The sequence below is a fragment of the Bos grunniens genome, chromosome 13 (assembly GCF_055505025.1).
Source record: "Bos grunniens cultivar Pamir isolate PY7600 chromosome 13, Bosgru_T2T1.0, whole genome shotgun sequence".
In the NCBI taxonomy this organism is placed as follows: domain Eukaryota; kingdom Metazoa; phylum Chordata; class Mammalia; order Artiodactyla; family Bovidae; genus Bos; species Bos grunniens.
The window spans coordinates 30,175,605-30,247,104 of record NC_141177.1 but is presented as its reverse complement, the minus strand read 5'-3'; the positions used below and the strand labels follow the sequence as shown (position 1 = coordinate 30,247,104).

The 71,500-nt window shown below is 45.6% G+C and overlaps 1 protein-coding gene and 1 long non-coding RNA gene across 2 annotated transcripts; both read left to right on the top strand.

Annotated features, from left to right (window-relative positions):
* The first annotated feature begins 27,128 nt into the window (after nt 1-27,128).
* Nucleotides 27,129-29,658, top strand: LOC147360643 (uncharacterized). The gene is made up of 2 exons (XR_015139307.1): nt 27,129-27,268; nt 29,459-29,658. It is a non-coding gene; the product is annotated as an uncharacterized LOC147360643 (long non-coding RNA).
* Nucleotides 29,659-53,027: 23,369 nt separating this feature from the next.
* Nucleotides 53,028-68,195, top strand: LOC147360642 (signal-regulatory protein beta-1-like). Its single transcript, XM_086333074.1, has 6 exons — nt 53,028-53,335; nt 54,426-54,746; nt 58,903-59,211; nt 66,053-66,379; nt 66,491-66,600; nt 67,194-68,195. The coding sequence occupies exons 1-5, from the start codon at nt 53,140-53,142 to the stop codon at nt 66,595-66,597; spliced, it is 1,260 nt and encodes a 419-aa protein (XP_086189200.1). The 5' UTR covers nt 53,028-53,139; the 3' UTR covers nt 66,598-66,600; nt 67,194-68,195.
* The last annotated feature ends 3,305 nt before the right edge of the window (nt 68,196-71,500 follow it).

The following is a 71,500-nucleotide window of genomic DNA, read 5'->3' as shown; positions in this document are numbered from 1 at the left end:
CTATGTCCCTGAGCATGTGTATCCACCCCTCTAGCTCTGTTAGCTTTCCACGACCCTACTCAATGCCCCTTCTCATTTCCCAGCCAGCTCCAGACCCCTCCAGGGCTCCAACAGCCCCACAATCTCCCAGGTGTGGAGTCCCTGAGCTTTGTGGTACATAGGAACTGGTGCAGAGCAGAGGGGCAGGCAGGCACCATGCATCCTTGGGGTCCCATAGCCCCCAACCCTTGGAAGCCCCCCTCACCCCTTCTCAGGATTGGTTTCTGACTTAAAATTGCCAATCTCAGATTGCGCTGCCAGGAGCCTGCACCAAGCTGGTTCCCATGGCAACGTGGAAGCCGCCAGGCCGGGCTCATAAAACAGGTCATAAAGCCGAGGGATGGGAGGAGGGGGGTGAGTCGCAGGGCTGAAGGAGGGGCTCACTGCCCAAGTGGGTGCTGGGGCCTCTTTCCTTGGAGACCGTGGAGCACTGCACCCATTGCACCCTGCCCCCACAGAGCTAGTGAAGGTGGGAGAGGGCAGCACGTGCTGAGCCGGCTCAGCCCAGGGGCTTCCATGGTGTGGGCCACACAGAGGGCTCCATCAGCCCAGACTTCAGGTGTGTTTCTTCAGAAGGACTTGGGGAGGAAGCTGCAAGGACTATGGAGACCAGCTCCTGCAACACCCCCTACTCCCATCCCTCAGATGGAGTCGTGGAAGCCCAGAGAGGACTAGTGACTTGTTCAAAGTCATGTAGCAAGATGGCAGCTGCTAGGATTCAAATCCAGGCCCCTCTTCCTGAAGTCAGCTATACTCCTGGTAAACCTTCCCACTGCCCAGATACCTCAAGCCATTGGGTATTGGTAGAAGAAAGCAGAAGAATAGCGATTGTATTGAGTGCTTAGTTGGTACCAGGTGTAATGCTGCACCCTTCACATGGCCCTTTTGTAGTTCTTGCAGCAGCCCTATAACTTAGACATCATTAACATAATTTTAGAGGTGAGAAAATTGAGCATCAGAGAGGTGATGTGATTTGCCCCAGGTTACAGGGCTAGACAGTGGGAGAACTGAGATGTGAACCCAGGCCTGTTGATTCCAGAGTAGTACTCAAGAGCCCTAGTCCTTAGTTCTGGGGTCTTTCTGAAGTGTAACTCTTGGGAGTGCTCATGGGGCAGCCTCACACTGGGTCCAGTCAGGGCCCTGGATCAAGTCATTGACAGTAGGAGCAGGAGGGGAAATAGCAGTTACTTGTTTGTTGTTGCTGTTTAAAAAATTCATTTACTTTTTCATTCATTCACTTGACAAATATTTATTAAGGGCCTATTCTGTGCGGGCAGTATTCCAGGCACTGAAGATACAGCAGTGAACAAAATAGGCAGTCCCTGGCCTCATGGACCTCCCTCTGAGTGGGGAGAGTCAGACAGTAAATAGAGAAACAGTAAAGATGTGTGTCAGGTGCTGATAAGTGCTATGGAGAGAAACAGAGCAGGGGATGGGGACAGTGCATGATGGCAGGGTCAGAGAAGGCTTCTCTAAGGTGGTGACATTTGAATGGTGATCCAAAGGAGGTGAGGGCGTGAGCCATATGGGGATATCCAGAAAAGGGTCTGTGGCAGAGGAAATAGCTGGAGCCGAGGTCCTGAGGTGGGAGCGTGTCTGGCATGTTGGAGGAGCAGAGGGCAGGTCCTTGTGGCTGGAGCAGAGCAAGAGAGGGGAGCGTGTTGGTGGGGAGGTCAGTGGGTGTCAGACCTAGCAGGGTCCTAAAGGATTTTCTTCGGAGTGAGTTGGAATCATTGGAGGTTCTGAGCGGAGGAGTGGAATAATCTGATTTCGTATTTAAGAGGATGCTTCTGGCGGCTGGGGTGAGGAGGTGCTGCAGGGAGCGAGGGCAGGAAGGTGGACTGAAAAGTTATTGCGGTAGGTGAGTGTCAGATGATGGAGGCTGGGGCGGCTAGAGGGGAGGAGGCGGTGACCAGCGGGCACCTTTGGTTACATTTTAAAGGTTCAGCCGCAGGCTTGGGGTAGGAGAACCCTGATCCAGGATGACTGCGGGCTTTTTGGCTTAAGCCAGAATGGAGTTGTCACGTACGGAGGTGGGAAAGCTGCAGGGAGAGCAGCTTCGTGCCTGGGCTTTGCACATCTCAATTCATTTAAGCCTCACTTTCTACCAGCGGCTCACACTTGAGCGAGCACCGGAGTCACCTGAGAGGCTTGTTAAAACCCAGAATGCTGGGCCCCACAGCTAGAGTTTCCCTTCAGTGAAGGTGGGGCGGGGCCTGGACTTTGATTTCTAATCAGTTCCCTGGTGATGCTGAGCCTACTGGTCCCAGGAGCTCACCTTGAGAACCACATGGTGACGTGATTGTTACAGCTGAGAGAATGGAGGCTCAGAGAGGAGTAGTGACCCACACAGTCCACACAGCTGAAAGGCGTCGAGTCATGAAGCCGGCAATCAAGACAAGATCTCTTGGGTTTTTGGCCAGCTTCTGCTCCCTGATAGGGAGAGAAGAGAGCCCCTAGGGGTCTAAGCCCAAGACTGCCCCTATCCCTCCATGCATACACATATATTCAAGGCTGGGTTCTAAGGAAAGGACCCAGGGCCCATCTGGTCTCAAGGGTGTTTCTGTAGATAATATAATAAAGCCAGGGAGCAAGGCTGGGGTGCCTTGTATGTTTCTCTAGTTTCTCCACCCCCAGCCTTGACCCTGCCTGACTTGCTGAGCCTTGTGCCCAGCAGGAAGTCTGGTGAGTTTTGCTGTAACACATGGCATCTCATTTCTTTATTTTACACCCATTCACTGTGTTCAGAGGCTGCAGTTGTCAGGGGTGTTGTCTGCGATCTATTTCTGGTTCTCCTCGTATAGGAACCTGATGGGATTGTGCTCTCTGCCTCCCTTGAAGTTAAACATGGCCGTGGGACTTGATTTAGTGAAAGATCTGTGCACAGAAGTGAGGCACGCTTCCTCCTGGTGGAGCCTCGGAGTTGGGAAGTGTTTGCTTCCTCTACACGCTGCCAGGGAGACTGGTGGGCTTTGGATGGGAGGGCGGCCAGCTTGGGTGTCTGACTAGGATGATAGATATGGAGCAGAGGCCCCACCAACTGCAGATGGACATGTAACATGAATAAGAAACAAACCTTTTTTTTTTTTTTTTAAGCCAGAGGTTGGCAAACTTTCTTGGCCAGAAAGTGAATATTTTAGGCTTGTTGCAGCAGTTCAACTCTGCTGTTGTAGCAAGGAAGCAGCTGTGCACAAGACGTCGACGAGTGCTCATGGCTATGTTCCGAAGAGACTCAATTTACCGAAGAAAGTGGCCAGCTCTCAGGCCATAAACTTTGCACGCCTGAAGCCTTGAGAATTGCAGGTTGTTTGTTTCTGTGTCGTGAGCCAGCCATACTGACTATGCATTAGTGGCCGTGCTTGTACAGGCAACAGAGCCTGCTGTGCCCATGCAAGGGCAGGGCAGTAAGTACAGAAGGCACACTTGATTTTGGCCAGAGATCTTGTGGTTTCCCTCCTAGGTCCTCTTCCCACCCTGCTCCCTGCTCTTTGTCCTGGGAGGTTGCTCTTCAGGGATCATGTCAATGACTTCCCTTGTCCTCTGGCCTTCAGCTGGACCTGGCCCATGGGGAGCAATGGCAGGCCGTGGGAGGGAGGAGGCGAGGTTAGGGTATCTATTCCCCAGCTCTCTCCCTGCAGGGTCATCTCAGATGGGCCATGTCCCCCAACTGAAAGCACAGCTACTCTCAGGGAGCTTTCTGTCTCTGGATGACAGTAGCTTCTCTCTCCTCTCACCCTTTAGGCTGATAATCCATTTGCATCAGTTCTGGGGTACTGCTTTATCCTTTGGGGCTTCCTATACCCTGCCCATTCCCTTGTAAATCATCTCTTTATGAAACTGGGATCAAACGACTTAACTGACCGGTGCCGTCTGCTCTTGCCAGGACCTGCCATGACCCTGACTGGGACCCCTTTGAGGTACACATGTCTGGGTTCCAATTCTGATCTGGTTGCTACCTTGGGTGAATCACTTCATCTTTTTGACCCCCTGGGTTTTATCTTCTGCACAATTGAGTAAAAATAACCTCCAGAAGTGGAGGAGGGGTTTCATAAACCTGTGATGTCTGTACAGTGTCAGGAGGCATCATAATTAGCTTTAGGAAAGAAAGGAGGGAGGGAGGAAGGAATCTCACAACATCTTGAAGAGAAAAGAACCATTAGTATATTTGCCAGCTGGGAACCGAGGCTAAGGTTAGGTGGGATGGTGTGTTCAGGGGCTCTGAAAGGGTCTGAACCCTGAACAGACATCAGTGTAGCCATGTCTGGTTTAGTCTCTTCTGGACATACTGCTGGAAAAGAGTCCCTAAAAGCAGAGGATGAGGCCTCAGCCAGAGCTGGCTCAAATGCGGGCTTTGCCACTCCTTGCTGTGTGACCGTGGGCAAGTGATACCCCTTCTCTGTGTCTCATCTAAAAACGGGGATAAGTGTACCTTCAACATGTGAAGATTGGAACAGAAGCTCTAGGAGAGCAGGCATCCTGATTCTTTTTGACAACTGTATGCTGGTGTCTGACATATGCTGATGCCCAGTGTTTATTGGGTGAATGAATGTATTTATGTAGAGCACTTAGTACAGCATCTCCCTTTATAAGTGCCAGTGAATGGTGGCTTCAAGTAAACAATCGTTATTAGTACCTGAGTTTTGTCTTCACCTGTTCAACAAGAGGCAGGCATCTTGCGGTTAACTGCCCGGACCCTGGAGCCTCCCTGCCTGGGCTCAAGTACTGGTTCTACCAGTTTTCAGCCTGTGGCCTTTGGCACCTCATCTAAACTTCCTCATATAGAAGATGGGATTCAGAGTAATGCCTGCCTCATACAATTGCCAAGGGCTGCAGGAAGTTTAACATGTACCTGGCACAGAGTCAGTGCTAATGAGCAGTAAGCATCACTTTTCCTGCTCATGCTGGGGTGGGGTGGGCAGGCTCTTTGAGCACCTCGGGTTTGCTGGCATTACTCCAGGGCTGGGGATAACCCCGGGCAACTCGTCAGGTGACAGTGGCCTATCACTATCCTCCAGGAGCCTCAGCTCTCCTATCTGCAAAGTCAAAGGTAGAAGTTGAAGCCAGGGACCTCTGAGGTCCCCAGACGCTCTCACCTGTACACGGGCCACTCCTCTGGCCAGGGCCATGCTAACTATGTCCCTTCATGCCCAGGAGATGGGCTTTCCGGATGTGAACAGCCCCTGGGCCGGGCGGGGGTCAGAGCTCTCCCCAACTCCCCCGGGGCCAGTGGCAAGAGTGATGACTTCACAACCTCTACTGCCAGTGGTTTTGTGTCCTTTTTATCATTTTAAAGCTGTGAGGTGGGAGGAGGAAGGCCTCCTGGGAGTGGGGGGTCCTTGCTTTTTCCAGGACCCTCCTCCTCTGAGCCCATTGCCCTGGCCCCAGTGGTAGAATCCAACTGCTGGTGCAAGAGGGAGGCAGCAGCCCCTTGGCACCTGAAGCTGAGATGTGTTCCTCACAAGTGCCATGAGGCTTCTTTTTTTAGCCACCACGAGCTGACTAATGTCTGAGAGTATCAGTCCCTCCCCGTCCGGTGGCGGCGTAGGTGCCCCAGAGAGCAGGGTGTAAGCAGCTTATAACTCTTAGGGGGCTTTGTGAAGCTCTTGTCCCCATTCAGGGCTCACTTTCCCCATGAAGATTGGACTCTATGAGTGAAGAAGTCCCTTTCTGCACTGAGCAGTGAAGTTTCTCTAGAAACGCCAAGCCCCTTCTGATTGAGTGGGACCCAAGCACCCTAGCAGCCTTTCCTCCGTGGTGGAGTGAGCCCTCCCAGAGTTCATTTCCCCTGAGTAGCAAGGGCTCGCAGCAGCTGTCTCCTTGGTATATTTTTGGATTCTCCTTACTGTTGCAAGAGTAGTTCCAACTTCCCCTTCCTGAAGTCAGCAGTGTCTGGTCCAAATGGGCCCTGCTTCGGTCTGCTTCTCATCATATTTTCCACTTTGCATAATCGAAAACTTGTCCAGGGTGTGTTCTTGACATTGGCCAAGTACCCTCCCCGAAGTTCCACTAGCCAGTGAACTTAGCACGCTGAGGGTGCAGCACGCTGTGCTAAGTTGTTCTGATGGGTTGGCATGGGATTTGGAGACTCTGGTGCTAGGCCAAGTCTGGTTTCTGTGGGAGCCATGAAAACACACCACTCAGGTCTGCTGCTGCAGGGAGCGGGTTTGACCGACAGCTGCAGCTGCTGCCCCTTGGGACATGCCACCTTGTTTCTGTTGAGCCCCCACTTCCTGTGGGCTGCTCTCAGCCACTGACGGAGCAAGGCAGGAGTACTGAAGCAGGGCACCCTGCAGAGATGCAGAGCCTCTCTGATTATGCCTTTGCTCAAGATGCCCCACCAACATAGTGGAACCTTTCTTGGAGTTGTGCTGTCGTCTAAGATTCTTGACTATGCAACCGGCCTTCTCTCCCTTCCCCCTCCCCAAGTGTCAGACCTGCATTATTCCAGTCTGAAGACTCTCCCCGTCTTGTCTATCTCAAAGTCTCTAGCCTATCTCATCCAAGCTTGACATCTCACATGCGGACCCCGCTCACGCAGTCATCCGCTGGTTGAAGGTACTCACAGCAAGTGATAAGAACAATTTATCTAATCCCTACTGCCGCCGCATGGAGGAAGAAGCTCAGAGAAGGAAGTAACTTACTATAACCCGCAATAAGAAAATGACTGTAGAGTCTCCAAAATTGTTTGTTCATATCTGCCTCACCCTCTATACTATGGGAGCCAGCGAGTACAGGCACTAAGTCACTTTTTGTTTATGGTTATGACCTTCTCATCAGAGCCTCACAGAATCCTTGGCAATCAAATATTTGCTGAAAGTACAAACGAATAAAAGAGCAGCCAAAGAGCTGTGAACAGTGGTCAAGTGGCTTATCAACATTGCGAAAACGATGTACTTTCAGCTGTAAGATGAAGGAGTTTTTGTTTGAAAGTCCGCAGCCCCAGCTAAATATGAGGTGTGACTTTGAGTTTCTATATTTATTAAAACATATTTAGCTTCCCTTTCTTTCTTTTTCACTCCTGTTCTCTCCATACTTATGAAGCAACAACAAAGAAATTAGTCAAATTTAGTTTCAAATTCCTTGTTCTGCCACCTACCACCTTCTGGGCCTCTGTTCCCTCATCAATAAAATGGGGGTAGAAATGTCTACTTCACCAAAAGAGGGGATGGGGTGGTCACACAGCAGGTTGTGTTCTCCTGCCAGCCCACAGAGGTTGGGCTCAGTCCCAGTACCAAGCCTGGGCCGGGTGGAAAGGTACGGTGGCCGCCGTGGTTGGAGCGTCAGTCCCCAGAGGAAGCCTGGTGCTGGCAGCCTGCTCCTTCCCCCAGCTGTGTGGTGGCATCCTGCCAGCCTTTCCAAGCCTGCAGGCAAGTCTCAGGCCCCTGGCTGTCCCAGTTTCTGCTGACAGCAGAGGGACCAAGCGTGAGTCACTGCATCAACACCAGGTTTCCGCAGCTGCCCTTGGGCCAACGAGGCCTGACTGGATTAGTAACTGGATCACAGTCCCCGCCTCTGAGAGCGTCAGGGGCTCAGGAACCCCCAGGCCGGCTGTCCCTGCTGCAAGAGACCTTGGCCTCTGTTATTCCAGCCTCCTTGGACCTTACTTCCTAGATGGGGAAACTGAGGCCTGGGGGAAGGCTTGGCCCGGGTCACACTGGAATTCAGTGGCAGATAGGAAGTAGAACCTACATTTCCCAGCCCCCACTCTAAAAGTATGCCTCAGTTTTCTCCACTCTCCCCTCACCGCTGTCACCCTCGTGAGCCCAGCCACGATAGTTGTCAGCTGATGGCTGCAGCAGGCTCTATCCAATCAGTTCTTACACAGCACAGGGGTGGTGGGGGAGGACATAAAAATAAGAATTAGCTCATGTTACCCCTCTGGCAAACCCATCTCACCCAGAATAAAAATCCAAGGGTGTAACTAGGAGCCTCCCAGTCCCGTGGTCTGTCCTGCCCCTGGATTCTTCCCTTACCACTCTCCTCCAAGGCATGTGATTCCAATCATGCTGGCCTTCTCTGTGCATCTGGAAGATAACAGGTCAGTCCACCTCAGAGCCTCCATGTGTGTTGTTCCCTCTGACTTGTCCCCCAGCCTCCCCATGGCTGGTTCTTTCCATCGTCCAACCACAGGCAAACGTACCCTCCTCAGGGAGCCTGGGCCAAAGCGGCTCTTCCCCCGTGCTAGCCACTCTCTAGCCACCCTGTCTTATTCCTCACAGCTCATAGCTCCAGCTCAATGATTGTGTTATCACATTAATGCATTTGCTTACTTGTCGGCCCACTGTAGCTCCCCCAGAGTGGGTGCCTCCTGAAGACAGGGGTCTCATTCTCCACTGTGGTTCCAGGGCCTGAAAAGAGTCTCTGGCACAGAGTAGAGGCTCAACAAGTTTCTTGAATGGAAGAATGACTGAGTGAATGAAAAGACTGAACAATAGAATTGGTAGATGTGGAGGGAGAGGACTGATTTCAAGGGAAAACTACCAAAGAAAAAGTTTACTTATATTTCTTTACTCACTTAATCCCCTTCTATCTGAATAGTACCCTCCTCCTTCCTTCTGGGTTCCTAGTTGTCCCCTTTCTACTGCTTCCTCTCTCTTACTACTGACTCACCTTTATTCTCAGGAAAAATAATTCACATTCAGATGTGATAACAGAGCAGTCTCATTGAAATGAAGTTTTTATTTTCTTTTTTTAGCTACTTTCAAAGGTTGAAGCCAAATAAATGAATTGCTAATAGTGGAATCAGGGCACTAGTGAGATTGGGGGACTGTCCTGAGAGCACATTCAGTGTGCAGCTATCCCCCTGTCTCACATACCCTCTGGGTGTCCACCCTCAATTCAGGTTGGACTATATGGCCTTCTGGATTGCACTGGTCTCTATCACCTCGCTCCCCTCCCTCATCCACCACTTTCCCAAGATAAATCAACCAGGTCAGTCAACACGTTTTGATGAAAAAGAAACAAGTTAGTCTTTTGACTCGACAAAGTGGGCCTTTCTCGAGGCAGAGGGGCTGGGGCATTTGGGAGCATGTGGAATAAGCACTGCCGGGCCAAGACAAGGCCTCTTTTGTACCCCAAGACAAAGATAGAGTGTCCCGGCAAGATGGGGCCAGCGCCTTTCCAACACCAGCTCCGGTAGTTCGGATTGGCTGGCGGTCAGACAAGCCCACCCCGTGACTGGGCAGCCCCGGCTCCTAGCCACCAGCCACCCCCCACCCCCCACTCCTTCGTTTGGCAAACAATTGGATGGGAGTGAAACAAATCATGAAACCAGACTGTCTGCTCTGTCCTGACCACCTGGTACTCATGGAGTTGGACATTCTCAAATCTTAGAGACCTGGTACCTGTGAGGTCAAAAGACTCTGAGGCTTCCATGGCCTTTGGAGATGAACAGATATTTTGGGTTTTGGTTCCAGGTTGGATGGCCTTGGATAAGTCTCACACTTTTCAGAGTTTTGGTTTCCCCATCTGCGAAACGGCACAACGGTTCACCTACAGCTGTTGAATAGATTCAGTGAGGTGGCATTTCTAAAAAACATGGCCCATGCCTGGCACAGAGAGGGTTCTCAGTCATTATGATGCACAGTCCTTTACATTGAGATAACATCTGTTATCTCAATACATGCTCAGAATACCACCACCACTCTCCCGGACTAGGAGGCTATGGGGATAATCATCCCCATTGACTGAAGAAGAAACTAAGGCTTGGAGAAGCAGAACTCCTAGGGAAGCTTTCTGGAAGGGTACCCACAAGGTCATGAGTTGCACAGGCCAACAGATCCTGAGAGGGTAAAAGAATCTCCAAGGCAGACATGTTGAGACACTCAGAGACTAATGCTCAGGGCCTTTGCACGTGCTATGCCTTCTGTGGGGAATGCACTTTCCTTTCCTTTTTGGGTGGAACAGGGACAGGTTAATGCTGCCATACCTTTTGAGACTCAACTTAGTCTAGGGAAGGAGAATATTCACCTTTCCCTGGGAAACTTTTTGGTACTATTTACATTTTTTCCCTCTGTGGAAAAGATTTAAAACAGAAGTATTTTAATGAATGTGTTTATTTACTTAACAGATACTTACTGAGCACCTACTGTTCATCAGATACTGTTAATAAGGATGAGGTCCTCGCCACCAGGAGCTGACATTCTAACTCAGGCTCTCAGGCTTGGCTGCCCATTGAAATCATCTGGGGAGCTTTAAAAAAAATCCTTGATGCCTGGGCCTCATGCCAGTGATCTGGTTTCAACTGGTCTGCAGTGGGTGATCAGGGTTTTAAAGAGCTCCCAGGCGACTCCAGTATACACTGATGTTTAAAGAACCATAGGTTTGGGTGAGGAGATGAATGAAGTAATCACCAGAAATACATCAGGCAGGGATAGGTACTGAAGGAGAACTCTTCAAGGAAGAGGGCCCAGCAAGAGGGGCTCTCTGTTTAGACTCTTGGTCATAGAGGGCTGTTCAGGGAGGTGACACTGGAGGAGGAGGGACCCAAAGAAAGTGAGGGAATGAAACATGGGAAATCTGAGGTTGGGGAGCAGCCAGGGTAGAATTCTAGGTGAACAGTTGGATCCTTGGCCAGAATAAGTTCTGAAACTCTTGCTCTCACCTATCCTTAAGCTCCAACATTCTGGTTTCCTCAGACTCAAAGAAGATAATGCTGTTCTGAGGTCTTGATTCTCCTATTCCTTCCTGGCTATGCCTTCCAGACACATCCTCCTATTGTAGCCCTAGTAACCCAAGTAGAAAAATAAGGAAAACCTGATCCAAATAGTGGGATTGTCTTCACCTCTCCCAGGGTGCTCCAATTGAGATCTCCAAATGAGTCTCTTTCTCCTTCTCCCTCACCAAGTCCTCACTCTACCCCAGCCCATAGAAACATGGGGCTCGGAGGAGAGAGGGGAGAGGTGGCCGCCAGAGGTCAAGGAGTCCCACACTGTGCCTTGGGGAAAGTGGGCCCTCTATGAGGGGGCCATCTGGGTCCATTTGACCTGGATTCTGGGGTCCCCAGAGCTAAGGGGTGCTCTGGCTTCACAGATCAGAAGCAGATTGGGCATGGCCAGATGTGCAATAAGTAGCCTGGTCTGTTTCAAAGTCATGAGCGTGTCAGCTTAACTGAGCTTTTTGTGTCACCTTGTCCAGTGAAATTCAGAGGCTTAGGCTCTCAGAGTCCTCAGTATTAATTACTTAAAAAGTTACTTTAGAGTGTTGCCTTAGAATTGTATTCAAATAATACAGAAATGTCATATCCTTAGGTTAGAATATTGTCTTATAATATTATAGCAGAACATTTGGAGAAGGCAATGGCACCCCATTCCAGCACTCTCGCCTGGAAAATCCCATGGATGGAGGAGCCTGGTAGACTGCGGTCCATGGGGTTTCTAAAAGTCAGACACGACTGACCGACTTCACTCTCACTTCTCACTTTCATGCATTGGAGAAGGACATGGCAACCCACTGCAGTGTTCTTGCCTGGAGAATCCCAGGGACGGGGGAGCCTGGTGGGCTGACATCTATGGGGTCGCACAGATTCGGACATGACTGAAGTAACTTAGCAGCAGCAGCAGCAGCAGGACGTTATGTAATGTTGGGTGTTATAATAGTATGTGCTTCAGAGTGTTAGATTAGAATGTGGGTTAGAACTGTGCTAAAATGTTGAAGTAGAATATTAAGCTGTGTCAGAATGTAGTATTTGAATGTTATGTTATTGTAGCATATTAGAGCATTACACAAAATATTGTTGAAATGTTCTGTTAGCATGTTTTCTAAGGATGGCAAGTGGCATCTTTAGCCAAAAGCCAGCACAGGGAATTTCAGGGTTCTTTGATAGAGTGCAGAGCAAGGGGGGGCCTGGCCATTTCAGGAGGGCTGGACTTGGGTTCAGCTCTGCCGCTGACTCTTTCCCCAACTCTCCCTTTCTCTGGACCTCGGTTTCCCCACTTTGGAGACAGGGGCTGTTGAACAGTGTTTTCTACAGCGTCTCTCACACTGACTGTCTATGGGGCTCCAAGTGCTGGAATTTTGCCTTTTGCCTCCTCCCGGACAGGAAGTGAAAATTCTGTCTAACAATGAGGTTGATCGTATCAGGGAATAAATGACTTTATGGGAGTAAACAGCTTCCTCACTGACAGGAAAAGTAAGAGGATCGAGCAACCGCAGCCAGAACATGGGACCTCCAGCCAATTGCCTCCCTAAAGGTAAAACAATCCCGCCCCCAAACTGAGGAAGAACCAGGATCCCCTGCCTTCCCCTAGGAACACTCTCTATCCCACCTTCGACACCGCTTGGTCCTCTCCTGACTGTAGTCCTGGAATTCCCACCACTGATGAAAGGAAGGAATTGCTGAGTTCTGAGATACCCCCATCCCCACCCCTAGGCCTCGGCCAGACACCCAGCATCTCATGTCTGTCCCTTTCTTCATGTGGATCAGGCCCCTTCAGAAGTAGGTTTTGAACAGAGTTTGAGCAAAAATACCCTGGGATTCCTCAGCCCCAACCCTCACTGCTCCTTACTCCTGAGAAGAAAAAAACAAGTGATGCCAAGGTGACCTGGGAGAAGCCACAGCTCACACACGCCGTTCTGTACATTTTCAGGGTTTTTATCCACTGCCACCACCCACAGACCTCAGGGGTCTATGATCTAAGACATTAAAAGCATGTCTGGCCAGCCAGCTAATGACCATGAGTGTGCTTGTGCAAGCGACTTCTCTTCTGTGTCCTCAGCAGCAAAATGGGGTGGAGGTTTTGATCTTGTTGGGCATGGTGGGCATGAACTTGATATAATACCTGCAAAGCATTTAGCTCAGCACCTATCAAGTGGCAGGTGCACTGAGCTAGTTGAGGTTGAGGATGTCCAGATCTGGGAGACCCCACATCCACACCTATGCCTCCAATCTGGAGTCTGGGCCCCAACTTCTCTGCATGCTTCTTTTTGGAGAGTACTTGGTCATCCAAGGTCATCCTGAGATGAAAGGGGATATCCATAGGAGAACGGGAGCCAGGAATCTTTGTGGTTGGAAGAAGCTTTTCCTAGCAAGTTGACAATGAGCGTGATGGGTTTTGCTGAAACAAATTCTTGATATGTGCAAGGATCTGATAAAGCAGACCAGACCTTGAAACCTAGAGTCGAAAACTGGGCAAGTTTCTAGCCCCCCATTTCTTCACTGGCTGACCTCTTCCTATTTTCGCTATTCAGTTATATTATCTGTAAAATGGGACTTACAAAGGCTCTTTCACAAGGCCATTGTGAGAGTCAAATAAGAATCTTGTGTGGTATGAGGATGGAGAGCAAATAGTGGCATGCAGAAATGGAGCAGGCAGGGAGGAGTGAAAGTGAAGGACTTAAGGAAGTGCAAGCTATGGCCAGTGCCTTGGGCAGTCCCCTGGGCAACTTTATAGAAGTAGCATGGGGTGGGCAGTCAGCTGAATTGAATCTGAGTGCCAGCTCTGCCATTAGCTTCCTGTGTGAACTTTAGCTGGTCCCCTGACATCTCTAAGCCTCAGTGTCCTCATAGGTAACAGCCAATCAGACTGGATGCCCTCCAATGATTCACCCTCCCTTGGTTCCTCACATTTCCTATTACGCAGCTTGGCTGAGGATCCTCAAATTGCCCACAATTCTTAAACACCTTCATTCTCATCTTCATGATTTGCCCAAGGATGGCAAAGAAAAGATCTCAAACTTTTGGAGAGGGTAGTTGGGAGAGTTGAGGACAACCAGTGGCCAGTGCTCCCTGACTGAAGCTTGGTGGCAATCCCCAGATTCTGTCTGCCTGCTTCCCTGTAGTCACTTGCTGGACTAGTGAGCTAGACACAGTACCTGACACTGGAGCAAAGCCGTGAGTAATACAGATCCAGTCTTGCTCTCATGGAACTAACATTCAGGAAGTAGGATGGATAATACATTAGAGCACTGATATTTGGTACATATATGTTTGTTATTGCTATTATTTTTTTGTTCAATTGACACTGACTAATATATAAAGTCCTTCTTTGTCTCTTATATGTTTGGCTTAAAGTTTATTTTGTCTGATATTAGTATAGATACAAGAGAATGCACTGGGGATAGAAAACACCCTTTTCCAACAACACAAGAGATAACTCTACACATGGACATCACCAGATGGTCAATACCGAAATTAAATTGATTATATTCTTTGCAGCTGAAGATGGAGATGCTTTCTACGGTCAGCAAAAACAAGACTGGGAGCTGACTGTGGCTCAGATCATGAACTCCTTATTGTCAAATTCAGACTTAAATTGAAGAAAGTAAGGAAAACCACTAGACCATTTAGGTATGACCTAAATCAAATCCCTCATGATTAAACAGTGGCAGTGACAAATAGATTCAAGGGATTAGATCTGATAGACAGAGTGACTAAGAACTATGGACAGAGGCTTGTGCCATTACACAGGAGGTGGTGATCAAAATTATCTCCAAGAAAAAGAAATGCAAAAAGGCAAAATGGTTGCCTGCGCAGTCCTTAAAAAATAGCTGGGAAATGAAGAGAAGAGAAAGGCAAAGGAGAAAAGGAAAGATATATCCACCTAAATGCAGAGTTCCAAAGAATAGCAAGGAGAGATAAGAAAGCCTTTCTAAGGGATCAATGCAAAGAAATAGAGGAAAACAATAGAATGGAAAAGACTGGAGATCTCTTCAAGAAAATTGGAGATACCAATGGGAACATTTCATGCAAAGATGAGCACAATAAAGGACAGAAACTGTATGGACCTAACAGAAGCAGAAGATATTAAGAAGAGGTGGCAAGAATACACAGAAGAACTGTACAAAAAAGATATTAGTGACCCAGATAAGCCATGATGGTGTGATCACTCACCTAGAGCCAGACATCCTGGAATGCAAACTCAAGTAGGTCTTAGGAAGCATCACTCCAAACAAAGCTAGTGGAGGTGATGGAATTCTAGCTGGGCTATTTCAAATCCTAAAAGATGATGCTATAAAGTGCTGCACTCAATATGCCAGCAAATTTGGAAAACTTAGCAGTGACCATAGGACTGGAAAAGGTCAGTTTTCATTCCAATCCCAGAGAAAGGCAATGCCAAAGAATGTTAGAACTACTACACAATTGCACTCATCTCACATGCTAGTAAAGTGATGCTCCAAATTCTCCAACCTAGGCTTCAACAGTACATGAACCATGAAATTCCAGATGTTCAAGCTGGATTTAGAAAAGGCAGAGGAACCAGAGATCAAATTGCCAACATCTGTTGGATCATAGAACAAGCAAGAGAATTCCAGAAAAAGCATCTGCTTTATTGACTACGCCGAAGCCTTTGACTGTGTGGATCACAACAAACTGTGGAAAATTCTTCAAGAGATGGGAATACCAGATCACCTGATCTGCCTCCTGTAAAACCTGTATGCAGGTCAAGAAGCAACAATTAGAACCAGACATGGAACAACAGACTGGTTTCAAATAGGAAAAAGAGTATGACAAGGCTGTATCCTGTCAGCCTGCTTATTTAACTTACATGCAGAGTATATCACTCGAAATGCCAGGCTGGATGCAGCACTAGCTGGAATCAAGATTGCCGGGAGAAATATCAATAACCTCGGATATGCAGATGACACCACCCTTATGGCAGAAAGCAAAGAGGAACTACAGAGCCTCTTGATGAAACTGAAAGAGGAGAGTGAAAAAGCTGACTTAAAACTCAACATGCAAAAAACAAAGGTATGGCATCTGGTCTCATCACTTCATGGCAAGTAGATGGGGAAACAATGGAAACAGTGGCAGATTTTATTTTCTTAGGCTTCAAAATCACTGTGGATGGTGATTTCAGCCATGATATGAAAAGACACTTACTCCTTGGAAGAAAAGCCATGGCAAACCTAGACAGCATATTAAAAAGCAGAGACATTACTTTTCCAAAAAAGGTCCATATGTTCAAAGCTATGGTTTTTCCTTTAGTCATGTATGGATGTTAGAGTTGGACCATGAAGAAAGCTGAGCACGGAAGAATTCATGCTTTTGAATTGTGGTGCCAAAGAAGACTTTTGAGAGTCCCTTGGACTGCAAGGAGACCCAACCAGTCCATCCTAAAGGAATTCAGTCCTGGGTATTGATTGGAAGGACTGATGTTGAAGCTGAAACTCCAGTACTCTGGCCACCTGATGTAAAGAGCTGACTCATTTGAAAAGACCCTGATGTTGGGAAAGATTGAGGGCAGGAGGAGAAGGGGACGACAGAGGATGAGATGGTTGGATGGCATCACCGACTCAATGGACATGAGTTTGAACTAGCTCCAGGAGATAGTGAAAGACAGGGAAGACTGGGGTGCTGCAGTCCATGGGGTTGCAAAGAGCTGGACAAGACTGAGCGACTGAACAGCAACAACATGAGGATTACATATAACATCCTAAAGTTATAAAAATTTAATTTGAAGGGATACCAACTTAATTTCAATTGCACACAAAAATTCCAATCTTTTATTGTTCTGTTCATTCTCCTATTTTAGTTACTGATGTCACAAATTATATCTTTAAACACTGCGTACCTATTAACATAGAATTATAATTAATTTTTATTCTTTTGCCTTTTAAATCTTATAAAAAATAAAAGGTAGAGTTGCAAACCAAAATTACAATAATATTTGCTTTTACATTTGCCCAAGTACTTACTTTTATCAGATATTCTTATTTGTTCATACAGCTTTGAGTTACTATCTGCTGCTGCTGCTGCTAAGTTGCTTCAGTCGTGTCTGACTCTGTGAGACGACAGATTGCAGCCCACCAGGCTCCACTGTCACTGGGACTCTCCAGGCAAGAACACTGGAGTGGGCTGCCATTTCCTTCTCCAATGCATGAAAGTGAAAAGTGAAAGTGAAGTCGCTCAGTCGTGTCCGACTCTTAGCGATCCCATGGGCTGCAGCCTACCAGGCTCCTCCATCCATGGGATTTTCCAGGCAAGAGTACTGGAGTGGGGTGCCATTGCCTTCTCTGGAGTTATTATCTAATATCTTTTTATTTTAACCTGAAGGATTCCCTTATAATTTCTCATAGGTTAGGTATAGTGGTAATGAATTACCTCAGTTTTTGTTTATCTTGATGTGTCTTTAATTCTTCCCTCATTTTTTGGAAGGATATAGTTTTTCTATATACTTTTTTCTTTGGCTGAAATCTTTTTTTTTTTTTTTTGACACAAATATATTCTCCCACTTCCTTCTAGTCTCCAAGGTTTCCGCTGCGAAGTAGGCTAATAATCACATTAAAACTCCATTGTCCATAATGAGTCACCTCTCTCTTGCTGTTTTTCAAGTTTTTTCTTTGGCTTGGGCATTTTACAATTTGATTATAATACAGCACAGAGTGGGTTGGTTAGAGTGCAACAAATTTCCTACTTGGAAATTATTCAGCTTCTTGGATTTGTAGATACATGTACTTCATCAAGTTTGGTAAGTTTTAGCCATTTTCTTCTTCAAATAGTTTCTCTGCCTCTTTTTATCCTCTTCTTTGGGGACTCCCTTAATACATATATTGGTCCTTTGTTGCTGTCCTACAAGTCCCCTAGATTTTATTCACTTTTCTTCATTCTTTTTTTTCCCCCTGCTCTCCAGGCTCAAACATTTCAGTTGTTCTTTCTTCAGGTTTACCGCATCTTTCTTTGGCCTGTTCAGTATTGCCCATCATAGGCAGCAGACTAGAATACTAGGAAGCTCCAAACTCTCATCCCTCCCACGGAAGCATCAAGAACAAAATCGAAAACTAGAAACTGCACTGACCTAATATAGGAGCTCTGGAAAACAGTACAAGATTTATAGCAACCAAGTGAATATCCAATCAAGATGTCTGAGGCACGTGATTATGGGTGGACACTTACAACAAACCATCTATGGACCCAGGCGTCTTGGTTCTATCTTCTCCCTGACGCTTTCATGCGTGGTGCCTGCTGCTTCTCCCTACCTGAGATCCAAATTAGATGAAACAAGGACCAGTTCTTCAGGGAGTTCTCATCAGGTCAGAAGGCTGCAAACAAGATCTGCCTTGCAACCTCTGGTTTGAGCGAGGGAACTAGGAACTGGGCTGCTGTCTCCCCCAGACCAAGATCACTGTTATGCCAGGGAGAGGATGGAAGAAGAGCTAATAAAATCACCACAAAACATTTCCTACTGTTTTGAAGGTGGATTTTTCTTGATTGTGTGTTCATTTAGTTGCTATAAATTTCTGATTGTTTTTCAGAGCTCCTATATTAGTTCGGCCCAGTTTCTGGGTCTTTATTTTTGTTTTTGGTGCTTCCGTGGGAGGAATGAGAGTTTGGAGTATCCTCATCTGCCATTTTGCTGCCTCTGATGGACAATATGTTAGAAACACTGAAATATTTAACTACATGATAAGAGAAAGGAGCAGCATCACTGGTGTGAACATATATACAGCAGAAGCTACTATAAATGATTGGGATCAGGCTTTGGGGAAAAGATGATTTTTGAACTGAGGGAGAAGAAAGAAGAGACTAGGAAAAGAACTGAGGAAAGAGAAAAAGAACAAAGTTCCCAAGGTTGGAAAGAAGCTGGTTTATCCTGAGCCCTGTTGAAAGGTTGATTCTGAAGCTCAGGGAGTCTGGGGGCCAAAGCACACAGGACTTGAGAGCCAGGAGGAACAGTCTGGGCTTTATTCTATCTAACATGGAGGGTTTCAAGAACTAAAGAGGCCTCATGATTTTTGTTTAAGGTCACTGCGTAGGTAAGGCCTAGGATGGAAGCAGGGAGACCAGTGAGGAGGGTGATATAGATGCCCTGGCCAGAGGTGGAGCCAGAGTCTGATAATTAGGGGCCAGCCTTTGGCAGGAGTCACAGTGAGGCTGAGTTTGGTGGAAATGGGCTGGCAGCATCCCTGAGGGCTTTCAGAGGTAGACCAGGGAGTAATCTCAGCCAAGTCTGGTACTGGGGTAAGTGGGGGAATGGACCACTTTTGCTCCTGTGGATGTCTTTTGAAGTTCGATGCTCTGCCTCTCCCGTCCGTGCCTTTCTCATTGGGGAGGTGGGGGGAAAGAAGACAAGCTGTGCTCCTGGGGTTTGCAGAATCAGTATCTAAAAGGTCCATGCTTTTAACAGGAACTGGCTCATTGAAGAGATGGGGAAGCTGGGCCCAAGGGAGGGGCTGTGGCTGTGGGCTCACAGCCTGTGGGCCCCCTTCAGTGGGAATGAGTCAGGGACCTCATCACTCAGTTCCTGCTAATACTGAGGTGTCAGCGTTTTCAGTGTGTCTGAGGTTAAACGCAAGGATTCCAAAGTTGATCTGGTCTGGCCAGAATCCTGAACCTCTGACTCACAGTGTGATATTGTGCCAGCTGCCGAGCCTCAGTTTCGTCCCCTGTACCACTGAGGTGATAACAGTCCCCACGATATTGATTTATGGTGAACTACATGAGATAATGTGGACAAAGCCCATAGCAGGGGCCTGGCTTATAGTAGGTGCTCAATATTTGATCTTTGCAATGATATTGCTAATTACTTTGATAACTGTAATTATTAGCCGAGTATCCTGCCAACAATTTCAGGCACTCATCAGAACCATAGGATCCAGCTTGGTCTGGTTTGGGAGCATGTCAGAAGGACAGATTCCTTCTTCTTGTTCCCTCTGTCTTAGCCACAGAGCTTGCCTGCTCACAGGCCCTGCCACCTATTTCATGTTCAAAGTGAAATGTCAAAGATAGGGAAAGAGAACCTGCAGAAAGAAGAACAATGAGCCATTACATCCGTTCCTCATAGATGGTGGGTGGCATTTGAGATGGGCCTTGAGTTTGGGTTGGAGATACACAAGCCAAGATGGTAGGCTGGCATTCCAAGAGGAGCGAGGAGCCTCTGCCAAGGTTTGGATATACAAAAGTGTTTCTCATTGCTTTTGGGTAGACAGAGAAAAGACTGGCTCATTTTAGCCATATGAAGAGTTTGTGATAAGAGGGTGAGTATGAAGAAATAAAGTTGTTAGATTGTGGCTATTTGTGGATGCCAGGGTAGAGGAATTTGGTGTCCACCATTCAAGCGACTGGAGATGTGATTGTTTCTGAAGAAGGGAAGATCATTCTCAGAGCTGGGCTCTGGAGAGCTCCATACACAGACCAGAGGCCCTGATCCCTGTTTAGAGCCTTTACAGTGGCCTAGGCCAGGGATATGGCACCCCACTCCAGTACTCTTGCCTGGAAAATCCCATGGACGGAGGAGCCTGGTGGGCTGCAGTCCATGGGGTCACTGGGAGTCGGACACGACTGAGTGACTTCACTTCCACTTTTCACTTTCATGCATTGGAGAAGGAAATGGCAACCCACTCCAGTGTCCTTGCCTGGAGAATCCCAGGGATGGGGGAGCCTGATGGGTTGCCGTCTATGGGGTCACACAGAGTCGGACACGACTGAAGCGACTTAGCAGCAGCAGCAGCAGCAGGCCAGGGATGCTGAGGTCCATCTTTGGGAGTGTGGATGGAGGGATTTTCCGGGGGAGGTGTATAGTCAACAAGGCTTGACAACTAATTAGAAGTGACAGAGGAGAGGGAGGACCCAAGACAGACTCGCATGGCTGGATGGTTGAGATGAAGGCCAAGGACAGAAGAGGTCTGGGGAAGAAGATGGTGATGGCAGCTCTGGATGCTTCTTGCTTGAGGAGCCTGTGAGCCCTTCGCAGGGCCAGTTGGCTCTGCAGCTCTGGACTTAGAGGTCTCAAGATTGGAGATGGGTATTTGGTGATGATTATGTCTGAGTTTGTCTGATCTGTTGAGGGACGTGGGCAGTGGGGAGGGCCTGGCAGGGCCGCTGGCTGCTGCTGCCCCCTCGGCCCATGTGTGGCCTCAGAGTCTGTTTCTTCTCTCTGCCACCATCCCCTCCTTCTCATCTTACACTTCCTTTCCGGCCCTCACTCAGCTGCGTCATTTTAGGGAACTTGGAAACCAGACCTCATGTCTTTAACTTACAAAATTATACACTCCAATGAGCCGGAAAGGGGCTTTCTGGAATAATTCTATTGAAAATATGTGGGTTTTCGCCTTGAAATGATCTTCCTGAAATTATCCCCTTTCTCTCTTTATAAATATTAAAAAGAAGGAATCAGAGCTTAGTGCTTTAAATCCCTATTCAGGGATTTCTTGTCTGCCTCCCAGGAAAGCAACCAGTCATTGCTGAGGAAGAAAAGGAAGAGTCTGGCTTGGGTCTGTCTAATGCGAGCACCCCGACCCCGGCTTTTGGAGTGTCCTTGACCCATCCCTCCTTGTGTCCCTACAGCTAAGCTGGGATGTGTCGGAATGTGGGGGTGTGAGAGGGAAGGAGCAGGCTGGGAGGGGTGGGGGGAGAGGGAAGGTGAGTAAGGCTGCGGAGACAGAAGCAAGAGAGATGGAGAGCTGGAGTGAGAATGAGAGAGACAGAGACAGAGAGAGACATCAGGAAGAGAGAGAAGAGAGCTGGAGTGAGAGACAGAAGTGGCTTTAGGGAGAAAGAGACACAAAAAGCAGAGACAGGGGGGCTGGGTAAGAGAAGTAGTAACACAGAACCAGAGCCGGAGGATTAAAGGAGACACAGAATAGAGAGAGAGAACAGCACAAGATGCCGAGAGAGAAAGAGAAGGTACAGGGATGGGGGACTGCGAGCATGTGACAGGGAGCCAGAGGCAGACAAAGATGCAGAGAAAGGCCCACAGAAGAGAGGCAACACAGGCTGACAAGCAGGGTAGGGAAGAGCCGTGGGACAGAGACACCGTGAGCCAGTACAGAGGGGGGGTGACAAGGAGCCTGGAAGGGCTGGTGCCACGCCCAGGCTGGGGCTGACTCGGGCTGGGGATGAATGTGTGACTTGTGTGCAGGGTGGCATCAGATGGAGGGAAACTCCTCATTCCTAGCCTGATCCCTCGGGGCCTTTCCTCAGTTCCGTGACTTGGGTGAAACACTGTCGATTTTAATACGCGAGGGAGGGGTGGGGGAACAGGAAGCTGGCTTAGGAGACGGCGGGTCCGAGTGTGAGGTCTGCCAAACCATTGCTGTGTCACCTTACGCACTTTTTCCAGTTTTTGGAGCCTTGGTTTTCTCATCTGAAAAGTGGGGATAATGGAGCCTATATCAGGACTGTTTGCCACTCACATGGGGCACCACCTGTAAGGGGCTTGTCACAGAACCTGGTGGTATGTGCCCACCTTACAAGAATGTCTGGGACTCAGCTACAATTCTGTGATCTCAGAACTAACCAGTGCGCATGCTGAAGACCTAGAGGGCAGAACTTGTACCCTATAGGCACCTCGAAAAAAGAAGTCTGTGGGAGGAAGAGAACAGGAAACTTCATGGTTGGGAGAGTTCCTGAGAAGGCTTTCCAAGGCAGTCATGATGGGTACAAGAGGTAAAGGGGGAGATAGGAACATTTAACTAGTCTCCATCCTCCTGAAAGGGGCCCTGGTGAGGAGAGAAGTGCCCTGGCCCATGGCTCCCTCTGTGACCATGAGCCCTCCAGGGCTTCTGCCTGCCTGTCTGACCAAGAGGGTATCAGCCTCCAGGCTCTGTAGAGCTTTGAGGCCCTAACATTCAGGGGTTCTCCAGGTCTATGATTGTAGCAGCCTGATCTGGAGTGGGGGTGGGGGTGGCGAGGATGTCCCCTGTGCCTTCCCGCCACCCCCAGAGCTGCAGCAGGAACAGAGCCCTCTGCCTTCTAAAGGATCTGTCACAAAGCACGGTGGTGGGTTACTGGTTACCACATAAGCCAAGCCCTTGATCTGCCGTGTTTGAGGAAACCCTTTGTTCCTTTCAAGTCTCTATTCTCTCAGCCAGGGTTGGCGCAGAGACCGAAGCACTGTTTTCTCTTTCTTCCTTTTCTTTTTGGATTTTTAAAAATAACTGGCTTGTGCATTCAGGCAGTGTTCCAGAATTAGGTTCCCAGGCTTGGGTTCAGGGCCAGGGACTTCAGCTACCCCTTACTCCTGGGAGCACCTGGAGGAGTGAACCCAGGAAGACTGGGGGGATGGGGAGGGCATTAAAACCATGCCCTCGAGACAGACGCAAGCTGAGGCAGCAGCCCTGTGAGGTGAGGCTAAAGAGTACAGACAGACTGATGGGGGGTTCCAATCCTGGCTGCAGTAGCCCCAAGCTGGCTGACTCTAGTGTACCTCCATTCTCTTCTGGACCTCAGTTTTGTTAAGTTAGAGGTCAGAGCAGAGATGACACCTTTCTCCATTGCTGGGTCCATGCCAGACATTACTAATCAATCTCCCCCTCCCCCAACCCTCAAGCTTGGATGAGACCTGAGAATTCTTTTCGACACAGTGCCCTGTGTGTTTACCACCAATTGAATCTGAGCAGTGCAAAATGAGACCTATTTCCCATTCTGGGACATCTCACGCGGCCAACATGAAGTGGGTACTCAAAAAATATTTATTAGATGAACAGAAACAAATTTTTTTTTAGTCCCTACTACATCTCCTGCGAAGAGTTGGCTCATTGGAAAAGACCCTGATGCTGGGAGGGATTGGGGGCAGGAGGAGAAGGGGACGACAGAGGATGAGATGGCTGGATGGTATCACCGACTCAATGGACGTGAGTTTGAGTGAACTCCGGGAGTTGGTGATGGACAAGGAGGCCTGGCATGCTGAGATTCATGGGCTCGCAAAGAGTCAGACACGACTGAGCGACTGAACTGAACTGAACATGCCAGATAGTGTTGTAAGTACTTCTAAGCAGTGAACAAAACAGAGTTCCTGACCTCAATTCAAAGTGTGGGGGAGACAGGCAATAAGCAAATAAACAGAGAAATAAATATCAAACATCAGGTGGTAATCAGTGCTGTGAAGAAAAATGAACCAGAATAAAACAATGGAGAGTGACAGAGGATGGGTGTGGTGGCAGGGTTGGGGGGTGCATATTGTAGATAAGATCATTAAAGAAGGTCTTCTGAGGAGTTGATAGCACAGCAGAGAACGCAACAGAGTGAGAAATCTCTTAAGATTCCATCACTCTAAGACTATGAGTGGATTTGACACTAAGATTCTAATTTTTGTTGTCTAAGATTCTAGAATCCCAGGAACTTAGGAACCTGTAACTAAAATTGCGGATTTTTACTGCTTTCACATTCTCTGACAATGATTCTAGAATTTTGTGACTCTGAAATGCTAGGATTCACTGAAACATCTTTTTTGCTTGAATAGACCAGGATTCATTGCCTACCCTCTCCTGCTACCCTTAGGAAAGGAAGCTGAAAATAGAAACATCAAAACAACAAGCCATTCCAGCTCTAAGTGCCATAGTAAACAAATGGTCCAATGTTGCTCCGACGGTTTAATTGCAGCAGCTCCAGACAAGCTCATTCATGAAGCATCTTCAGTTGATGAAGAGGAGGAGTGAGACTTTGGGGGAAGGGGTGGCTTGTGGCTATCTCTGAGGAAGGATCTGAACTGCCATCCCAGGTGAGGGCGATGCTCTGGGAAGCTGGCTGGGTTTTAGCAGTCAAAGCCTACTTTGGCTGGATCAGACACCCTTTGCTTTGGGGATCAAGATGGTGGATATTTCCTAGGAGATTAAGAAAGGCCTCTCTGAGGAGATGGCATTAGAGCTGGATCTGAAGGACTAGACAATGCCAGGTTGACAGACTGCCAGGGGAAGTGAATTACAGGCAGAGGGAATAGCAGATGCAAAGGTTCTGAGGTGAGAGGGAGCTTGGCTGGTTCCCAAAGCTGTTGGAACGCATAAAAACAAGGAGATAAGATTAGAAGGGCAGGAAGGGTCTGGATCATACATGGGTTTGTAGGCCAGGACTAGGAATGTGGAAGCTCCTGAAAGGTTTTAAACAGAGGAGTGACATAATGTTAATTCTTTAATTAAAATATTCCTAAGCACTCTGAGTAGAATGAACTACTGTGGGGAAAAGTAGAAACTAGAAGATTAGTAAGAAACTGGTGTTTGTCCCACTGAGAAATAATGGTGGCTTAGACTTAAATGGTGGCAGTAAATCCATCTGTTCATCTCTCCCTTCTTCCTTCTCTCTTTCTTCCATCCTTCCCTCTATCCATCCATTTGTTAACCAAACACATATTAAGTGTCCGTGGGGAGTTGGGCATAATGCTGGAATCACAAAGATGAATTCAACATGGTTCCTAACCATGAGGAACTCGTAGACCGGCAGGGTGAATGACGTTGCCGCACAATGGTATGAATGCTCCAGGTAAGAAATTCACCAAGTATGGCGCAAGCTCACGGGAGGAAATGTGTTGAGCCTGGGAAGCTGGAAAAGGCCTCATGCAGGAGGAGTTGATGTTTGAATTGGACCTTTTGGAAGACACAGGGGAAGTGGGCAGCCAGGAGAGTGTCCCTGGCAGGGGGGCAGCGTGAGTAAAGGCAAGGGGGTAGCCTGAGAGAGCATGGTGTGTATTGAAATGTGGAGATGTCCAGGTTGGTGGAATCAACAGGTGTGTGGAGGCACACTCTGGGAGAGGTGGAAGGCACACTTGTGATGGGCCTGCCCCTTGCTGCTCAGTTCTGCCTGCCCCAACCAGAGCTGAGTAATTTAATTAAGTGCCAACTCTCAAATAAGATGCAGCTGTTAAGCAGATGTCGCCTTTCACCCCAGATGGAGGTGCATCTTGGCAACGGGCACAGCATTTCTAGGGCATCTAATTTGTGAAGCTGCAGAGAGGAAGGAAATTCAAGACACTGCCATTATTATCTAACGACCATCATTCGCTCGGCCCCCACCCCCAGTACCTCTGCCACCTGTCAGACATTCCTGTTGGCTTCAGACTAGAGACAGGGAGGTGGGCTTGCAGGTGGACTAGGAACTTGACTTGCTGGTTCTCGCTCAGTAAAGGAGAAGAAAAGTAAATGAAAAAGCTGTCAATCCACAGAGAATCCCCAAGAACTTTTATGATAGTGGAAAGTGACCTATTGCCCCAGTTTTCATGAAAGGGGCACAGACAATAACCGCTATCTACTGAACTGCTACTTAGAGTCACATGCTGAGTGCAGTTCTTCATGCACCTCGTCTCTGGTTCTCTAGGCTCCCCCATCTCCATGCACCAATGTACCCCATGCAGGTACTGCCTCAAGGCCTCTGCCCTTGCTTCCTCCCCTGGGAATGCTCTTCCTCCCCTGGGAATGCTCTGTCCACGTGGCTCATTCCCTCCTGTTTTTCAATGTCACCTCCTCACAGAGGCCTTCCCTGACCCCCTGCTTACAGTAGCAGCCTCTCCATCATTCTCTATCCCTTACCTTGCTTTATTTTCCTTCATCACCAGATACGTGTATGTTTACTTGGTGTCTGTTTCTCTCCTCTAGAGTTTAAACTCCTAAGCACAAAGATTTCTGTCTCTTTTATTCATTGTGGCCCCTCCAGCACTCAAAAGAATGCTTGATGCAAGGCAGAACTCTAAATATTTGTTCAGTGGGTGGATGAATGATCAATGGATCTCATTGAACTTCAGGGAGATAAAATCACTTTCCCAGGAGTAACATAGCTGCGAGGGGCAAGCTTGGATTTGAATTTGGGTCTGTCTATTCCAAAACTCTTTCCTTAAGGCTCTCTCCTCTACTCTTTCTCCCTAGCACTTACAACCACTTACTTGTTAACGATCTGTTCTTGTGTTTGGTATCTGTCTCCCCCACTAGAATGGCAACTCCACTGTAATAACAGAGTTCACCTGTTTTATTCACAACTGACTCCTCTCACACACATACTTCTTTAATCCTGGAAGCAAGCCATTTTACAGATGGGAAAATTGAGGCTCAGACAGAGGAATGGTTTGCCTTGCCCAGGATCCTCCACCTAGTGAGTGGAGAGCAGGTTTTCATTTGTCATATGAAAGGGTCCCCCATTTAACACTTGCTGGTTCAGTCCACCCAAGGGACTCCCAGCCTGGCCAGAAGCTCCCCTCACAGCCTGCTTTCCCCTCAAGGTCAGCAGTGTCAGGGCCAACGTCAAGCTAACCCTTAATTCATAACTCCCCAGTTTTGTCCATTCAAGTAAAAACTTTGATGTTATTTTAACTCAAATCCCCCATTGACTTCAATGGAAGCTTTGAATCCATGAGGAAGTTCTGACAGCGATTTTGGAGGTAGCACAAGCACCCAGTGGAAATCACATTAGCATACTCATTATCTCAGGATCCTTTGAATGTGTTTTTCAGCTGTTCCCTTAAAGTGACTGGCAACAATGGATCCTTTCTATTCACGAATTCCTGGGCCTGTATTGGGGCTGTGGTGGGCTCCTAGGTGCTTCTCTGCGCTTTCCAAATGGTGACAACGATGTGAACCCCTGCGGCATAAGGTAAGGTAAAGAATGCCATCCAGGCAGACACTCTGGGGTAAAAGAAGCACATGGTCTGGGTTTGGAAGAAACAACTCCTCAAGTCACTTAGGGCCGGGTGTGGTGGGACCCCCAGGGGTGAGAGTGGGGGCTCAGGTAACAAAACTGTTGCTAAAGGGCAGGGGTGGCTTTGGGTTGTCAAGATGGCTGCTCAACTCCGGAAAGTGCCAGAATCAGCTGGGGAGCATCTGCCAACCCTTAGCATCCAGAACCCCCACAGAAGACCATTTAGCTCTGAATCTTGGGACTTGGGGGGACAACTGGGCCTCAAAGGCTTTTGAGTGTTCCCGGATGACTCTAGTACACTGACAGGCAGCTAGTAAGTGGAGCTAAACTGCTCTCTCAGTCAAACCAGAGGGGAGGGGAAGCTGGAAATTATGCCGTGGGTGATGGTGGCAGAGAGGGGCAATAGGAAGTCCTCTGAGGATGTGTGGGGAAGAAGGCACATCAGAGAAAACATCCCCCTTTTTTTCTTTTTAAGACAAATTTCAAGTACAGAAAAGTAGAGAGACTAGTACAATGACCCCCTTATCTGTTACCAGTCTCATCAATTACCAATGTGATGCCCCCGTTGCGGGGGGAGGCTGAGGTGTATGTGGGAGGCAAAGCACCCCAGCTTCCCTGGGAGCTTCCTGGAAAGCCAGCGCTCTTCACCAGTGGTTCTGTGACAGGGATCCCTGGTGGGAATGCAAAGCGCCCCACCAAGCTCTCAGGCTAGGACAAGTTTTGGCAGGAGAGCCAACAACTGGGACACAAGGACTTCTGTAGTAAGGAAAAAAAGTTATACTTAAGAAATTCCCAACTATTTGAAATAATTCCTCCTTGACTAGTTCCTCGGTCCTCGTGTTTTGGGACAGGGCTGTGAGCATCCCCTTTTGGTGGGACCTCTCTGGCTGCTGAGTGCAGACACCTGCAGAAGGCGAGCACAGAGCAGAAGGTGTTGCAGTCTCCCCAGACCCACTGACAGTTTAGCCACTTGCAAATCATTCAGCTGCCAGTGCTCCAGGGACCGAGTTAGTTCAGGGCCCCCTTCTTGTCTTCACTTGTGTGCCTTCACGTAAGAGTCTCTGTGTTTTCACACTGTCTTTGTAATATCTGATCCTATGGGGTCTTTTGGTTTTTATGCATTTTTCCAACTCTGAGATCCAGATTCAAACACAGTACCAATACTAGACCAATTGATACTGATCAGTTTAGCTAACTGCGCTCAGCCCTGCTGGGTGGAGATTTTGCACCAGGCCAAACCAGTGGCTGCCGGCTGGCCTCTATTTTGGCAGCCTTTGGCTCAGGTGACACCTCCTGCTCCAATCAGCTGCTGTGGTGGCTATGGAGGCACTATTGGGTACGAATATAAAGTCTGAATGGAATAGTGCATGGATTAAGGTGGACTCTGGGGCAGACTGCCTGTGCTCAGGTTCAGACCCAGCCTTCGCCACTTATTGTGACCTTGGGCTGGGTATTCAACCTTACACTGGTGAAGAGTATATAAGCTGATCAATGAAGCACATAGTACAGTATTTAATTAGAGCCCCAAATCTGTTCATCACCATTGCTGCTACTATCAGGGGACAGTTTATCTGCACTAAGTTAGATGCTTTAAAGGCAAGTTCTCATTCAGTTCTTTAAAAACCCACAGTGAGATAGGCTGTCTTTTCTATCCCATCACATAGGTATGAATATAGAGGGACAGGGAAGTTACCTTCTGGTTCTAGGGTCCCTCAGCTAGTAAGGATGGAGCTGGGATTCAAACACAGGTTTGTCTAGCTCCAGAACCATTGCTCTGATTCACTGCGCCCCTGACAGGGCACCTATGTATAAACGCCCTCCATTGGCCACTTGTGCAAGGCTTAGGCAGGAGCCTCCCACACCCCGGAAGGTGCAGCACTGCCCCTGACCCCACCCCGCCTCAGCTGGCCCTGCCCTCCAAGGATGCAATCTGCTAAAGTGGAGACTGCATCCTGTCTGGCTCTGGTCTACAAAAGCCGTTCCTATCCCTCGTCCTACGTGGTCCTCAGCAAGTGCCAACAAGTTAGTAGACTGGGAATTATCCCTCCCATTTGAGAGATGCAGAAACTGAGGGTCACCAAAAATAGAATCAGAATTTGAACCCAGGTCTGTCTGTCCCTTTCCCCTTCTCCGTCCCCTTTGCAGGGCAAAGCTGAATCCAAGGGGATCCGGAGCCACTGTAGATTCTCAAACAGGGTAAATTAAAGGCAAGAAGAACTTGGGGTCAGAATGGAGGACCTCAGAACTGGAAGGTGCCTCATGTAATTGGGCCCAGAGAAGCCAGAGGGTTGCTGGATTCGTGCCCTGATCACTGCTTAACAATTAAACAGTTGTGTAAACTTTCCTACTCATGACCTGGGGTTCTTTCAGGGTGTAGAGGAAATGGAGTGAAATGAATTCCAGGTGCCAGTTTAATTCCATGAAGTTCAGTATGCCTGCCAAACACGGGGATTTGATGCAGGTTCCCTGACTGAAGGACTGCAGGGAGGAAGGGGTATCTGCAGGCTCTTGGCTCAGGTTTTCCTCTTCTGACACTCACACACAAAGCAGGGCCTTGCTTATCCTCCAGGGTGATTATCGCTCAACAGTCCCTGGGCTTCACATATGTAGGCTTTTCAGCACACCCGTGGAATCAAACAGACAAGGATTTGAATTCTTATGTTGCACCTACTCACTGTGTGACCTGGGGCGAGTCGCTTAACCTCTCTGGGCTTCCATTTCCTCATGTATCAATACAGTCCTCTCCTATTTGGTTACCGTGAGGACCGAGTAAGATATGTTCATACAGTGCTTGCTGTAGTGCCTGGTGTGTGGTGAAAGCTGTTATTGTTATTTTAGGCACTAAAATCCCATGTCCCCCACACAAAAAACTTCAGACACTTGCTGTTGGCATGGGGATGATTAAGAGATTTACCTTTTAGAAACATAAAAGAATGATTAAAAAGGAAGGGTTATTTTGGTGACAGGGTGGAGGATGCATTAGGAGGAACAAGACTGAAAATGAAATATGTCCATTAGGAATGTGTTTGGCTGTTGGTAGCAAAAAAATCCAACAACGAAACAGATTTCCAGTCTTTCCTCAATCTTCACTCTCCCTCTCTTCCTTAGTCAATAGAATTCCTAATTTTATCTGGGCACGTGGCAGCCTGGCATGAAGATTACAGTTCCTAGCTTCCTTTTCATATTTTAGGTATGGCCATGAATTTCTCTTGCCAATGGGAAATGTTTTATGTGATTTCTAGAGAATGTCTTAAAAGAGAGAGTATACACATTACTCCTCTCTTTCTCCTTGCTGGCTGGAATTTGAGATGTGAGGACTGGATCTTAAGCAGCTATTTTGTAAATTAAAGATGGTTGATGATTCTTTGACCCTCTTTCCATCGAGAGGAAGAGTCAATTTGAGTCAATTTTTCCCTTCACTCAATCTAGGCTGGCCTGTGACTTCTTGGACCAAAGGACTAGAGTGGAAATGATGTTCTGCCAATTCTAGGTGTTGCCCTTAAGAGAACTGACAGCTTCTGCCATGGCTTTTTGGATCCAGAAGCTGCTATTGGCAAGGTCAAACCACTCTGCTGGAGAGATCACCTGGAAAGGCCCTAGGACTACATAGAAAAAGAGAGGGACCCAGCTGAGCTTAGCACTGTAGTCATCCCAGGAAAGCACCGGCATCCCAGTAAAATCTTCAGCTGAATATGAAAAGTGACTAGTTGATGCTTACAGATGAGAAGGATCACCCAATTATTGTTGTTCAGTTGCTGAGTCACGTCTCACTTTGCAACCTCAGGGACTGCAGCACGCCAGGTTTCCCTGTCCGTCACTGTCTCCTACAGTTTGCTCAGACTCATGTCCATGGAGTTGGTGATGATATCTAACCATCTCATCCTCTGTTGCCCTTTTCTCATTTCCCTTCAGTCTTTCTCAGCATCAGGGTCTCTTCCAATGAGTCAGCTCTTTACATCACGTAGCCAAAGGATTAGAGCTTCAGCTTCAGCAACAGTCCTCCGATGAATATTCAGGGTTGATTTCCTTTAGGATTGACTGGTCTGATCTCCTTGCAGTCCAAGGGATTCTCAAGAGTCTTTACCAACACCACAGTTCAAGAACATCAATTGTTTGGTGCTCAGCCTTCTTTACGGTCCAACTCACATCTGTACATGACTACTGGAAAAATCATACTTTTGACTATATGAACCTTTGTTGGCAAAGTGATATCTTTGTTTTTTAATATGCTGTCTAGGTTTGTCATAGCTTTCCTTCCAAGGAGCAAGTATCTTTTGATTTCATGGCTGCAGTCACTGCCCCCAGTGATTTTGGAGCCCAAGAAAATAAAATCTATTACTGCTTCCACTTTTTTCCCTTCTATTTGCCATGAAATGATGGGACTGGATGCCATGATCTTGGTTTTTTGAATGTTGAGTTTTAAGCCAGCTTTTTCACTCTCCGCTTTCACCCTCATCAAGAGACTCTTTAGTTCCTCTTCACTTTCTGCCGTTACAGGGAAATCATCTGCATATCTGAGGTTGTTGATATTTCTCACCCAACAGAGCACTGCCCAAATTTTTGACCCACAAAGCTGTAGAAAAATAATAGAACGGTTACTGTTTGGGAGTTGTTTATTATAATACCAGAAATAACCAGAACAGAGGATGAGATGGAAGCCGTTTGCTGAGGATGGTGCACCAATTACATTAGCCCTGGTCTGGCGACCTCCCGATTGCTTGTTACACAAGAAAAGTCAACTCTGTTTGTTAAAGCCTTGATGATACCTTGGTTTATTGCTCAAGGCCTCAGTTTCCCCAAAACCATTCAATTGGACCTTAGCTCCTGCCCTTACCTCCCAAGTGCCTGAAAGGATAAAGCAATAATCAAGAGGATGGGGTCCTTTTTCATGTATATAAACAGTACTTTATCCAACAAGATCAATAGGTGTTCATGATGGGTGTGAACTCATCATGAACCAATTACAAAGGATTTTGGAATCAGACATACTAGGGCTCGAGGCTCAACTCTTCTCTTTTCTAATGTGATGGATTGGGGCAGTCACTAAATCTCTCCAAGCCTAGTTTCCTCATCAATAAAACACAGATGATGCTATTTCCCTTGTAGAGTCTGTGTGAGGATTAAATGAGATTAATCCATCTACTTGATAAATAGTGAATTTCTCTTATATTCTAGGCCAGACCCACTCCTGATATTGGTGGGGCCTGGGGCCCACTCACTCCCAAAATTTAAATATTATATATCAAGCTAATACATTGTTTTGAAAATGTTCTATCCTTCTCCTCAAGGAATATAACTTCATAACTACTTGGAAGGCCAGGTTCAATTTGGAAACCCTGGACTCCTCAGACTGAGATGTTGAGTGGTGGTGGGCAGAGCTGGGCCCCAGCCCCTAGCTCCCCAGATGCCTTCTCCCTTCTCTCTTCTCATTCCTGGCTCCATGCCACACTGTGCAGACCCACATGCGCTCCAGGCTGCCTGTCCAAGCTCCCTTCACCCATGCTCCATCCTGTTGGTTGATTGACCTATTGGTTACATCCTGGGCCTAGTGTTTTGCTTGCAGACAACAAATCAGAAGAGGCCTGCAGAGGCCCTGGAATCAGCCTGGACCCTTGGGAAGGGAGCTTAAGAATCCTGGGACCCCAGAGTGTGTCTAGAAAGGGAGTAGAGTCTTGGGTGGGCATGTCCCCTTGGCCCTGTGGGGACATATGCAGCTGGAGGAGCCAGAGAGAGGCTCTTTAAAGTATGAGAACCAGGGACAAGGGCAGGGTCCCCTGCCTGGATCTGAGGCCTGCTAGTAGCTGTGCATCAGTGTATGAAACAGATACTGCCCCTGCCCTGTTCCTTCCATCTGGGCCTCAGTCTCACCTCTACTTGTAAAATGAGGGTTTAGCTGATCTGACATCTCCAAGTTTGTGTTGGAGACCAAGGGCTAGGGAACTGGTGACTGCCAACATGAATCTCCTAGACACCAGGAGATCAGATGCAAGAAGTGTGTGTTTAAGACCTGAGTGATCAACCTCCTCCTCCAGCCCAAGCCTGGCAGAGCAGGAGGGGCCTCCACTGGCTAGTCCAACCCATTATCCACACAAAACTTTAGCAGCCATAATAGCAATGTGACTTCCTGTCAAACCTGGAATAAAATCCCGGCTGTTTGCCAAGACCTGCAAAGTTTTTTCCACTTGGCCTCTGGCTACCTGCAATCTGCTCACCCACCACTCTTGCCCTTCCTCACTGAGCTGTAGCCCCCTTGACCTTCCTTATATTTATGAAATGTAAAGAGTCCACTCTTCCCACCCCCAGGCCTTGGCCCTGGCTGTTCCCTCTGCCTGGACCACCCAGCTCTTTGCACAGCTGTATCCACTCCTTCAGGCCTCAGCTTAGTTGCCCTGGGATGTAGAGATGTTCACTGACACCTTTCCAAGAATAGCTCTCCTTTATCCCAGTGCTCTCTTTATAATTTTCCATCTTCCTTAGCATGACCAGAAGTGGCAGACGGAGTGATTAAAAGGTCACCCTTGGAGCAGGACTGAGTCCAAAGCTAGTCTCCACCATCTACTGGACTCTTGAGTAAATTCTTCAGCCTATTTTGCCATGAATATATTATTCAACCTCTCATTTTCCTTGAATAGTTGATTCAACCTCCATTTTCCCATCTGTGAAAGGGGGTAATAATCTGTCTCTTAGGTCTGTTGTGAGATTGGAGGAGCAAACACACGTATTTATAGCATTTAGAACAGAAGTCTGGCACTCGCATTTTTTGTTTTTGCCATTTTATTAGCACTTGTTATCTGAAATTATCTTGTCTGTTTATTTCTTTACTTATTGCCTCGCTTCTCTTCTGAAAGGCAAACGCCTCCTTGTGCCTGGATAAAAGGATTCCAGCAAGGAGCAGGCACTTTGCCCAGCCCTTCTGAACATCCCCCGGTGCAGATGGGGAAGCTGAGGCAGGGGTAGAGGGTCGGGAGCGAGGGCCTCGGGGGGAGAGCCCACCAAGCTGCTGGGCTCTCTCGGCGGCCCCTCTTGCAGACTGGCACTGAGACGCCCCCAAGCGCGGCGCGGCGCGGAGTTCGGCGGCGCCGGCGCTTTGGTTTCCAGCGCTTAGGTCTTTCAAGGCCCCACAGAAGGGAATGCGGGAAAGCCGCCTACAGCCCGCATCAGCTGCGGGCCCATTCTCTTGTTCCCGGTGCACGAACGCAGGCATTTGCATGAGATCAAGAGCTCTGTTTGCTGAGACGGCCTGTTTGCGCTCCCGCGCCCAGAGGACACCCCTCCTCAGACCTCGCGGGACAGGCTCCTGTCAACTCGTTTGTACTCTGCGGAGGCGTGGGAACCCTGGAGCACACGAACTGCCCCTGGGGTATCTACCCCAGGGTCTCCCTCCTGGTCTTGGCCCCCGCTGGCTCCTTCATGCGAAGGAGCGCAAGCGTGAACAAGGCCTAACCCCAGGAGAACGCAGTCTACCCGAAGGATGCGCGCCTGGCACCTAGGAGGGGCTCAGTGAATATGGGCTCGGATGTCCCTCCCCACGCTGTTTCTCAGCCAGCTCTTTGCAAATCCCACCCAGCCGCTACTCTCGGAAGCAAGTCATTAAGAGCAGCGGTTCGGGAACCAGGGAAACCTGGCTTCAAATCTTACTCCGGCCCACACTGCCATCTGTGTAGTCAGAAGCAAATTATTTTGTCTTTTGAGGCCACAACTTCCTCATCTGTAAAATGGGGATGGAAGAGTCTGGAGGGTGCTTAGTTCAGTCACTGTCATAAATTAAGTGCTTAACTCATTCTTACAGTCACCACTTCCAGTTTACAGGGAGTCAGTGGCAAACCCTCCAGATCTCCTTAGAGTCAGTTTTTAGCAACCTAAAGGTCCAGATCCCCGCAGGGTTCTACAGAGCCAGTAAAGATGCGCTCTTCCCTCGTGCTCCCTCCCCACCCCCAAACCCCAGAAGATGCACAGGCTTTCTGTGAACTGAAGAGTAATGGCTGGCTGGTCCGGTGCCCGGGGTGAGGTTCTGGGACGCTTTTCTGCCTAGTTGAAACTCATTATTATTGTTATAATTCTTTAATTTAATACAGAAAGCCTCCTTTGGAGACAGCGCACTATTCAGAGCAGCCCATGATCCCTCCACGGTTCCCTGCCAGGAAGGAAGCCTCAGGCTGCCCTCTAGTGGCAGGCAGGGTTGTGCAGACCCAGTGAAACTGGCAAACAAGGGAACCAGAGAAGCAAGCTTCACTTAGCACGTGGTGGAGGCTCTCTGGAAGTCGGAGGGAGAAAATACATTCTGGTTCTCTCTCTGCTGTTTGTGGTTCTGCTGGATCTCTCAGAAACCTTGGGAAAAGAGAATAAAAGACTGAATTTGAAAGGCACGGGATTTTTTTTCATTCTGCTTTTATTTATTTTTGAATAGAAAACACATTTACATGATTCCAAAGATAAAAAAAGACTAGAGTGAAAAGGAATTTTTACCTTCCACTCTTGCTCCCCTGCCGTCCAGTTCCTCTTCCTAAAGGGAGCTGTTGTCATGTTTCTTGTGTAACTTCCAGCAGAAAGTCTACGCAAATACAAATATTTTACAGGATCAGTAGCTTCTTCCATATATTCTTTTGTATGTTGCTGTTTCATGTAAAAATGTATCATGGGATTTGTTCTGTATTGATTCATGTAGAACTGCCTGATTCTTTTGAACAGCTGCATAATATTCCATTGTCTGATCTTATAATTATTTGATCAGTCTTCTATTGACAAGCCTTTAAATTGTTCCCAATCTTTAGTAATCATGTTACAACAATAATCTTGTATAAACACTGTTGTGCATGAGTGAATCACTCAGCTATTGATGCATAACAAACAGCTTTAAACAAAAAGCTTTTGTTATTGGTCATATGGATCACTGGTGGCTAGGTCAGGCTGGGCTAATTTTGTGTTGGCTCTTCTGTCTGGATCAGAGGGTGGGTCTTGCTGGGGGCTGGCTAATCTAGGAAGAATGAGCTCAGTCACATGTCTGGTAGTTGGCTGGGTATCAGCTGGGGTAAAAGGGCGCCTGGGACATGTCTCTCATCATTCAGCAGAATGTAAGGCCTCTGGAAAGTCCGTGACTGGCATTACATTCCACCATATGCTATTGGTCCAAGCAAGTCACAGGCCAGATTTAAGAAGTGGGGAAATTCAAAACACTTCTCCAAGGGAGGAGCAGCAAAGTCACATTGTAAAGAGTATGATGCAGGGACATGAACTATTGCTGTTATTAAAAATTATTTTTTAATTTTAAATTAGTATTTTTATTTTATAATGGTTAGATTTACAGAAAGTTGTAAAGATAGTACAGAGAGTTCCTATATACTCCTACACCCAGCTTCCCCTATTGTTAACATCTTGTATTACTGTGATACATTTGTCACAGCTAATACTGATACCAATATTGACACATTATTATTAGCTCAACTCCATGCTTTATTCAGATCTCATTAGTTTTTCCTTAGTACTTTTTTCTGTTCCAGGATCCCATCCAGAATGTCATATTACGATTAATCATCATGCCGTCTTAGGTTCCTCTTGGCTACGACTGTTTCTCAAACTTTCTTTGTTTTTGATGAGTTTTATGGTTTTGAGAAGTGCTGGTCAGGCTTTCTGTAGATTATCCCTCAGTTTAGGTGTTAGGTATTTTCCCCATGATTAGAATGGAGCTATGAGGTTTCAAGAAGAGGACCTCAGAGGTGAAGCATCATTCTAAGCACAGTATATCAAGAGAACATACCATCAGCGTCACTAATCATTAATGATGTTAATTTTAGTCACCTGTCTGAGATAGTGTTTGTCAGCTTTCTCCACTGGGACATCACTCTTTTTCCCTTTCCATGTTATTCTCTGTGAGAAGTCACTACGCACAGCCCACACTGAAGAGAGGGAGAGCTATTCTCTATCTCTTTGAGGGGGCAGAATCTACATAAGTCATTTGGAATTCTTCTGCTATTTGTTTATTCCATTGTATATTATATCCGTGTAGTTTCTCCAAGGAATCCAGTTCCTTTTATTAAGAATGGTATTAGAAGCCAAGATCTGAGTGCTGAGCGGGCTTGTTGCTCCCTGCGGCCATTCTCAGTGGACAGAGCTAGGAAATACAAGCAGGTGGTGGGAGCCTGTATGTGCCCATAACTATAGTTATTTCTACATCTATCCATTAGCATTGTGTTAAGCTAAACATTCATGCTAATGTTCATGAGTTCATGCTAATGTCTCCAACATGAATTCATTCATACAGTTCATTCTATTCGTCTCTCCTTGCTTATCTGTAAGCTCCCCATACCCACTTCAGTGGTAAGAAACCTGGCTCCCACCATCTGCCATCTATTTACTTCATTGTTCAATTCTAGTGCACAGGAACAGGAGTTTCAGAATTGCCAACCCACGCTCTCATGAAGTGTAACTTTACCAATAAAAGTACAATGCTGTGGACAGTTCTTTTGGTCTTTAGTTTTCTTGTTTTCAGTTATTCCTAGAGTTATTTATGTCGGCACGTCTGTTCCCCACACCCTTCAGTGAGTCATACATTTGTAATGTAGTTAGATTCTTTTATAAAATTTGCATACATTCAGATTCACTCTTTGTGCTGTGAACTCCTATGAGTTTTGACAAATAGATGGTCATGTACCTATCACTACAATGTCATGCAGAATAGTTTCACAGCTCTAAAATATCCATGTACTTCACCTGGTCAATCATCTCCTACTCTCCAGTCCCTGAAAGCCACTGATCTGTTTTTCATCTCTATAGTTTTGCCCTTTTCTTAACCATATAAATGGAATCAAACATTAGGTAATGTTTTGAGTCTGACTTCTTTCACTTAGCAACATGCATTTAAGATTCATCCATACTGCTGTGTGGATTAACAGCTTGTTCCTTTTCTTTTTAATTGAAGTATTGTTGATTTACAATGTTGTGTTAATTTCTGCTTTACATGAAAGTACAGCAAAGAGATTCATTTATACATATATATTTTTTAAAATATTCTTTTCCATTATGCTTTACTTCAGGATATTGAATATAGTTCCCGGTGCTATACAGTAGGACTTTGCTGTTTATCCATTCTATATGTAACAGTTTGCATCTATTAACCTCCAATTCCCAGTCTATCCCTCCCCCAACTCTCTTCCCCCTTGGCCACCACAAGTCTATTCTCTGTCTAATAGCTTGTTCCGTTTCCTGGTGGCTCAGTGGGTAAAGCGTCTGCCTACAATGAGCGAGACCTGGGTTCGATCCCTGGGTCGGGAAGATCCCCTGGAGAAGGAAATGGCACCCCACTCCAGTACTCTTGCCTGGAAAATCCCATGGACTGAGAAGCCTGGTAGGCTACAGTCCATGGGGTCGCAAAGAGTCGGACACGACTGAGTGACTTTCCCTTCCCTTTAGATTGCTAAGGAGGGTTCCAAAGTGTGGATGTACCACTGTTTATCCATCCACTTATTAAAGAACTTCTTAGTTGCTTCCAGCTTTTTTAGGAATATGAATTTGCTATATAAATATTTGTATGAAGGCTTTTGTGTGGACATAACATTTCTAATCAGTTGGGTAAATATTTAGGAGTGCAATTGCTACATCATATGGTGCATATATGATTAGATTTACAAGAAATTGCCAAATTGTCTTTTGAAGTGCTTGTACCATTTTTCATTCCCACCAGTGTGGGTAAGGGTCCCTGCTCTTCTGCATGTTCATCAGCACATCAGCACAAAAATGATACTGCCAGATTTTTTTTTTGGAATGTGATCATTTTAGTAGGTATGTAATAGTTGTTTCAATTTACCTTTTATTTTAGCTGGCATTTCCTTAATGACAAGTGATGCTAAGAATCTTTTCATATGTTTATTTGCCACTTGTATATCTTCCTTGGTGAGGTGTTTGTTCATATGTGTTTCCCATTTTTAAGTCAGGTTGTTTGTTTTCTTATTGTTGAGTTCTAGAAGTTCTTTGTATATTGTGGACATGATTCTTTGATCAGATATGTGATTAGCCAGTATTTACTCTCAGTCTGTGGCCTGTCTTTTCATCTTCTTCACTTTATCTTTTACAGAAAAAAATGTTAATAAAGTCCATCTTGTCAATTTTTTTCTTTTGTGGAAATTGCATTTTTGGTATTGTGTCTAAAAACTTATCATCAGACCCAAAGTAAATCAGATTTTCTTCTATCTTTTCTTTCAAAGTTTTGTTGTTTTGTGCTCTACATTTAGATCTATGATATATTTTGAGTTCATTTTAGTTTTCATGTAAGGTATAAGATATATGTTGGGAATCTTTTTCTTTTTTGCATATGGACATCTAATTGTTCCAGCATGAGTTTTAAAGAACCATCTTTTCTCCAAATAAGTTCAATCTTTTAAAATGTGTTGAGTTCTTTTGTGGTCTAATACATGGTAACTTGGGCTTCCCCAGTGGCTCAGATGGTAAGGAATCCACCTGTAATGCATGAGACTGGGTTTGATCCCTGGGTCAAGAAGATACCCTGGAGAAGGGAATGGTTACCCACTTCAATATTCTTGTCTGGAGAATCCTCAGGATGGAGGAGCCTGGCAGGCTACAGTCCATGGGGCTGCAAAGAGTCTGACACGACCGAGCAACTAAGCACGTGTGATATCTTGGAAAATGTCTTTCCATTAGAATCTTTAACGTATTAGTTGTAGTTGTTTTAAATTCCCTGCCTGATAATTTCAACATGGGTTAATCTGAGTCTGCTTCTCGTGATTGTTTTGTCTCTTCAACCCATAATTTTGTCTTGCCTTTTGGCATATGTGATAGGCTAAATAATGGATCTTGAGGTACAATGATTATTCTGGATTATCCAGATGGACTTTAAGTGCAACCATATGCATCCTTTTGAGATAGGCAGAGGAAAATCTGATACAGAGAGAGAAGAAGAGGAGAGGGTGATGCGACCATGCAGAAAGTGATTAGAGCCATTCAGCCACAAGCCAAGGAATCCTGGCAACTGCTGGAAGCTGGGAAAGGCAAGGAAGGGAGCTCAGCCCTGTGATATTTTGATTTCAGCCCTGTAATGCTGATTTTGAGTCTCTGGCTTCTAGAAGAGTAAGAGAATACATTTCTGTTGTTTTAAGCCACCAAGCTTGTGGTAATTTGTTATAGCAATCCTGTCTTGTACATTTTTGTTGACAGTTGCACATATTGTAGAGGATAACAAATACAGACCTTTAGTGTGAAGATCGATGTTAATTATCGCTAGGACTTGGGCCACATTTAATGCTTGTGTAGCTTTATGTACGTGGGACTTCATGGTCCTTCGTGTCCTTGTTTTCTCCTCCTTTTTGGCTCTGGAGCGTCTCTTTGAATGTCTCCTCAGAGAATCTGTGTCTTGCAGCTCTTTGTAGCACTCTTTCAGCTGTAATCCGCTGTGCTTATTTATACTGGGGCCCTACTGGTGTGGTGGTAGTAGAGCAGGGTGGAGGGAAGGCATTCCCTCATCTTCCAAGTAAGTCTCAGTCTTTTTGTGGGCTTACATCTCATCTCAGGGGTGTGGCCTTTACAAGTGTTGCTGTTCCTCTTCTAGAGGTAAAGCTCCTGCCATCCCGCTGCTTCTAGTCCCTTCCCCACCCAGGTGCAACATCCCAGCCTACCGCCTATGTTGTGTATACACACATACATTTTCCCCCTTAGGTGAAACAGGAAGGCTGGAGAGGGCTGAAGCGCTGCAGAGTTCCTTTTGCCTGAGCAGGGGTGAAATCTCAGAATTGCTCTCTGGCATAATCCTCTACGCTGGAGATTAGGGAGAAGGATCCAGAAGGGCATCACCATGACTGCTTTTTGCCTTCTCCTACCAGTTACCTGGGAAACTCTCTTGGATCCTTTCCATTAGAGCCTGGTGATGTTCCTGGAGGAAAAATCTACAAAAATACTAGGTCTTCCCCACCCCCATGACTGGAGTCTTCAGAAGCTTCTCACTCTTATGTTAGCCTGCTCTCAGCCTTCAGCAGTTCATCACAATTACTCCTTAAGTGTTCCACCAACTCGTAACGTTGCTTGGGTAAGCCAGTCTTGGGTGCCATATCTCAATGAGTACACTTGACTCCCCATATTTTTGGGTGGTGTTTGCCCTGCAGGCTCATGTCTGTGATGGATTCAAGAAAAGCCATTGATTTTCAGCCTCTCTCTTTCTTGTTGTAAAGACAGAAGTAATGACTTTTAAGTTCTTTACATGTTGGCATTGAAACCAGAAGTCCTTATTGTAACCATTTTTTTATATTAATCTACCACAGCAAGTGAAATATATTAAGGGTCACAAAATTCAGAGGACTATAATCTTGGAATCATAAAGACTTTGGCATAGACTCAGAGTTTTGCAACTAGGGAAGCATAAATTCTAAGAATAAAAATTCCCCAGATTGAAAATCTCCACGGGCTCACGACTGCTTACAGGATGACATGACATAAAACACTTTTCGTTACCTGGCCCTTTCCACCCCTCCAGCCCCATTTCTCACCCCTATCACACCTCCCATCCAGATCTTATTCCCCCTCCCACTCCCCGCAGAAAACAAACTCTGGGTCCAGCCACGTGGTAAACTAATTGAGATTCCCTGGTACACTTTGAGCATTGCCTGAAACATGGCAGCACTTCAACAATCATTTGTTAATCTAATTAATGAATAAAATTATAAAGGTCTTAGCACATGTGTAGCATATGGGAGTGTTAACAGTAGCCAATTCCTACCATGCACCTGGTTTGTGCCTGATACTCTTCTAAGCACTTCACATGTATTGATTTATTTTCATAAACTTATGTGGTATTATTCCTGTTTTAAGGATGAAGAAACTGGGTTACGAAGGGGTTAGCAACTTGACCAGGGTAACCCAGAGGGTAAGTGCAGGGCTAGGTTTCAAACTCTAGGAAATTTCATCAATGGGTTGTAATCAACACAAAGCTCCTATTGTGCTAATGCTTAGACGCGTCATGTCCGTTCACGCTAAGTCGCTCAGTCGTGTCCAACTCTTTGCAACCCTATGGACTGTACCCCATCAGGCTCCTCTGTCCATGAGATTCTCCAGGCAAGAATACTGGAGTGGATTGCCATGCCCTCCTCCTGGGGATTTTCCCAACCCTGGGATCGAACCTGCATCTCCTACACTGCAGGCGGCTTCTTTACCACTGAGCCACTGGGAAGCCCAGATGCATCAAGTACACGATAACCTTGATTTAGAAGAAATGAGGCCAGAGAGGTTAAGTGACTTGCCCAGTGTCACACAGCTAGCAAACACAGTGATGAAAATTCAAACCCAATTTGCTTGCTCTAAATCCCACACTCTTTCCTGTTCTCAGCATGGTTTCTGGGCTGTCTCTTGAGAAAATGAATGCACTTTTTCTCACCTCATTAAGCTATCAAACTCCTATTCTTCCTTCAAAACATAACTTAAGTGTCTCCTGTGCTATGGCACTTGTCCTGGCCTCTCCCTCATGCCACCCCAGCTGCTCCAGCCAGTCCCTTCCTCCCTGAGCCTTCACACCCCCACTCCTGCCCTCTCCACCACAGACCAGTGGTTAAAAATACAGCTCTGCACACAAGGGGTCTTGAGTTCAAATTATGGCTCTGTTGGGGGACCTTGATGAGCTTTTCATATAATCATCTGACCTTGACTTTTTCCTTATCTGCAAAGTGGTGCTGAGAAAAGCACCTCCCTCATAAGACTGGGTGAAATATGTACCAACCTTAGCTAAGTGCTCGCTGAGACACTTACCATGCTGCATTATAAGTATCTGTTTAAATGTCTCTATCACTTGACTTGAGGGCAGAAGCTGATTATAATCTATCTCTTTCTCCCTAGCACCCAGCATGGCGTAGAAGAGGTATTAAATAAATGTGAAGTAAATGGATGAAAAAGAAATAAATGAATCTTAGAATCCTAGTCTCATAATTTCATCCATAAAATCTAAAAACCTTGCCTCACATAACTACAAAGTAGAAAAGATCTTAGAGATCAACTTCCTGAGGCTTTCAATCTTTTTGACGACCACCCACAGTTAGTAATACTGCCATCCAGAGCTCATGTGCGTGCACGTGCACACACACACACTTTAAGTTTTAAGAAAGAATACTTTCCCTAACTATGTAGGATAAACCCCGATATTTATTTCTTCTCCCTTCCCGTCCACTCCCCATTATCTTCTTCCTTCTTCTCTTCCATTAAAAAATGCTGGATTATGTCCACCACATTAATTTCACGACCTATGAATTCTTTATGGTTGATGGTTTGAAAATCCTTCAAGTTTGGTTTCAACAGTACATGAACTGAGAACTTCCAGATGTACAAACTGGATTTAGAAAAAGCAGAGGAACCAGAGATCAAAAAACACCCATTGGATCATAGAAAAAGCAAGAAAATTCCAGAAAAACATGTCCTTCTTCATTGACTACACTAAAGCTTCTGACTGTGTGGATCACAACAATCTGTGGAAAATTCTTCAAGAGATGGGAAAACCAGACCACCTTACCTGCCTCCTGAGAAACCTGTATGCAGGACAAGAAGCAACAGGTAGAACCAGACATGGAAGAACGGACTGGTTCCAAATTGGGAAAGAAGTACATCAAGGCTATATATTGCCACCCTGCTTATTTAACTTACATGCAAAATACATCATGGGAAATGCCAGGCTGGATGAAGCACAAGCTGGAATCAAGATTGCTGGGAGAAGTATCAATAAAAGATATGCAGATGACACCATCCTTATGGCAGAAAGTGAAGAAAAACTAAAGGACCTCTTGTTGAAGGTGAAAGAGGAGAGTGAAAAAGCGGGCTTAAAACTCAACATTCAGAAAACTAAGATCATGGCATCTGGTCCCATCACTTCATGGCAAATAGATGGGGAAATGATGGAAACAGTGAGAGACTTTATCTTCTTGGGCTCCAAAATCACTGCAGGTGGTGACTGCAGCCGTGAAATTAAAAGACGCTTGCTCCTTGGGAGAAAAGCTGTGACCAACCTAGACAGCATATTAAAAAGCAGAGGCATTACTTTGCCTACAAATATCCCTATAGTCCAAGCTATGGTTTTTCCAGTAGTCATGTGCAGATGTGAGAGGTGGGCCATAAAGAAGGCTAAGCGCCAAAGAATTGATGCTTTTGAACTGTGGTGTTGGTGAAGACTCCTGAGATTCCCTTGGAAAGCAAGGAGATCAAACTAGTCAATCCTAGAGGAAATCAACCCTGAATATTCATTGGAAGGGCTGATGCTGAAGCTGAAGCTCCAAGCTTTGGCCACCTGATGGGAAGAACTGGCTCATTTGAAAAGACCCTGATGCTGGGAAAGATTGAAGGCAGGAGGAGAAGGGGACAACAGAGGATGAGATGGTTGGGTGGCATCACTGACTCAATGGACTTGAGTTTGCGCAAGCTCTGGGAAATGGTGATGTACAGGGAAACCTGGCTGCAGTCCACGTGGTCACAAAGAGTCGACTGAGCAACTGGACAACAATATTGTTTGAAAAACATTTCTCCAGTCCAGCTGCTCAACCAGAATCTTCATCCCTGACATGAGTTCTATACTTAAACCTCTGGGAAGGGAAGTGGCCACCTGAAGTTGAGGCTTCATTGCTGAACAGCATTATTGTTAGAAAGTCCTTCTTTTTCTCAAGTGAAATGAGCCCCAATCACTTCCTCTTTGGTTCCCTTCCGCTTGCTGGTATCAAGCAGTCACCACACATCACTGGGTTTCACTTACTTCCCCTGCTCCCACACATGTGCCCTGCCTAAGTGCATGGAGCCTAAAAGTCTATCATGAAAGCCACTTTTGGGGGTTAAGGCCTTGCTTTTCACCCATCATCTCCCATTATTGTGTTTGTTTCCTTTCATAGGGCTGGGGGTCACTAGAGTCAATCCATCTGTAATGGCTGAATTCTTCAGTTCCCGGAACAGAGAAGTTGTTGGGATTTGTGGGATGTCAATGAGCCTGGAGAGGTGGTGGGAAGGTGGTGCTAGTGATGTCAGGGACTGGATGATACAGAAGGGTCCGGGAGGGCCCTCAGTTGGTCCTGATACATAGCAACTTGAGACGCCTGCTACCCTCTGCATCATGCCTGAAACCTCTGGGATGTTTGCCTCCCCTCACCCCAGGAGGCCAAGAGCATGTGGCTGCATAGGCCACATAATCAGCAGAGCCCTGTGCAAACTGAGAATGAAGGGCCCCATGTTCCGAAAGTATTAAGTGTTTCAAGACGGCGACAGCAGAGCAGTAAACCAAGTATGAGCCCTGTGAGCACAGGCCCTTCGCAATTGCAGAGTTTGGACACCCACCATTACCAGCCCTGGCACTTTGCCTGGGAGGCAGTCTCAGCAGACATGGTGTGAATGAGGCCTGGGCCTGGGCTGGGACTCCAGAGCAGGAAGTGAAACCATGCCCATGGTTTCACGGAACCTGAAACCTATTCAAGGAACAAGGTCCTTAGAGATCACTTGGCCCAAACCCATCCGTGCCCAGCTATAGAATCTGAGAGCACAGAGGGCTGGCCCAAGGTCATCCTGGGAATTGGTGGCAGAGCCAGATCACAACTTCAGCCCTGCAACCCTCCCCGACTTTCTTCTCAGTCCTTTCTGAAGTTGCTTTCATCCTATGCAATGTCAGTGACTATTTATTTACAGCTTGCCAGTTTCTATCCCCTGTCCCCACATTCCTCTTTCTCCCCCAGGCTCCAGACTCCTGTGTCTGACTGTCCCCAACTGCAGTGGCCTCTTGCTTCCTGTCCCCCTCTTGCCTCCTCCCTGACCCTCTCCTCTCCATCCTCACCATGGCCACCAGAGTGTGCTTTTAATTTACAAATTGGATCCTCCCACACCTCTGCTCTCAGCCCACCAGTATGCTGCACACGGATTGCAATCCCACCTCTTTACTGTGACTTACAAGGTCAGGCCCTGTGGTTTCTCTCATGATTGCCTGCCCCTCCCTCTGCAAGTGACCTTATTGTTGATCAGAAGCCCCACTCACGCCTGCCATGCAGCGTGCATCCTTCTATTCCCCCAGGTCCCCCCAAGGCCCCTCCTCCCTACGACCAGGTCTCAGCTTACATGCCCCTTCCCCTGGATCCTGGTCTTCCTCTGCACTGTCCCAAACACACGCCCTCACTCTCTCTCCCCACCACAGTCTTTACTTTGCTTCATAGTGCTAAGGGCTCCCCTAATAGCTCAGTTTGTAAAGAATCCGCCTGCAATGCGGGAGACCTGGGTTCCATCCCTGGGTTGGGAAGATACCCTAGAGAAGGAAAAGGCTACGCAGTCCAGCATTCTGGCCTGGAGAATTCCATGGACTGTAGAGTCCATGGAGTCGCAAAGAGTTGGACATGACTTAGAGACTTTCACTCACATAGTGCTAACTTTCCTGACATCACACTGCACATTGGCTCCTTTGTTTTCAGCCTTCCTTCTAGAATGTAGCTTCCTTGAAGGTGGAGACCTGTCCTGCTCAGTTGCTTGGTGCCTTGTAGGGCACTTGGCACAGTTGGCACTCTGCTGAGTTGTAGGAATGAACAAACTGCTAAGGGAATGAATTGATTCAGCAAACAAGTGTTCTCACAGGCCATTCTGTGTCAGACACTGCGCTGGACACTGAACACTCAGACAGGGCGTCAGTGGACAAGAAAGTGTCCCTGCTCTCAAGGAGTCAGGTGACTGTCTTCAGGAGAGAAAGAGGAGTGTCCAGAGGGGTGGCAGTGTGACATGAGTGGCTGTTTACACTCTGAGCCCCTCCTACTTGTGTTGAGAGCGAAAGATTGTGGGTCCTTGAAGCAAGAGGTTGGATTTTATGGACCACACATTCCCCTTTTGGAGGAGCTAGGGTGTCTCTGTCTGTCCCTGGTTCCACAGTCCATTAGGCCAGGACTGGGACCCACACTCACAACGAGGCCCCTAGGAGGACCCCCTAGGTAGTGGAGCTTGCAGCCTGGGGGACAGCCATGTCCTGGGCACTGGAATCAGGAAGAAGACTGACTTGGCTCCACTCAGAGGAAACTGAGCCTCCCCCAGTGGGCATGTGGTCCAGCCAGGGTGAGCCCTGTGGGTACCTTGGCACTCCTCAGACCATCTCCCAGAGGACTCCAATCTCCCCACTTCTCTTTAAGCCTCACAAAGCAGGAGACCCATGGCTACCCAGACCCTGCAGCCCAGCCCCGGTGTCCCCAGTCTCCTCCTGCCATGCAGATGGCATGACTAAAGCTGAAGGGCAGATGCAGGGGCCCTTGAAGGCAAAGTCACTTCCTCCAGGAAGCCATCTGTGCTTTCTCTGTGCTGGTGCTTCTGCCTTTTCCTTATCCCCATGGTTCACATTCCCTCTTTCTTTATTTATTCAAACATCCACCCATCCCTCCATCCATCCTTTGATGCAACCAAGATTCACTGAGCACCTACTATGCTTTTGTCACTTACAGTAGTGAACAAGAACAAGGCCCCTGCCCTTGCAGAGCTTACTGTCTAATGGGGAAATTATGTAACTGGTTGCCAATTAAAAATTAAATCAGAGCCGATAAATGCTATGCCAGAGAAGTACCTCCGCTTCAGGGTAGGAGGGCTTTCCAGAGGAAAGAACATTTCACCCAAGACTATCCTGTCCAATGTGGCAACTGAGCCCAGCCAATGCCAGGAGAAACTGAAGTTTTTATTTACTGTTAATTATTTTAAGTGTAAAAACAGTATAATACATACGGCTTTTGTTAATCACAACTTTATTGTTTAGGAAGGACTTGGGGGGTGTGTGTGTGTGTGTGTGTGTGTGTGTGTGTGTTAGTTGCTCAATGGTGTTCGACTCTGCGATTCTATGGACTATAGACTGCCAGACTCTTTTATCCATGGAATTCTCCAGGCAAGAATTCTGGAGTGGGTTGTCATTCCCTTTTCCAGGGAATCCTCCCAACTCAGGAATTGAACCCAGGTCTCCTGCATTGCAGACAGATTCTTTACTGTCTCAGCTACTAGGGAAGCTTAGACTACTGTAAGTAACAAAAATTTCAAAGACTAAAGGAAAAAACAAGGTAATAATATCACAGGATTTTTATATTATTACATGTTGAAATGGTACAATTATAGATGTTGAGTTAAATAAAATGTATTTGTTAAAATTAACTTCACCAGTTTCTTTTTACTTTTTGAATGCGAAGACTAGAAAGTCTAAAGCTCCCTACCTGGCTCACACAGTGTGTCTGGGGACAGAACTGAGCTGAGAGCAGAAAGGCATGTGGAGGTATAAAGAGCAGAACAAGCGTGAAGAGTGTGGAGATGAGGGGATCATATTTCTTAGGATGGAAATTCACATTTAGCTCCTATTACATGACCAGCATTTTAGACCTTATATGCATTAGACTCAGTGCCAGGTAGACTGAGTGCCTCCTGCTATAGATGAGGAAACGGAGCCCCAGGTTTGACCGAGGTCCAGGGGCTGGTGTGACCACTCCACCGAGCTGTCTGAACTATGCATGGGTGTCACCCTGAACTGGTTTTGTTTATGTCTGAGTGCCGCTCTCATATCGGCTCGGTCACATTTCTTCTGCCTGTCTCCCTCTGTCTCACTGGCAGAGCCTGCTGTTTTGGGGCACTTGCTCTGTAATTGTTGAATGAATGGGTGATGAGGGATGAATAACTTCCTGATGCTTTTAAGAAAAAATTATTGTGTCAGACCCTGTAGAAAGCCCAGTTCAAACTAGGCCGCTTCCAAATGCCAGCCCTCCAACCAGTGTACTCTCAATACCACACTCACCATGGATGGTGCTGCCCCCTAGTCCCTGCCGAGCCATCTGGAAGGGGTGCAGCAAAGAGTTCTTTTCTTCCTCCTCCTAGCTCCGAATGGGGTCCCAGGTGGCTCCTTTCGTGGGTCCTGTGTGCGTGCATAAGACAGTCCGCGCCCAGGCCAGAGAAAGCACACGCCTCCCACTGGAGACCTCAGGCTTCCCTGAGGTTTTGGGGTTTGGAAGGGGATGTGGGCCACAGTGACCACTTCTCTTACTGTGGCTTAAACCACTGCTCTAGGCCTGGGGGTGGGCGGGTGGTCAGGAACTGCGAGGCCCACCCCAGGCTGTCGGGAGACCAGGCAGTGGCTCATCCAGGGCTCAGAGCCACATCCAGCACTTGGAGCCAGCACATTCTAGGGACGCTGGGCACCTCCTGCCATGACTGCTACCCCTGGGCAGGCGCTGAGTGCCCTCCTGCTCACCCTCCTGCTGGGACTCACAGGTGAGCCTGAGCACTGCCCACAGAGACCCTCAGAGTGGGCAGGGATTACCCAGCCCAGCCACTCTGCTGCAGAAGAGGCTTAGCTGAGCTGTTTGCCTGCCTACCAGGGTGCTCTTCCTATCTTTTCCTTAGTGTGGACCTTGTGGGTAATGGCGGTGAGGGGAGTTTTGTGGGGGGCAGGACGAGAAAGATGTGAAGGGAGGTGAAGGGCCTGGGGTCAGGTCAGGGGATGAAAGAGAAGCCCCACACTACCCAGTATCCCTGATGTCAACTCTGGTCTGAGTGGCTATCGGATCTAGCTTAGAGAGGGTGTGGGGGTGCAAAGACGGACGGACAGAGAGCCCCCGAATGATGGAGCCTCTGGTATCATGAAGAGAGTGCTGGACCCACACTCAGATGGACATGCTTATATCCCTCCTTAGTCATTCAGAGGCATTGTGACCTTGTGCAATTCACTAGACCTCTCTGAATCTCAGTTTCTTCTTCTGGAAAGTGGGGGTGATAATACCAGCCTCCCACAGCTGGGATGCAGTTGAAAATGAGCACACAGCCCTGGAAATGTTTTATAATCCACAGGGTGCAGTGTGCAGGAGGGAAGATGATTATCAGCAGGATCTACTCAAAGGAGAGCACGATGCAGAGCTGAGTGCCAAGGGGACAGGCTCCCACAGCCTCCTGAGCTGCCCTCCACCCCCTGTGCTGTCACTGCTGGTTTATTTGCCCTGCCCTCCAACACATACCTGCCCATTTGTTCCTCCAGGGCAGGAGTCCTGTCTGACACATCTCTGTGTCCCCTCAGCATCCAAGTCACATCCTCACTCAAAGTAGAGGCTCGGGGAATGTAGCAAAGACTCCAAGAGGTCCTTGTGCTCAGATCTCTGTAGGCTGTCCTGATGGGGAAGGAAGAGTCTAGTCCTGCAGTTGTCAGGATGACTCCAGGAGATAGATCCTGGGTGAGGAGCAGGAGTACTCTGCCATCCTCCTAGCTTGTGAGGATGGATGAAGCTGCCTCCAGTGGAGAGAGTCCCCCTGTCCCTGGAGGTGAACAAGCAGAGGATGGAGGCTTAGGAGGTGTTAACGAGAAGGATCTGAGGTGGAGAGCCAGCCATGCCTTGCAGTGATTCTTGGCTTCTCGGTTATGTCCAAAGTGGAAATCTTGATTCCTCACCAAACCTCTCAGTTCAACTTAAAATGTCACCTCCTCCAGGAATCCTTTTCTGACCGCCTCTCCAGAAGAAGTCCTCCAGGCATTTTCTATGTCAGCACTCTTTGGGTTTCCCTGAAATCACTGAAGTGAGAAATAGATTTAAGTGACTAGATCTGATAGACAGAGTGCCTGATGAACTATGGACAGAGGTTCATGACATGGTACAGGAGACAGGGAGCAAGACCATCCTCAAGAAAAAGAAATGCAAAAAAGCAAAATGGTTGTCTGAGGAAGCCTTGCAAGTAGCTGTGAAAAGAAGAGAGGCGAAAGGCAAAGGAGAAAAAGAAAGATATACCCATTTGAATGCAGAGTTCTAAAGAATAGCAAGGAGAGATAAGAAAGCTTTCCTCAATGATCAATGCAAAGAAATAGAGGAAAACAATAGAGTGGGAAAGACTAGAGATCTCTTCAAGAAAATTAGAGATACCAAGGGAGCATTTCATGCAAAGATAGGTACAATAAAGTACAGAAATGGTATGGACCTAACAGAAGCAGAAGATATTAAGAAGAGGTGGCAAGAATACACAGAAGAACTGTACAAAAAAGATATTCACAACCCAGATAATCACGAAGGTGTGATCACTCACACTCACCTAGAGCCGGACATCCTGGAATGTGAAGTCCATTCACATGGTGGGCCTTAGGAAGCATCATTACGAACAAAGCTAGTGGAGGTGATGAAATTCCAGTGGAGCTATTTCAAATCCTAAAAGATGATGCTGTGAAAGTGCTGCACTCAATATGCCAGCAAATTTGGAAAACTCAGCAGTGGCCAAAGGACTGGAAAAGGTCAGTTTTCATTCCAATCCCAAAGAAGGGCAATGCCAAAGAATGCTCAAACTACCACACAATTGCACTCATATCACACACTAGTAAAGTAATTCTCAAAATTCTCCAAGCCAGGCTTCAGCAATACGTGAACCGTGAACTTCCAGATGTTCAAGCTGGTTTTAGAAAAGGCAGAGGAACCAGAGATCAAACTGCCAACATCCGCTGGATCATTGAAAAAGCAAGAGAATTCCAGAAAAACATCTATTCTGTTTTATTGACTATGCCAAGCATTTGACTATGTGGATCACAAGAAACTGTGGAAAATCCTGAAAGAGATGGGAATACCAGACCACCTGACCTGCCTCTTGAGAAACCTGTATGCAGGTCAGGAAGCAACAGTTAGAAGTGGACATGGAACAACAGACTGGTTCCAAATAGGAAAAGGAGTACATCAAGGCTGTATATTGTCACCCTGCTTTTTTAACTTCTATGCAGAGTACATCATGAGAAACGCTGGACTGGAAGAAGCACAAGCTGGAATCAAGATTGCCGGAAGAAGTATCAATAACCTCAGATATGCAGATGACATCACCCTTATGGCAGAAAGTAAAGAAGAACTAAAGAACCTCTTGATGAAAGTGAAAGAGGAGAGTGAAAATGTTGGCTTAAAGCTCAACCAGAAAACTAAGATCATGGCATCTGGTCCCATCACTTCATGGCAAATAGATGGGTAAACAGTGGAAACAGTATCAAACTTTATTTTTTGGGCTCCAAAATCACTGCAGATGGTGACTGCAGCCATGAAATTAAATGACGCTTACTCCTTGGAAGGAAAGCCATGACCAACCTAGACAGCATATTAAAAAGCAGAGACATTACTTTGCCAACAAAGGTCCATCTAGTCAAGGCTATGGTTTTTCCAGTGGTCATGTATGGATGTGAGAGTTGGACTATAAAGAAAGCTGAGCGCCAAAGAATTGATGTTTTTGAACTGTGGTGTTGGAGAAGACTCAGGAGAGTCCCTTGGACTGCAAGGAGATCCAACCAGTCCATCCTAAAGGAGATCAGTCTCGGGTGTTTATTAGAGGGACTGATGTTGAAGCAGAAACTCCAATACTTTGGCCACCTGATGCGGAGAGCTGACTCATTGGAAAAGACCCTGATGCTGGGAAAGAATGAAGGCAGGAGGAGAAGGGGACAACAGAGGATGAGATGGTTGTATGGTATCACCGACAATGGACATGGGTTTGGGTGGACTCCGGTAGTTGGTGATGGACAGGGAGGCCTGGCGTGCTGCAGTTCATGGGGTCGCAAAGACTCGGACATGACTGAGCAACTGAACTGAACTGAAATCACTGAGGCCTGGTTGTAATTCTATATTTGTTTGTTTACTTTTTAGCATCTTTTGGTTCCCTGAGCTGGAACCAGACAGGATACATAGTTAGTCCCCATGGCCACACACACCACAGCGGCAGTGGGATGTGCTGGCTCTCAGCATGCAGTCACAGCCATCTCTTTCCTAGGTGGGCAGCCCTCCATCTCTCTGGTGGGCCCGACTCGCAGGACAACCCCTGAGAATTCAGTGCCTTTCAACTGCACTGCTGGTCCCTTCAGCTCCTCAGACTTCAATGTTACCTGGATGAAGGACAGAGATGAGCATCCAGCCTCGGCTCAGCGCCTAGTGACCGACAACAAAGGCAATTACTCCGTCACCAGTAAGGTGTGGGTGACCCTGTCCCGCCAAGATATCTTGTCGGTGATGACCTGCGAAGTCACACACCGGGCCCTGGCCGAGCCCCTGCGGAGGAGCATGAACCTCTCCCGCGTACTCCAAGGTGCGAGGGCGGGAGGCTGGGTAGGGACATGGCTTTCCTGGCAGCACTGGCTTTCTCAGTGTTTTACACAAAGCCCCATTTCACAGTTGGGAAATTGGATTTCCGCCTCACAATGTCTGATCCCAGGGTCAGTTCAGTTCAGTTCAGTTCAGTCTCTCAGTCGTGTCCGACTCTTTGCGACCCCATGAATTGCAGCACGCCAGGCTTCCCTGTCCATCACTAACTCTCGGAGTTCACTCAAACTCACGTCCATCGAGCTGGTGATGCCATCCAGCCATCTCATCCTCTGTCGTCCCCTTCTCCTCCTGCCCCCAATCCCTCCCAGCATCAGAGTCTTTTCCAATGAGTCAACTCTTCGCATGAGGTAGCATTATTAAAGACACAGGTTTCAGGGGCCAGCTATCTGGGTTTAGTCCTGAGTGTACCACTTCATGATCTGTGTGCTCCTCTGGAAGTTACTGAGCCTCCTCGTGCCTCAGTTTCCCCTTAGAATGAGAATAAATTGTCACCTATCTTGTAGGTTTCATGTGAGGATTAAATGAACAATTTCTTGTGAAGCACCTAGAACACTGCTTGTCACAAGGAAAATTGTTTATATATATTTGATTTTATTATCACTGTCTGGACTAAGCTTCCATCCCAAATATCTTTTTTCTATTAATACCATTACTATTTTTTAACTTTAAATATGTATTATTTATTCAACGCAAATGAATTAATTCATCCATGAATATCTACTGTGTGGCAGGCACTGTTCTGGGTGGTAGGGATATAGAAATGAATAAAACTAAGTCCTGGTTCTCATGAAAATCATTGTTTATAATTCTTAAAATATTGCATGATATGGAATGTTTCAAATGCACAGGGAGTAACATAGCAAACGCCCACGTACTATTAGCCATATTTAGTGAATGTTAGCACTTAGCTCTATTTGCCTTACATTGAGCATACAGAAAAGTTTTTTTTTTTTTTTAAAAAGGTAACTGATTTAAGAATGAGAGTTCTAGGGTTGGTTCCTGGGAGAGAAAGACATAGAGGGCAGGGGGCAGGGATAATTTCAGAAGGCATTCCTTTCTGTTTCTGTGTTTAGTTGTCCCCACCCTGAAGATCACCACCAAGCCCTCTGCGATGCAAATCCGTGTGCATCAGAGAGTGAATCTCACGTGTCATGTGAGCCACTTCCATCCTCCCCACCTGCACCTCACCTGGATGGAGAATAGGCACAAGGTGCAGACCGTGGAATCCCCCCAGGTCACCAGAAACCCAGATGGGACCTACTCTCTGCAGCACACCTGGCAAGCAGAGGCTACGCTGGATGGGAGAGAGTTTGCCTGCTGGGTGGTCCAGGATGAGCAGCCCCCAGTCCAGGCCAACATCACCCTGCGGGCTCAGGCATCCAGACTGGGGAAAGGTGGGTGCAGCCTCTTGCCAGCCCCTCTGAGCAGCCAGGCTGGGAAAGTCAGGTGTGAAAATACTTGCCGTCTGCCTGGAGTGCAGACAGCAGTGGGTCAGGGACTCGAGGTAGCAAGGGATGAAGGTGAAGGAAGAGAAGATGCCCTGGGATTGTGATAAAACTCTCGAGAATTCATCCCCAAACTCCACTCCTCTTTCCTCTGTTAGTCTCTCAGTCGTGCCCGACTCTTTGTGACCCTATGGACTATAGTCTACCAGGCTTCTCTGTCCATAGGATTTCCCAGGCAAGAAAACTGAAGTGGGTTGCCATTTCCTTCTCCAGGGGATCTTCCCGACCCAGGGAGTGAACCCCGGGTCTCCTGCATTGCAGGCAGATTCTTTATCATCTGAGCCACCAGGGAAGCCCTCCAACCCCTACATCCTTTTTAAGAAGGAGGAGTGGGACTTCCTTCTTCAATTCCATGCACTCTTCAGGTTGAATGTTCTCTGTTTTAACACTTAGGTACAGAAAACAGTAGATACTAAGGACAGCTAGAAATCAAAATCCCTTCCAGAAAGGTGATAATCAAGACTGGTTCATCTGACAGTTTCTAGGAGTTGATTTTAAAGAGCGGCCAGAATTCTTGACAGGATTACCTGGGAAGTTGGAGGGTGCAGGGGCAGGCTTCTCATTCTCTCTTTTTTTTGCTATCTCTTTTGCTCATTTGTTTGCTCTCTATCACTTCTGTCTCAGGCTATTTTTTCTCTCTTCTCCCCTCCTCTGTCCCTCATTTTTCTTCTCCTTCCCTTTTCCTTCTTTCTCTTCCTTGTTGTTGTTTTAGTTGCTAAGTCATGTCTGACACTTTTTCGACCACGTGGACTATAGCCTTGCAGGCTCCTCTGTCCATGGGATTTCCCAGGCAGGAATACTGGAGTGGGTTGTCATCTCCTTCTCCAAAGAATCTTCCCCACCAGGGATTGAATCCACATCTCCTGGATTGGTAGGTGAATTCTTTATTACTGGGCCACAAGGGAAGCCCCTTTCTCTCTGTGTATGCTTGGTAAGTCGCTTCAGTTGTGTCTGACTCTTTGGGACCCTGTAGACTTTGCCCACCAGGCTCCTCAGTCCATGGGAATTCTCCAGGCAAGAATACTGGAGTTGGTTGCCACGTCCTTCTCCAGGGGATCTTCCCAACCCAAGAACTGAACCCATATCTCTAATGTCTACCTGCACTGGCAGGCGGGCTCTTTAACACTAGCTCCACTTGTGACTCTTTTAAATCTAAATCTATCTTCTCCTCTGTACCTTTTGTGTGCTAGATGACATTCTCCACTAGAGGGAGCTGCCCACCAGCCCTTCAAACCCTGGGGCCAGATCTGCTTTCCCTGGTCCTGGTGAATCAGCTTGGGAGAATGAGTGACTGGGCCAGAGGGGCTGTGTTGGGGAGGGGAGAAGAGACAGGAATATTGGAAATGGCCAGACCTGGACCAGCCAAGGGTGAACCAGAATCCACCGACAGCTCTCCAGAACAACAGGAAGTGGGATAAGATAACTCCCTACAGGCAGTGTGAGCTACTTGGTCTCTAGCACCAGCAAAAGGGCAGACAGGTTGCTGGGCTGCAAAACCACACATCTTCACAACAGGAGCACTGACCCTGCATTCGATCTCTCCCTGAAAGAACTGGCCTTTTCTGCTAACTCCAAGAATTCTCAGGGGGCAACGAGCCTATTACCTTTCGACTTCTCCATGGCCTTTTTTTTCTTGTCTAGAGGAAATGAGAAAAATGTCCACCCAGCAGGATATACAGGTCTATGTGAAAAACTCCAAACTGCTCCTTTCTGACCAGAAGCAAGTTATATTATTTCGTTTTTTACTCATGCTGAGGTTTTTCTCTCTGTCTTATTTTTCTCCTTCGCCTGCATACATGTGTCTGACCCACTACTGCAAGGTTAGCCCCCTGAGAACATCATTTTGATTCTACCACCCCTCTGTGCAGCTGTTTGATGTGCCCTCTGGTCTGCAGTGGGGAAAGGGCAGCTTCTTTTTCTGGCATCAGGCCCTCTTCTGTTTGGTGTTCAGGTGCTTTTGCTGTAACACCTCCTCAGCCTGACCCCTAAACCCCTTCTTCAGCTCCCACCCCTTACACACTCCCAGTCCGTGCATCTGGTCATGTTCACTGACTCCTGTAGGGCATTACTGTGTGCCAGGCCTCTCACATATGTTGTCTGACATAATACAGTTGGGACAGGCAGGAGAGGAGCAGGTCTCAGGGGTCTCAAATAGTAGAACTTGGATTCAAAGGCAGGGCTGTCTGCTCACCAGTTCAATGTGTTTTCAGAAATTTCTCCCCCCTCCATCCTGCCTAGGCATACAAATATTAGTGTTATCTCAAGTCTTTTGTAAATTTCCCTCTTAAATACTCTGTATCATATTTATTTCCTTCTAAACTGTCATATCTGCCCACATCATTCCGTTCTCATAGTTGGCCCTGAAACTTTGGGACCTCTTCCAAGTCCTGACCAGGGTTCTGTCCATTTAGGCCTCTCCTCCGTGCTGAGACTCTCTCAGCCCTGAAGCAGACACAGGCTCTTATTTTCGGAGTGGCTAGATTTCTGAGTCAAATGGATCGGTATCATCTGGCAGGGTTGCCACGGGCATTCTGCGACCTCAGGCAAAGCACTGCCCTTCCTGAGCTCCGTTTCCTCCTCTGAGCGAGAACAGTTATGCCCTCCAGGTGGGAACCAGCTAGGGCTCCTTCCTTTGACCCATGCTTGGCATCTAGATATTGGGGTGCACAGAGGGTGCTTTTTGATGATCGTGATGGCAGTCTCTCTGATGCCCAGACCATGCTGGGTTGAAAGCAGGAAAATGCTGAAGTTCACTATTATTATGGAGAAGCTATGGAGAAACAGAGGCAGCTTCAGTGTAACAGAAAGAGGCCTTGATTTGGAGTCTGTGATGGGACTGTGAGTTCTGTTTGCTGTGAGGCCCTTGGGTGAGTTACTAATCTTCTCAGACTTTTTCCCTTTAACATTAGGAATACAATTAAAAATAATTCTTTAGGTGACTGTCATGAGTATTTGATGATAATAATTATCATTTGGGACTTCCCTGGTGTCTCAAATGGTAAAAAAATCTGCCTGCAATGTGGGAGACCCAGGTTCGATCCCTGGGTTGGGAAGATACCCTTGAGAAGGAAATGGCAACCCACTCCAGTATTCTTGCCTGGAAAATCCCATGGACAGAGGAGCCTGGCGAGCTCCACAGGGTCACAAAGAGTCGGACATGACTGAGCAGCTAACACTCACACTCACACAATTGTGTTTATAAAGTGATTATAAATGATAATTATTTATAATTATCTCATATGCTTTACTAGTTATTGTATATTATTTTTAAACTAACACTGGGCATTAAGAATCATCCCCATGTCACAGATGAGGAAACTGAGTAAAGTTGTCATGCAGTGGAAGGACTGGGAATGCAAACTTGGGCTGAGTGTGACCCCAAAGCCTATGCTCCTACCCCTTCTCTGTGCTGTTGTTATTGTTGTTCAGTCGCCAACTTGTGTCCAACTCTTTGCAACCCCATGAACTGCAGCCACCAGGCCTCCCTGTCCCTCACCATCCCCTGGAGTTTGCCCAAGTTCACGTCCATTAAATTCTCTGTGCTGCCTGCCTTCATATGACCTGTCCTGAGAGCAGTGATACACCCTTCCCTGTCCCAGGACTGAGGGAAGAACTGAGTCTGGCCACTGAGCACAGACCCTGAGTCCTTACTTTCTGGCTAAGAACCCTGGCTCTACTGGCCAGTTTTGGAACTTAGACAAGGTACTTAGGCTCTGGACCTCAGTGTCTTCATCAGCAAAACGAGAATAGGAGCAGCTCCCTCCTCCTAGGTTTGCAGTGAGGACTAGGGTTAGGTCTCAAAGTCAGCAAGCAGTGTTGTGAGGTGTGGGTGGGAGTCAGGTCTCTTTGCAAACTGCTGTTGTCCCTGTAGCTTCATTTTGTCTGGCCTCTGATATCAGCTTCATAGTTGAACTCCTGTCAGAAGGCAACCTACAAATACTGTGGAAGACGAGATGGTGAGGCTTGTCAGTGGAGATGCTGAGGGTTTGTTTGTATTGGGTTTGGGCTCCTCTGTACCTTCTCACAGGCTGGGTCTCCTCTACAGGCATGAGCAGCTACTCTTCTGCCCTGCAAGGCCCCTTTCAGCGCTCTGAGCCAGGCACAAACATCCAACTGACCTTCACATCCTCTGGATTCTCCACGGGTCAGGTTACTGTGACCTGGCTTAAAAATTCCCACCAGCTGTTAAAGTCCCAGACCAGCGTCCACCCTCGTGGAGACACCTACAATGTGACCAGCAGTGTGGTCATCCTTCTGCAGGCTGACGACGTGCATTCCCTTGTCCACTGCCAAGTCAAGCACATGTCCATACTGGTTTCCCAGAAAACCATCAGACTGGAGCAGTACCTCCGTGGTAAGGATGTTCTCTTTGTCCAGATGGCTTAGTGCAGAGTCGGGCTGGAAGTTTTCTGAGTCTTGGTTTCCTTGACTGATATATGGGACATCCCCTCACTTTGTTGTGGCAAGAATTCAGCATAATGAAACTGGTAAAGTAATTAACACATCTCTTGCTCGTATCAATCACAGAGAAGTGGCAATTATTATTATTCACATTTACTATTCGTATCACCTCTCAGAACTCAGTTTATTCAGCTGTAAAATGGAGACAAAATATCTTCTGGGAATTGAATTTTATTATATTAATTAATATATATTAATTTTATTTATATATATAAATTTATAATTTTTATATGAAAAGAATTTAAAGGCCTTTGTGAACTTCTAAATTTTAGGTAGAATGATGACTGTTTTTATCTTTACTCATATGTAGGGAAGGGCCTAATTTTCTTTGTTTTTTTAGACCATTCACATTTTTTGATATAAATTTATGTATTTTAATTGGAGGCTAATTACTTTACACTATTGTATTGGTTTTGCCATACATCAACATGAATCCATGACAGGTATACACATGTTCCCCATCCTGAACCCCCCCTCCTCCCTTCCCATACCACCCCTCTGGGTCATCCCAGTGTACCAGCCCCAAACAACCAGTATCATGTATTGAACCTGGACTGGCGATTCATTTCATATATGATATTATACATGTTTCAATGCCATTCTCCCTAATCATCTCACCCTTGCCCTCTCCCACAGAGTCCAAAAGACTGTTCTACACATCTGTGTCTCTTTTGCTGTCTTGCATACAGGGTTATCGTTACCATCTTTCTAAATTCCATATATATGCATTAGTATACTGTATTGGTATTTTTCTTTCTGGCTTACTGCACTCTGTATAATAGGCTCCAGTTTCATCCACCTCATTAGAACTGATTCAAATGTATTCTTTTTAATGACTGAGTAATACTCCATTGTGTATATGTACCACTGCTTTCTTATCCATTCATCTGCTGATGGACATCCAGGTTGCTTCCATGTCCTGGCTATTATAAACAGTGTTGCGATAAACATTGGGGTACATGTGTCTCTTTCCCTTCTGGTTTCCTCAGTGTGTATGCCCAGCAGTGGGATTGCTGGGTTGTATGGCGGTTCTATTCCAGTTTTTTAAGGAATCTCCACACTGTTCTCCATAGTGGCTGTACTAGTTTGCATTCCCACCAACAGTGTAAGTGGGTTCCCTTTTCCGCACACCCTCTCCAGCATTTATTGCTTGTAGACTTTTGGATAGCAGCCATTCTGACTGGCATGAAATGGTACCTCATTGTGGTTTTGATTTACATTTCTCTGATAATGAGTGATGTTGAGCATCTTTTCATGTGTTTGTTAGCCATCTGTATGTCTTCTTTGGAGAAGTGTCTGTTTAGTTCTTTGGCCCATTTTTTGATTGGGTCATTTATTTTTCTGGAATTGAGCTGCAGGAGTTGCTTGTATATTTTTGAGATTAATTCTTTGTCAGTTGCTTCATTTGCTATTATTTTCTCCCATTCTGAAGGCTGTCTTTTCACCTTGCTTATAGTTTCCTTTGTTGTGCAGAAGCTTTTAACTTTAATTAGGTCCCATTTGTTTATTTTTGCTTTTATTTCCAATATTCTGGAAAGTGGGTCATAGAGGATCCTGCTGTGATTTATGTCAGGGAGTGTTTTGCCTATGTTCACCTCTAGGAGTTTTATAGTTTTTGGTCTTATGTTCAGATCTTTAATCCATTTTATTTTTGTGTATGGTATTAGAAAGTGTTATAGTTTCATTCTTTTGCAAGTGGTTGACCAGTTTCCCCAGCACCATTTGTTAAAGAGATTGTCTTTTCTCCATTGTATATTCTTGCCTCCTTTGTCAAAGATAAGGTGTCCATAGGTGGGTGGATTTATCTCTGGGCTTTTAATTTGTTCCATTGATCTATATTTCTGTCTTTGTGCCAGTACCATACTGTCTTGATGACTGTGGCTTTGTAGTAGAGCCTGAAGTCAGGCAGGTTGATTCCTCCAGTTCCATTCTTCTTTCTCAAGATTGCTTTGGCTATTCGAGGTTTTTTTATATTTCCATACAAATTGTGAAATTATTTGTTCTAGCTCTGTGAAAAATACCATTGGTAGCTTGATAAGGATTGCTTTGGGTTGTATACTCATTTTCACTATATTGATTCTTCTGATCCATGAACACAGTATATTTCTCCATCTATTAGTCCTCTTTGATTTCTTTCACCAGTGTTTTATAGTTTTCTATATATAGATCTTTTGTTTCTTTAGATAGACATATTCCTAAGTATTTTATTCTTTTCATTGCAATGGTGAATGAAATTGTTCCATTAATTTCTGTTTTCTCATTATTAGTGTATAGGAATGCAAGGGATTTCTGTGTGTTGATTTTATATCCTGCAACTTTACTATATTCATTGATTAGCTCTAGTAATTTTCTGGTGGAGTCTTTAGGGTTTTCTATGTAGCGGATGATGTCATCTGCAAACAGTGAAAGTTTTACTTCTTCTTTTCCAATTTGGATTCCTTTTATTTCTTTTTCTGCTCTGATTGCTGTGGCCAAAACTTCCAATTTTCATCTGTATTTTTTAGAGAAGGTTAATTTTTATTTTCTTGGCCTGGATCAGGCCTCACTGCTGCTGCTGCTGCTGCTGTTGCTAAGTCACTTCAGTTGTGTCCGACTGTGTGCGACCCCATATACAGCAGCCCACAAGGCTCCCTGTCCCTGGGATTCTCCAGGCAAGAACACTGGAGTGGGTTGCCATTTCCTTCTCCAATGCATGAAAGTGAAAAGTTAAAGTGAAGTCGCTCAGTCGTGTCCGACTCTTAGCGACCCCATGGACTGCAGCCTCCCTCCATGGGATTTTCCAGAAAAGAATACTGGAGTGGGTTGCCATTGCCTTCTCTGTGATCAGGCCTTGACTGGTCTGCAAATAACATGATTTGAATTCTTTCATATAATGCCTAATAGGAGCTTAGTGATCATCTCATTATTTGCAACAATTCTAAAGCCCAGAGGAGGTAAGTGAGTTGTCCAAGTTTGCATGCACAACAGTAAAATTAATTTCTTAAATATTTATAGGACTTTAAAGTTTACAAAATATTTTCCTCATTTTATGCTATTCTTGTGGAATAAAATACATCATTTTACATGGATAAAATATTGATATTAATGACATTGTCAATATACACACTTGTGTGGATTGACTTATTTAATGTGTACAACTGCCCTGTACTGCTTATCCCATTCATGATTTTATAGAAGGAAACTGAGTTTGTAAGAAGTGAAGGTTGCCTGAGGATATGAAGCTGCTGAGTGAGAGAACTTGGATGTGAATTCAGGCTTTTCGGACTCCACCATTCACCAGCTGTGGGACCTCCTGCTGGTTGTTTAAGTTCTCTGAGTGTTGGGATCGCTGACTGTAAAATAGGAAAATGATACTGCAGGGACTCCCCCTTATCTGAAAATTTTTATATAATTCCCTGGAGTTAGAACAATTGTATAGAGAAGCAAATAGATAATAAGAATATTCACCATAAATTGATTATTTATAAATTATATTAATCAAACTAACAAAAATTAAACACAGAAAAAAATATTAAAAGCAGCAAGGAAAAAGCAACAAGAAGCATACAGGAGAATCCCCATAAAGTTAACAGCTGATCTTTCTGCAGAAACTCTGCAGGCCAGAAGGAAGTGGCAGGATATATTTAAAGTAATGACAGAGAAAAACCTACAGCCAAGATTACTCTACACAGCAAGGGTCTCATTCAGCTTCAGTGGAGAAATCAAAAGCTTTTCAGACAAGCAAAAGTTAAGAGAATGCAGCACTACCAAACCAGATTTACAACAAATGCTAAAGGAACTTCTTTAGCCAGGAAACACAAGAGAAGAAAAAGACCTATAAAAACAAACCTAAAACAATTAAGAAAATGCTAATAGGAACATATATATTAATAATTACTTTAAATGTAAGTGGATTAAATGCTCCAACTAAAAGACACAGACTGATTGAATGGATAAAAAAGAAGATCCATATATATGCTGTATGCAAGAGACCCACTTCAGACCTTGGGACACATGCAGACTGAAAGTGAGGAGATGGAAAAATAGATTAACCTCCTCTTTAAATCCTTCTGCTCATCACTGCCTGCATCAGGTTGGGCTTGCAACTACAGAAATAATTTTGTGTTGTTGTCTGGATTTCCTTGGAGGCAAAGCCTGAAATGAGGTGTTAGGTACAGGTGGTTAGGAGATGATTTAGTGAGACTGGGATAAGAGATGGAGTGAGTGACACAAGGAAGAAGGGACACCCCAGAAAAGGTGAGTTATTGACCTGGGGGCCCCTGTGGATGACTGAGGCTTACTGCCACTGGAGACCCTCTGAGAAACTCCATAGACTATTCCTCAGGAGTGTCCATAGAGGAGGGAGCTGGAATGTGCCTTCAGGGGCTTCTTGGTGGCATTTCATGGTTGTGGAGAAATTCAGATGCAGAGCATTGAGGAAGAGCTTCAGGAATCTGAAATAGAACGTGGCACCACCCAGCACCACTGGGCTGAGGTCAGGTGGCTACAAGAGGTGGTGTGGAGCCCAGAAACCCTCTGCTTTAGGAGGAGGGTCTTTCCTTGACTGAAGTATGGCAAGCATCAGACCACACCGTGCAATTAGAACCCTAATTCACTGTTGCTAAGTGAAATCAGAGATTTGGCAAAGTGTATTTCAAGTAATTGATGTAAATGATGTGTTAGAACTGCTGGGGTCTCAGGTGAATTTTCTGGCCTTAAAAGATGAAAGAAGATGGAAAATTTCTATGATCCTAATGATTCTGTGGGCACTTTGAAAGATAACATTCTGGTTTAAAAATGCATGCCCCTTAAAATTGACAGAATAGTCAAATGATTTCAAATAATTTTTAAAAATTAACTTTTAGGCTGTGAGTGTGAAATTTGAAATGTAGGGTTTGATGGTATTGGCATATGTTTTTTAGGAAAATATTATGCCAACTTCCTTACACTCCCAACACTTGTTTCTTCTAAAAGTTGGTGCATAGTTGTCATTATATGCTGCTGTGCTCAGTCACTTCAGTTGTGTCCAACTCTTTGTGACTCCATGGACTGAAACTTGCCGGGCTCCTCTGTCCATAGAATTCTCCAGGCAAGAATACTGGAGTGGGTTGCCATGCCCTTCTCCAGGGGATCTTCCCAACCCAGGGATTGAACCTCTGTCTCCTGCATTGCAGGCAGATTCTTTATCATTGAGCCACTGGGGAAGCCCTGTTGTCATTATATTCTATGTTTAATTAAAAGGTAAATTAAATAAAATTACTTGTATAATTGAAATGTTGTTCATGTTCAAGTTTGAATCAATTCCTTTTTGACAATTTCATTGAAATGGAGGCCTGAGTTGTGTAGGGTCCTTCTATTGGCTTTTTGTTGTCTTTTCTGATACCAAGTAGCACTTTGTGTTTATACCATTTGGTTGTGAAGAATAAATAGCACATGCACAGTGACTCAAGCTCTGTGCTCAGCACATGGGAGCAAATATCATCAGCTGGGTTTTGGTCTCTGTTCTCCCAACATTGTCCTGAATATCTTGCAGCCCAGAGAACTCACTGGTGGCTAAAATGGTCTATCTGAGACCCTCCATGCTCTTATTGGTCCTTGTCAGCCCCATGGCACTTGCTTGGTGGTACCTTGTTCTGGCCTGTCCTCCACAGGCACTGCCTAGTTACCAGGCCATCACGATCCCTTCTCTGGATTTTGCTCTTTGCTTGGTAGGAATCCCTGCCCGTGGGCTGAAGGGGAAAGATTGACAAGAGATAGGGACATTCTAGGGATAGTGACAGGGACATTCTGGGGATGGTGTCTTGCTTGGCTGTCCCACCTATGAGCAGCATCATAGATGCAAGCATATAGGTCAAGGTGAATTGAGTATAAAAGAAATAATATTGGGGGAACAAACGTACTCTTAGTTCTTTCAAATTGTACTACATGAGGAGTTATTTTCTCTACCCTAGACCAAGAGCCAAAGTCTGTATAACTAGACCCCTCAAGCTTAGACAATTTCGAATAAGAGTGTGGGAAACAAAGAGGTGACGGGCACAAGGTCTTGCATTTGGCAATGGTGTCAGTGCAGGGACCAGAATCTGATGCTCACATCCCTTACTTTAATTTAGTGCTGTGTATTCCTATGAATTCTACTGAAACCCTTAATGTGTTTTTTAGCATTTCAAAATTTCTCCAATTTTCTTTAGTATGCATACATTTTCTTCACAGCTAAAAAGTCTGGTTGAAAAAATTCTAGAAGTTGTTAGGTCATAATTCCCAGGAGCCTGCAACCATAAATGATTATAGCCTTATAGTTTGGGTGTCAGCATAGCGAATGTTAAAACATACTGTCTCTGGTGGAACCCCTGCTTTGCCACCTGTGACCTTGGATAAATACTTAACTTCTCCAAAAGTAAGCTCCTTTCTATGTCAAATATTAGTATCCTGCAGTCATGAAGATTAGAGGCTAGGAATCTTCATCAAGTCATAGAGTAAGTCTACTGATTCATAGGTTCTTAAATGACATTCAGGTTCACCTTTTCCTATTGAATGTCCGCAGTGCAAAAGAAAGGAAAGATTAAGATGGATTCATCATTCCACGCTTCCATCCAAGCATGCATTCACTCATGCACTTACTTATGCATGCATTTGTTAACCAATACCTAACTCCTCTATGGTAGGCCCTGAGCAGATGACCTCTATCTTTAGGGAGCTTGCCGGTTCCCATGGTGAACTTCCTATAATACTTGTCTGCTTTCTTTGGGCTGTGACAGTCCCCCCTACAGTGACTGTGTCCCAGTCTTCACACTCCTTGGACGTGGTGGCAGTTACCTGCCACGTGCAGAGATTCTATCCACAGAATGTGCATCTCAGCTGGTTGGAGAACTGCCATACGTTCAAGGGAGCTGTGCAACCCTCGTCCAAGCAGAATAGTGATGGGACCTACACCTTGGAAAGCTTGCATCTGGTGAATGCCTCAGTGTGGGAGTCTGAACGTGTACTTACCTGTAAAGTGCAGCATGAGACCCAGCGTCCCATCCAGGCCAGCCTCATACTGTCCACAGCAGTGCAGGACACATACAAATCCCTTGGGAGCACAGGTAAGCTTACCCCTACACCTGTGAGCAACTGGGTGGCCTCTGTCTCCAAGTGGAATGAGGTATTAACTCACAGAGTCCCGTTTGATATCTCCTCTGCCCCTTGTCACTTAGGTCCAGAGATGCCTGCCCTTATCTTGATGGCTTTCCTCCTGGGCTTCAAAGTGGTGCTGGTGATCAGTTTCATAGCCACCTATTTTCACAGGTGGTGGAACCTGTAACAGGTGAGGTGGTGGCAGTCTTATTCTTTAGGGAAGGAGATCAGAGCCACCTTCCTGGGGTGGCAAGAGGAGTCAAGGCAAGCTCAAATATCTTATGGCAATCCAGCTTCAAAGGAGAGATGGGAACAGACTTATTTTCTCCAAATGTGTCTTGGAATTTCAGAGGTTTCCAACTCTCATTATTCTGTGCCTGGGAATTTGAAGTTTTTACAATTAAGTTAGTTGGGACCTGGCAGGTGAGAGTCCAAGGTATGTAGGACACTGGAGGTGAGGGTCCACAGTCAAAAAAGTTTGAGACCCAAACTCCAAAGAGCCCTTCCATAGACTGTTGTATATTCATTTATCACATGGTGTATCCTCGGAATGAATAAGGAAAGTATTACTAAAATCAACTTATGGAACCTATCTTGGGGACTTGGATGTGCTATGTAATAATACAGATGGATGTGGGATGGGAGAGACTTTAGAACTCAGAAAGAGGTGTTTGGGGCTTCATTCTGGTCAGCACCATGAACCCAGGCCAAGCAAAGTGCCTCCCATACAGTATGTGCTCAAAAACACTTGTGGAAACAATGAATGAGTGTTTTTCCCTACAGGTCCTGCATACTCTGTGATACACCGCCTCCCTCCCTGTGCAAGGGGCTCAAGTGGAAATAAGCTATAAGGACTGGGGATGACTCAAGATTTCCCACCCTTCACTCTGCTTTCCCCACCTCCAACATGAACACACTCCCTTCCACACACCCTCCTATGTGCCTTCTCTCTGACCTTTGGAACTGAGTCAAGGATGGACATTGGTCATGTTGATCCAGAATGTCTGGACCCTGATGCACTGAGCTTCAAATTGTTCCTGCCTCCACCCCAAAGAGAATCAAGTAGATCAATAAAATAGGTTTCCATTGTGCCCCTGCTCACGCACACTTAATTTTCAGAGCACTTTTTACTTTTATCCAGAGCTTTTGCAAGTGTGATTTCATTTTAACACACATGTATTTTAAATCACTAAGTTGAATAAGATGTTTCCATTCTGAAATTTATAATATAAAAATATCCACGTAACTACCTACCTATGTTTGCAGACTGTTAACATTTTGCTATTGTGATCTGTTGTTCCTTTGAAAATTACTGTACTAGATTTGGTATTCATAATCTCAATCATGATTTTATACTTCTACAACATATGTATAAACCTTAAGCAATATATAACATTACTTGCATGTTTTAACTTTTATATAAATGTTATTATACTGTATAGAGCCTGCTGGAAATTTTATTTTTTATACACAACAAGTTTTTTTTCTTTATTCATAAATGAACATATAAATGAATTTATATGTTCATTTATGTAGCTTAATTTTATTAATTTCCACTGCTGTATAAGTTCTACTGTGACAGTATGCCACAATTTTTTATTTTTCTTGTGATGGATATTAAATATTTATGTAATGTCTTGCTAGTAGAATTTTGCACAAATATTTTTGTCTTTGTTTCTTGGGCACATATGGGAGAGTTCCTCTTCGTCTGGTGTGTCCATAAAGTGGACTGTTGGTATCGTTTGGAGCTTTTGTTATTAATTAAAAAAAAGATTTTCCAATCTTGATCAAGTTTTGCTCTTTCTATTTATGCCTTTGATCTCATTTTGTGTGTGTGTGCCTTTGATCTCATTTTTCGTGTGTGTGTGTGTGTGTGTGTCTATTACAGGTGGGGATATTATTGGGATCTTATATATATATATTTTTTTGATCTCTGCTGCCCCTTTTCCATATATCAAGTTCCTGTAAATTTCTGGTTCCTTTACTGATTTTATTTTCTTCCATTGTGCTACTTGTCTATTTCTCTGACCAAACTGCCTTACCTTAGAATAGCTTCATAAGCTTTAATGCCTTGGCTGGGCACATCTTCCCACCTTTTCTTTCCTCTCTTTCCTTCTTTCTTTGGCTGCACTGGGTCTCAGCTGTGGCACATGGGGTCTTCACTGCGGCATGTAGGCTTTCTCTACTTGTGAGGCATGGGCTCCAGAGTGGGCAGGCTCAGTAGTTGTGGCATCTGACCTTAGTTGCCCTGTGGCATATGGGATCTTAGTTCTCTGACCAGGGATTGAACCTACATGCCCTGTATTGCAAGCAGGTTCTTAACCAGTGGACCGCCAGGAAAGTCCCTTCCCACCTTTTATTGTTATTCAAAACTGTCATGGCTATTTTTGGCCCAAACACATTTTCTTTTACTTTATTTTCTGCTTTTTAGAGATTGAAGTATACTTGATTTAAAATATTATGTTAGTTTTAAGTGTATAACATATGATTCAAGATTTTTGTAGTTTATACTCCATTTAAAATTACAAAAATGGCTATATTTTCTCATGCTGTGCAATATATCCTTCTTACTTTTTAATCATATACACAGTAGTTCACAACTCTTCATCCCCTTTCCCCTCCCCACTTGTAATTACTATTTGTTCTCTATGTCTGTGAGTCTGTTTCTGTTCTGTCATATACATTCATTTGTTTTATTTTTTAGACTCCATGTATGAGTATTTGTCCTTGTCTGTCTGACTTACTTCACTAAGCACAATACCCTGCAGGTCCACTCACATTGTTGCAAATGGCAGAATTTCATTTTTTTTAAATGTCTCAGTAATATTCCATTCCAGGAATATTCCACATATATGTATAGTGCATATATTCCATTCCATACATATATATACATCTTTCTTATCCATTCATCTGTTGATAAGTTACTTCGATATATCAGATATTATAAATAATGCTGCTATGAACATTGGGGGTGCATGTATCTTTCCCAATTAGTACTTTTTTTCCATCCAGATAGAATGGAAGTGCTGGGTTATATGGTAGTTCTATTTTTAGTTTTTTGAGGAATCTTCATACTGTTTTTCATAATGGCTGCATCAATTTACAATCCTACCAAGAGTGTACTATGATTCCCTTTTCTCCACATCCTCACTAGCATTTGTTGTTTGTAGAATTTTTGGTGATGGACATTTTCACAGGTATAAGTAGGCATTTGTAGTTTTAATTTGCATTTCTCTGGTGATTAGCAAAGTTGAGCATCTTTTCATGTACCTGTTGGCCATCTGTATGTCTTCTTTGGAAAAATGTCTGCTCTGATTTTCTGTCCATCTTTTAATTAGGTTGTTTGTTTTTTTATATTGAGCTGTATGATCTCATGTTTTGGATATTGTGCATGTGTTAGTCACTCAGTCATGTCCTACTTTTGCAACCCCATGGATTGTAGCCTGCCAGGCTCCTCTATCCATGGAATTCTCCAGACCAGAACACTGGAGTGGGTAGCCTTTCCCTTCTCCAGGGGATCTTTCCAACCTAGGAATTGAACCCAGGTCTCTGGCATTGCAGGTGGATTCTTTACCAGCTGAGCCACCAGGGAAGCCCATATTTTGGATATTAACTATGCATTAAATACAGATTAAAAACTCCTTATTGGCCGTATTATTTGCAAATATTTTGCTCCATTTTAGGCTATCCTTTTGTTTTGTCAGTGATTTCCTTTGCTGTGCAAAAGCTTTTAATTTTATTTAGGACTCTTTTTTTTTTGCTTTTGTTTCTTTTCCTTAAGGAGACAGATCCATAAGATATTGCTTCAATTTATGTCAAAGAGTTTACTATATTCTCCTCTAGGAATTTTATGATTTCAGGTTTTACATTTAGTTCTTTAATCCATTTTGAGTTTATTTGTGTATGTGATATGAAGGAATGTTCTAATTTCATTCTTTCATATGTAGCTATCCAATTTTCCCAGTACCATCTATTGAAGAGACTGTCTTTTCTCTACTGTATATTCTTGCATTCTTTGTCATAGATTACTTGACCACAGTGCATAGTTTTATCTCTAGTCTCTGTATTCCATTCCGTTGATCTATGCATTTGTTTTATGCCATTACCATGCTGCTTTGCTTATTGTCAATTTGTAATATAGTCTGAAGTGAAAAAGCATGATACCTCCAGCTTTGTTCTTTTTTCTCAAGATTGCTTTGGAAATTCAGGATCTATCTTGTTCCATATAAATCTTAGGATAATTTTTCTATGTCTGTGAAAAATGTCATAGATATTTTGATAAGGATTGCATTAAATCTGTAGATTGTATTGGGTAGTATGGACATTTTAACAATATTAATTCTTATAAGAACATGGGATGTCTTTCCAATTCTTTGCATCATCTTCAATTTCCTTCCTCAGTGTTTTATAGATTTCAGAGTGAAGATCTTCCATCTCCTTGTATAAGTTTATTCCTAGGTATTACATTCTTTTTGATGATATTTTAAATGAGATTGTCTTCTTTTTCTGATAGTTCATTGTTGGTGTCTACAAAAGCAAAAATATTTCTGCATGTTAATCTTGTATCCTGAAACTTTACTGATACTTTTTTTAGTTCTAATAGTTTCTTTGTGGAGTCTTTAGGGTTTTGTCTATATAGTATTATGTCATTTGAAAATAATGACAATTTTTCTTTCTTTCCTTCTAATTTTAATGCCTTTTATTTCTTTTTCCTCTCCAATTGCTGTGGCTAGGACTTCCATTATTATGTTAAATAGAACTGGTAAGAATGGGAATCCTTGTCTTGTTCCTGAATTTAGTGGGAAGACTTAGCTTTTCACCATTGAGTATGATGTTAGCTGTGGGTTTGTCATAAATGGCCTTTATTTTGTTGAGATATATTACCTCTATGCCAACTTTGATAAGAGCTTTTTTCATGAATGGATGTTAAATTTTGTCAAAGGCTTTTTCTCTGTCTGTTGAGATGATCATGGGATTTTTATCATTCCTTTTTTTATGTGGTATATTGCATTGATAGACTTGTGAATATTAAGCTATCCTCTTATTCCTGGCATAAATACCACTTGATCATGGTATATGATCTTTCTAAT

What these genes read in the sequence shown, in the direction of transcription:
- LOC147360642 (XM_086333074.1), top strand. Translation starts at nt 53,140, where the DNA reads ATGAAGGACAGAGATGAGCATCCAGCCTCGGCTCAGCGCCTAGTGACC. An exon ending in CCTCTCCCGCGTACTCCAAG is followed by an intron (nt 53,336 to 54,425) that starts GTGCGAGGGCGG and finishes TTCTGTGTTTAG; the next exon opens with TTGTCCCCACCCTGAAGATC. An exon ending in ACTGGAGCAGTACCTCCGTG is followed by an intron (nt 59,212 to 66,052) that starts GTAAGGATGTTC and finishes GGGCTGTGACAG; the next exon opens with TCCCCCCTACAGTGACTGTG.